Here is a 72,089-nt window from a genome sequence, read left to right on the forward strand (position 1 = left end):
AGGAACACATTGAAGACATCTACAGTGGATTCATTCATTTTCCTCCACAAAAACATGTTGACCTAGCCTAATCTCTGTGAGTAAAGGTTTTTCAAATGATAGGCTAACTATATATTCATTAAGGCTTAAATGCATAATGTGGACAGAGTATTTACGCTAATGTTGGCATTATTCTTTTATTAAATGTCATCTGATATGAGAAGCAAACCCGGCGGAGCCTTTATCTTAATTTCGTTATTGCCAAATACCATATCTTAATTTAATCTGTTAAAAAAGATCGTTTTTATTGGTGCGTTGGTTTATTTATAGGCTAAATGAGTCTATGTCTATTTAGAGTGCTGAGACACGATGTTACAGAGGACTTATTTTATTTCTTTATTCCAACTTCCAAGTGGCCTAGTCTACGTTAGTTATGAATAAATTATGTTAAAACATGTATAAATGACTCATTGTTGACAAAAGGCAAAAGAGCTGTGCGTGTATGCGCACATCTGAATGTCGGGCTGCGCTGCACACGGGTTCGGGGTTTAAAAGGCTGTCAATCAACCTGTCGAGCTCCGGTCCTGTCGGGCCTAACTTTTAAGGCCCGATTACAGCTCTAATGCCAATAAATAAGAAATATTGCTGACTTGTGCGTTTGCGCTCTCGTTCGTCCGATATGTGGTGTTGAAAAAGGAAACGTCTTTTTTTTAGACATGGAAAATCGATTTTACAATCGATTCAATGAACACTTATGTCTTAAAAATCGAAAATGCTTTTTACACAAAAGTGACAGCCCTCTATCCGCATAGCATTTATCTAGATACCTTGCAAATGTCTTTCGGTCCTGCAAGGGAACAGAGCTGTCCGTCACGAGTAGGCTAGGCTATCATCGAAAGCAAGTCTCTAAATGACTGCGATTCCACAGTCGACAAGGGCAGCATTTCCTCCACCACACACGCTGCTACAGCTCTCTTCACCTGTCCAGAAGTTACCTTCCCTCCCGATCTTAAACAAAAATCTCCGTCCATTTTAACAGCACGATTTCTCCAGTAATTCATTAAAGTGCATGCTCAATAAATGACGCAGCCGCCCCAAAATGTGATTAGAAATGCATTTTAATTTATTTACTTTAATATTTTTCGTACTAATACATTTGTAACGCAAGTAACTTAATTTTATTGACATCAGTAACTGTAATCAAATTACATCTATTTTAAATGTAATGAGTTACATTACTGCGTTACCACGAAAAGTAATTAGAATACAGTAACGCGTTACTTTGTAACGCGTTATACCCAACTCTGGTTATATGTGAGCAACAAAACGTTTGCATGATAAATGAACCTCACAGGGACAACGGCCTACATGTCCTGTGGCTCAGAGAAGCGCGCTGATTATTTTGGGTGATTTGTTCATTGGTATCATGGTGATTCATAGAAATAGGTTTTGGTCTGTAAATATATATAAAACTTTATTAGGCTTATAAAGTGCCCACTTTGAAGTCATAAGCTTCTGTGCAGAAAATAACTGAGAGAGAGAAAGGAAGGATAGAGGCCAGATCTCCGTCCCATATGACCCAAGTGTGACCTCATTTCCCCATTAAAACATGCCAACTCTGGTCTCACACAGCAAGAGTCAACAATCATCACTTTTTTTAAAGAAAAACATTGATTATACATGAAAAACATGCACTATTCCTTTGCAGTCATCTGTAAACCCACATGCTGTAAAGTAAGTGTTTGATGTGCAGTGCTCATAATTTATTGTTAATGTTTGTATATACAGCAGTGTTTGACAAATTGAAATGAAGAATTAACTCCCTTTCATTTGATGAGTTGAAATTTGAATTCAACTTGCCATAATACTCAAGAAGTTAAACAGAATTAACAGAAAAAAAGAATTTACTGAATTGTAATTCAAAGAAATGCATTCTGGGAGATGTAGTTTTCCTTACACCCTTCTACAACTTTTTTCTTTCTTTCTTTCTTTCTTTTTTAGATTACACATTAAATGCAATAATTTATTCCTTTTGCAGATTAAGTTGAATTTAGTTCTTCTTTCTCAGTTTTTAAAGGGGGGTGAAATGCTCGTTTTCACTCAATATCCTGTTAATCTTGAGTACCTATAGAGTAGTACTGCATCCTTCATAACTCCAAAAAGTCTTTAGTTTTATTATATTTATAAGAGAAAGATAGTCTGTACCGTTTTTTCCCGGAAAAACACGAGCGCCTGGAGGCGTGACGTGTGGGCGGAGCTAAAGAATCACGAGCGCCAGTAGGATTTTGCATTGAGAGCATGTGGAAGCTGTGAAATTACCGTGAGGAAAAAAACATCCAAAACAAACCATGGCTAACAGTCAGATTTAGCGTATATTTATGATCCAGAATCAGATCCAGAGGCTGAAATTTAACAAGGGCAGCAGCAGCAACGACGTCTCTATGTGGTATGTATTGAAACTGTATATATTTGCTTTAACGGTTTTGGAAAATGACTAAGTTTCACTTTATGTCGTGTTTTTTTTTTTTTTGCATGTGCATGTGGAAAGTGCAGTTTGATGCAACATCGCATGTTGTTTACTTGATGTGCTTACGCGCCGATAGCTAAGTTAACAACACAGAGATATTTGAAGCAGTTTTACTCACCGCATGCGGTTCCAACACACGATCGTGACCCTTTTTCGCTGGGACTGCATCATCCTTAAGAAATAAACGATACGCAAATCCGTCGTCAAACTGGGCCTTGTTTGTAAAACAAGCATCTTCGAAATGCAGGGAACAAACAAAAACACTTGCACAGCTCCGTTGATGCTCTGTAAAAATAAACTCCATCCACTGGTCCCTTAATGCTGTTTTTTTTTTTTGGTAATCTGTGCAGGGTTGTCTTGCCATGCAAACCAAAAACACACTTCTTTTGTGACATTTTCGGTCTCTCGCTCTGATCACTGAATGCCTCTGCTCTCAGTGCTCTGCTATACGGGAGCGCGCGCTCTTCCGGCAGAAGTGCCCTTAGGACCCATATAAGGAAATTCCGCTCCATCTAACGTTACACAGAGCCATACTCTAAAAAAACTTTCCGAAACTTGTGAAAAACTGGAAGAGGTATTTTTGGAACAAAAATATTTCTTCAAACGTACAACTTAATTTTTGAAACTTTGTCCGTGTTTAGCATGGGAATCCAACTCTTTAGCAGTGTAAAAACTCAGTATGCATGAAATAGCATTTCACCCCCCCTTTAAATGTTTTCAAAACATTCAAACTGAAATTTCTTTCAAAGCAATGTTTAGAAATTGTCTTGACAAACATATTTAGACACTTATTTACATGGATTTATTTGAATTTCAATTCATTATAATGCAGCTTGCTTTTTTTTAATTTTGAATTGTAATTCATTCTCTGTTTCTTACGGTGGCCGAGATAGCTTGACGCGCTGCAATTTAAGAAAACACATACAAATTGAAAAAACACCAGAAAATGAAGAAAACATCCTCATCAGTTTGACAACACAAATGTTGCAAATCATCACAACGCATGCATATAACGAAACGCGCTGCAAATCCTCACAACACATGCATTTAACGAAACGCTGCAAACCATCACAACACATGCATATAGCTAAACGTGCTGCAAATACTTCACAACACATGCAAATTTAGAATCAATTAATGAAGCATAGCAAATTTATTTTCATTAACCTTGAAAATATATTTAGCTGAGGATATTAAAGTTAGCCCTCTTAAGTAAAGTTTTACATTTAATCATGTAATTATTCAGCTTATTCAGGATAATAATATCCAAAAGATAAAGTAATCACACAAAGTGTTTAAAAAAACACCATAAAAAAAGTACTCAACTTTCAGTTCACCAACAACTCCACTGACCAGTAGCCACTGCACGATAAGCAAATCCCACCCGGGTCTGACACTTTTTGAGGTTTCCTCGAAACATTTCCATTGTGGTCAGTGCTATTTGCAGTGCTTTTGTTAATTGCATGTGTTGTGAGGATTTGCAGCGCATTTCGTTATATGCATGTGTTGTGTGTGAGGATTTGCAGCGCATTTCGTTATATGCATGTGTTGTGAGGATTTGCAGCGCATTTCGTTATATGCATGTGTTGTGAGGATTTGCAGCGCATTTCGTTATATGCATGTGTTGTGAGGATTTGCAGCATTTCTTAATATGCATGTGTTGTGAAGGATTTGCAGCGCGTTTCGTTATATATGCATATGTTGTTAGATTTTGCAGCACGTTTCACTATATGCATGTGTTGTGAGGATTTTTTTTATTTGCTGGTGTTTTTTCAATTTGCATGTGTTTTTTTTAAATTGCAGCGCGTTGAGCTATCTTGGCCACCATAGTTTCTGACCTTTTGACCCATTGTTTTTAAAGAAGCTCTTTTTTCTTTCTTCTGTTGAACACAAAATATTATGTTTTGATGAATGTGGGTAACCAAAGAGTTGCTGGTCCCCAATGACTTTCATAGTATGGATAAAAAACGATGGAAATCATATCATCAACATTCTTCGAAATATCCACTTTTATGTTCAACAGAATGAAGAGATTTATACAGGTTTGTAATGACGTGAGTGTAAGAAAATGACAAGATAAAATTTTTGGATGAACTATCCCTTTATTCTTCATAGTACTTACTATTGTAAATGCAATAAACTTCATTTGTATGCATTCACACCTTTATAAAAAAGCCCTCAGGCTGATAACGTGTGATGAGAGGATGCTAAAATGCACTGTGACTTCATTTGAATAATTATACATTTGGGAAATTTGACTTACATAATTTGTTTTTGTATACAAATAGCTCCAGAGAAACTGATGTATTGTGTTTCCAGTTCTGCATAGAAAAGCTAATCAAGCGTAAATGTTTTACTGCTCCGTGCTGTCGTCTTAACATTCTCCATAGAGACATTACCTTATTCCTCCACCCGCCAGGAAACTGTCCGGCTGCACCTGCGGGCAGGAGCTGATGGGATTAATGTTTACTCATAGAAGCAAAATGTCACATACTTACTGCAGGCTTTCCCGTGACTTTCAGGAGTACTGCCATCAGGTAAAGTCTCATGCATCTTCGGTTACATACAATGTTTGTGATGGCTAATTAGGATTGATATGCCCTTATTTGAAACACATTGCTTGTTTTTAAAGTTTGTGTACTGTTTAGCACAAATAGCAATATTCTTTATATACCACTGACAGGTTTATCATATTCAAACATGCTGCAAGGAACTGCATCAAATCAAAATGGGTTACATGGCTGTAAAACCACTGTAATATATCAATAAATATGCTTCAAGTATATAATGACGTACATCCCACTCATGAGAAGTATATTTAACATGTTTGTCCATGTGTGTGTGTTTGTGTTGGCATGCATATGTGTGTATGGTTCATTGTTTTTGTGAAGCTGGCTCTCCCATTCTCTGGTGGAGGGCAGTCCGGGTGAATGCAGGTAATAATGAGTCTCTCCCGAGACTTTATTAGAGTTCAGAAAGACTCTCTGGGCGTCTTTGTGTAATGCAGACATTCCCAGTATCAGAGCAGATGCCTCCCACTTTGCCTGGCTGCTATACACATGCATCCACAAAAATACATGCGCACATATACTCACAGGGCCTTACAAAAACATTAATCATTTAAACTGAGGCCTAATTCCAGCTACTTCACCCGCACGCCAATCACAGCCGACTGAAATTGATTGCAGATTTGGCTGGCTGAATTGTGTATGAGATGGAAGGAGGACATGAGACCAGGTAATTGAGCATATAGGTGAATCCACACCATGTGCAAACACAGCACCGCCCTCCAATCAGGCCTTAAAGGGGTGATTCACCCCAAAATGACAATTCTGTCATTTACTCAATTTACAATAATCAAGTCAGTCAAGTCACCATTATTTATATTGCACTTTTTACAATGCAAATTGTGTCAAAGCAGCTTTACAGTATTAAATGGGGAAATTGTGTGTCAAAATCCTCTAGCCAGGCAAACCCAGTTTAAATCTAGGCTGTACTGAGTCAGTACAGATTGCTCATCTGGTTCCTGTGGTCTTGTCCCAATGGCCGTCTAGGAGATGAGGTCCTCAGAGGGAATCAGTCTCTAGGGCACATCTAGATGTCCTGGTCTCTGCTAACATTTCAGGGCAGTCGAGGTCATCTCTAGGCACTGATCCACCATCTGATCTGGATACGGACTGAATCTGGGTGGCTACGGTGACATCGGAATAAGAATGAAACAGACTAATATTAGCATAGATGCCATTCTTCTTACAATGTAACAAGTACATTGGGTGTTATGGGAAGTGTTGACCTAATAAATGCAGCCTAATAATCCTTTAACAGATTTGAATTATAGAAATACAATAGTGTATTATGTGTAAGCCAGGTTAAAGAAATGGGTCTTTAATCTAGATTTAAACTGACAAAGTGTGTCTACCAACCAAACAGTGTTAGGTAGTGTGTTCCAGTTTTGGGGACTAAATAGAAAAGGATCTGCCGCCCGCAGTTGATTTTGAGTTTTGAGATCTTAGCAGACGAGAAGGAATTTAATGCAATAAGAGCTCATTCAGGTACTGAGGAGGTAAACCATTTAGGGCTTTTATAAGAAATTAGCAAGATTTTAAAATGTATGCAATGTTTAATGAGGAGCCAGAGCAGTTTTGACAGAACTGGTCTAATATGGTCATATTTAATGGTTCTAGTGAGTACTCTAGCTGCTGCAGTTGCAGCTGGAGTTTGTTTATTAATTGTGCAGAGCAACCACCCAATAAAGCCTTGCAGTTATCTAACCTTGAGGTCATTAACTCATGAATTAATGTTCCTGCATTTGACATAGAGAGCATAGGTCGTAATTTAGATATATTTTAAGATGGAAAAATTTGGTTTTACAAATGCTAGAAACGTGTTTTTCAAATGAAGATTGCTATCAAATAGCAGGCTTTGGTTCCTAAGTGATGAAAAAGAATTTACAGAGCAGCCATTAAATATTAGACAGTGTTCTAGGTCATTACATGCAGAGGTTTTTGGTCCAATAATTTTACACCTCTGTTTTTTTTCTTTCTTTTTTTTAATTTAGCAGTAAAAAATTACCAGCCATCCAGTTTTTTTATATTAACTATGCATTCCATTAGTTTTGCAAATTGACGATTGAGATTTTTACGTGCACACTTAGTTTTATCTTTCTCTTCTCTAAAGCAGCACAACATGGCCTCGCCCCCTTTGTTGCATGTTCCCGGGGGCGGGGTTTATCTGGATTCTTGAAGTAACAGCTTGTTGTAGGCCCTTACCAGCCATTTTTGTAGGCATCAAACTGCCAGAATTTTAAAAGACAATATGTCCAATTTTCCAGATATTGTTTATGCTCAAACAGCAACATTACACTCTAACTAACATTAAAAAAGTGAAACTGCAGTCAACCTCCACTTTAATTTAGCCGATGTAATGAATAAATACCTGGGGTTGTGTTTGTTTTTTTCTAAAAGAGATGTAAAGTAATCAGGTCCAACGGTTTTTAAGGCTTTTCTGTAGGAGAGAGTATTTTCCAGCCAAGCAATATGAAATACCTCTAGTTTTGTTTTCCTCCAGCTGCGCTCCATTTTGCGGGCTGCTCTCTTTAGGGTGCGAGTGTGCTCATTATACCACTGTGTTGGACTATTTACCTTAATCTTCCTTAAGCATAAAGGAGCAACCATATCTAAAGAGTCCATAGTTCCTGTAACATCATCAAGTTTTTCTGTGCTATTGGATATGCTGAGGAATATAAATAAACCAGGAAGATTACTTACAAAGCAGTCTTTTGTGGTAGAGATGATGGTTCTAGCATATTTGTAATAAGAAATTGAATTTACAGCTTTAGCTATATAGAATATACATGAAAGATAATAAACTGAGGTATCATCGCTCTGCTGCATAATTTCAAAGCCAACATGTGTTGTCTAACCCCAATGAAGTTTAGAATTTATTTAAATGCTGATCCCAGTGAATCTTTTTCATTATCAACAAGGATATTAAAATCAGCAACAATTGAGACTTTATCTGCAGCCAGCACTAACACAGATAGAAAATCAACAAATTATTTTTAAAAAGTCTGCTTGTTGCCCATCTAGATTTAAACTGACAAAGTGTGTCTACCAACCAAACAGTGTTAGGTAGTGTGTTCCAGTTTTGGGGACTAAATAGAAAAGGATCTGCCGCCCGCAGTTGATTTTGAGTTTTGAGATCTTAGCAGACGAGAAGGAATTTAATGCAATAAGAGCTCATTCAGGTACTGAGGAGGTAAACCATTTAGGGCTTTTATAAGAAATTAGCAAGATTTTAAAATGTATGCAATGTTTAATGAGGAGCCAGAGCAGTTTTGACAGAACTGGTCTAATATGGTCATATTTCATGGTTCTAGTGAGTACTCTAGCTGCTGCAGTTGCAGCTGGAGTTTGTTTATTAATTGTGCAGAGCAACCACCCAATAAAGCCTTGCAGTTATCTAACCTTGAGGTCATTAACTCATGAATTAATGTTCCTGCATTTGACATAGAGAGCATAGGTCGTAATTTAGATATATTTTAAGATGGAAAAATTTGGTTTTACAAATGCTAGAAACGTGTTTTTCAAATGAAGATTCCTATCAAATAGCAGGCTTTGGTTCCTAAGTGATGAAAAAGAATTTACAGAGCAGCCATTAAATATTAGACAGTGTTCTAGGTCATTACATGCAGAGGTTTTTGGTCCAATAATTTTACACCTCTGTTTTTTTTCTTTCTTTTTTTTAATTTAGCAGTAAAAAATTACCAGCCATCCAGTTTTTTATATATTAACTATGCATTCCATTAGTTTTGCAAATTGACGATTGAGATTTTTACGTGCACACTTAGTTTTATCTTTCTCTTCTCTAAAGCAGCACAACATGGCCTCGCCCCCTTTGTTGCATGTTCCCGGGGGCGGGGTTTATCTGGATTCATGAAGTAACAGCTTGTTGTAGGCCCTTACCAGCCATTTTTGTAGGCATCAAACTGCCAGAATTTTAAAAGACGATATGTCCAATTTTCCAGATATTGTTTATGCTCAAACAGCAACATTACACTCTAACTAACATTAAAAAAGTGAAACTGCAGTCAACCTCCACTTTAATTTAGCCGATGTAATGAATAAATACCTGGGGTTGTGTTTGTTTTTTTCTAAAAGAGATGTAAAGTAATCAGGTCCAACGGTTTTTAAGGCTTTTCTGCAGGAGAGAGTATTTTCCAGCCAAGCAATATGAAATACCTCTAGTTTTGTTTTCCTCCAGCTGCGCTCCATTTTGCGGGCTGCTCTCTTTAGGGTGCGAGTGTGCTCATTATACCACTGTGTTGGACTATTTACCTTAATCTTCCTTAAGCATAAAGGAGCAACCATATCTAAAGAGTCCATAGTTCCTGTAACATCATCAAGTTTTTCTGTGCTATTGGATATGCTGAGGAATATAAATAAACCAGGAAGATTACTTACAAAGCAGTCTTTTGTGGTAGAGATGATGGTTCTAGCATATTTGTAATAAGAAATTGAATTTACAGCTTTAGCTATATAGAATATACATGAAAGATAATAAACTGAGGTATCATCGCTCTGCTGCATAATTTCAAAGCCAACATGTGTTGTCTAACCCCAATGAAGTTTAGAATTTATTTAAATGCTGATCCCAGTGAATCTTTTTCATTATCAACAAGGATATTAAAATCAGCAACAATTGAGACTTAGTGCAGCCAGCACTAACACAAATAGAAAATCAACAAATTATTTTTAAAAAGTCTGCTTGTTGCCCTGTTGGCCTGTATACAGTAGCCAGCACAAATATCACAGGGGATTTATCATTAACACTTGTTTCTCTGCATAACGTTATACGAAGCACCATTACTTCAAACAAATTATACTTGAAACCTGACCTCTTAGAAATACTGAATCAAAAGAAAGTAATACAGGTTGGGAATGACATGAGGTTGAGTAAATAATGATAGTGGTTTTTTTTTTTTTTTTTTTGGTGAACTATCCCTTTAAAACTCAGCCACTTTGTGAATTATTTTTAAGTGGGGGATTTTCTAAGGGGACTCTAAAGGGTATTTTTAATAGAGTTAATTGAACATGATAGGTCCTTTTAATTGTATGTGTGTGACTCAAAATTGTGACTTTTTCTTTTTTTTTTTTTTTTTTGCAGTCAGCCCAGATATTACATCTACTAATCAAATTGTTCAGTAATATAGGTATTTTAAATATATTTTCATAAACCATCTATTTAAAACATCTCTATGCATCTGATATTCTTCTGTGATTTTTAATTACAACTCGAGCAAGCATCTGGCATAGTGTACCATTTATCCTACAGCATGCTATTAGATGCCCATGAAAAATGTGTGCATTTAGGAAAAGCACTGATTCAATTAACTGGGTGCAGCTGAAACCATTTTTTCCTTTTAAAAATAAATAAATAAATGCTAAGCGGCTGCCACTGAGATCACATGAAGTCATTATTTTAAAGAAATGTAGGGCAGTTCATCAACAATTCATGTTTATGTTAAAAGCTTTATGTAAGAGGCAAAAATTGCATCTTGTGACATGCATCATTTCCACTAATTATGAAATTAGCCAGAGTCCAGGAGGAGTATTTACTGAGGAGAATAGTGTGCAGACAATTTCAAGGGGGGCTGAATGCACATAAAACGACGTTGTACAGTAAAACCTTGCCCTGAAGGCAATTTCTTTTTGTCTTTTTTATTGTAAATTGGTTTTCACATTATGTGAATGCTGGGCAGGGTGTTTAAAACGTTTGAAGAGATGTTGGAGATTTGAAAACGAGTTCTGCATGAAGTGTTAAAGAATCCAGCTGTTATGACTATGAATTGTGCATTCAGAGACCACTTTTGGTTACATCTTTATCGAAAATACATATACATCTGAAATACTAAATGATTTGTGAGGGGGTTGATGCAGATTTTTTGACTAAAGGCAACATGATGGGATTATTAAGATCATAGTGATTGCTTAGATGAAGACTTAATAGATTGTTTATTGAACAATGTATGAAGATATATATACAGTATAAGGATAAATAATGATATACAAATAATTTCCATTGTACAACTAATATTTTTGGACCGCACACAAAATATTACAATCCCTTTCAGTCAGTTTGGATACACATGTAGTTAACAGTATCCCTCAGCCATGTCCTAGTGTTTCCTGTGGCCTCTGTACTGTGTCACAGCTCCCTCAACATACAGTAGGCACTGTGTGGACACAGAGAACAGCCACCTGGGTTTCTCACAGAGATTCATTAGATTCTTGCGATTCTATGGAAACACTCTGGTGTTTAACTTTGAGTTTGAGCTATGTGTCCATGAATTCCAAATCAGGTCCGGCGTTCTGGCAGTCGTGAATGGTCTGGTTAGATCAGGTGCAGTTAAAGTGAGACACCTGCAGACACTCAAAAACATTGTTTCAATAATTGTCTAATTGCCTGATTTCAGCACAGTTCTGTGTATTAGCATAGTTTCATTTCAGACAAATAGTCTTTAGTGCATTCTAACCACATTTTAGATGCAATTTGTAGCACAATTTGAGAAATGCAGAGCCCGAGTCCACATATGAGCCAGAATGTGACTTGGCTCCTTAATGATCAGGTTATGGAAGATGTTTTATACATACTTTGACTTGTGCTCAGCTGTGGGGGCAAATCATACCAAGTACATTTGTAACCCCCAAAGCCAGAACGCGAAGTTTCTGTTTCCTTGGATCGCGTTCAAAACACACAGCCCATTCTGTCGGAGTCTGTGCTTCCAGGCTACCTTTGCATGAGCATTTTCAAGCTGGGAAAATTTGTAGCAGATGCCACCTGTCTCATCCAATCAGTCAGCCCGACGGTTAACCATCCACCTGATTTGTACAGCAGCCAAGCATTGCCCTAAAAATGCTACACCGGGGTCAACTCGAGGTGTGTGTTTTAGTGTAGCTCATGCAGAACACAAAAGGGGTCATCGTGAAAGTTTAAGGAACACATGTCAAATTTTATCACAAAAACAAGCTAAAACTATTGCAATTTTAGTACAATGACAGTGTTTCTTATGGATATTATATCTGCTGTAGGCACCAAGCATGGTTAGAAACCTGTTAGGTCACTAAGTTTTATCCCCAATAAGGTATTGCTTTCCTCCTGAGGGAAAAACTTTCATAATGGCTCATTATAGCATTTCAGGGTCTGAGAAAAATAGTAAATCTCAAAGAAAACACCGCTAATGTGACTGTTTTTCATTTTTCATGTTATCTGATAAGCTAGCTTTAGTAATTCATCAGGCCTGACAGGCAGAGGGAAGGTGCTGAAATGTGTATTAATGTAGCTCAGTTATGAGGAAATGAGCTGGAGTTGTAGCCAGCTCCGTGGTGGCGCACTGCGGCCTGCCAAGGGTGGAACGGACCTCTAACATGAGCTCCCCATGCTCGGCCTGTCCTTTCCAAAACGACACCGCTGACCTCAGGTCTCCTTGATGACTCACTCTGACCAACAGAGGACAGCGCTGCCTTGTGGCAAGAAAAGCCCCTGATTATCTCAATATGCACAGGCACTGTTAAAAAAATTAAAAAAAATAGAAGGGCTGTGTTATCTGTTTGTGAATCTGTTGCAATTACAAGATTATCTGTATCTGTGTTTGTATAGAACTGGATATGGGCAGGCCTTAAAACAGAAATGATTCATAAAATTTCTACAAGCCTTAAAGAAAAACAAAGCTCAGAAAGTGTCCAGAAGCTTTAAACTGTAGGGTTTAAACACTGAAATGGACATTTCAAAATATGGAAAACACCACATTTCAACAGCAAAAAAGCAGCAGAAACACGCTCTCTAATAAATACAGTAGCTGTGGTCGAAATTGTTTACACTCTCTCTGAGTAAGGACTTACTCCGTTACTTTGATTCATAAATCCTCTCCCATGCCTCATAGGATTGTACAGTGTCTATTGGTTGCGTGCTTCTGTAATAGTAAGTCATCCAGGTACTTTTCACCTAATTAATCCAGATATACTACTTTTTCCACATCCTGTATTAGCCTGTTTGTTGCTGAATGAACAAACATTTTGAATGTTTTGATGGAATGATGACTCAATGACTAATTTATAAGTACAGTCATTTGCTGCCTCCTATTGACGTATCATTGTAACCTACAGTCATTGAAAATTCCCAATACTTGCAAACAGAAAAGTTCAGTATATATATATATATATATATATATATATATATATATATATATATATATATATATATATATGTATATAATTTTTTTCTTATTCTTCTTATAAATAGTTTTATAAATAGCATCTTAAAGGGGGGGGGGGGGTGAAATGCTCGTTTTCACTCAATCTCCTGTTAATCTTGAGTACCTATAAAGTAGTACTGCATCCTTCATAACTCCAAAAAGTCTTAAGTTTTATTATATTCATAAGAGAAAGATAGTCTGTACCGATTTTTTTTCCCGGAAAAACACGACCGGCTGGAGGCGTGACGTGTGGGCAGAGCTAAAGAATCACGAGCACGAGTAGGCTTTTGCATTGAGAGCATGTGGAAGCTGTGACATTACCGTGAGGAAAAAAAAACATCATCCAAAACAAACCATGGCTAACAGTCAGATTCAGCCGTTTATTGAACGAGAGCAGCAGCACCTCACTCCGAGCAGGGCTCGAACCCGGGTCTCCGGCATGGGAGGCGGACGCACTAACAAGGAGGCAGAGATATTTTAAGCAGTTTTACTCACCATCTGCGGTTCCAACACACGATCGTGACCCTTTTTCGTTGGGATTGCATCATCCTTAAGAAATAAACTATACGCAAATCCGTCGTCAAACTGGGCCTTGTTTGTAAAACAAGCATCTTCGAAATGCAGGGAACAAACAAAAACACTTGCACAACTCCTTTGATGCTCTGTAAAAATAAACTCCATCCACTGGTCCCTTAATACTGTTTTTTTTTTTTTTTTTTTTGGTAATCTGTGCAGGATTGTCTTGCCCTGGCAACCAAAAACACACTTCTTTTGAGACTTTTCGCGAGGCTCTCACTCTGATCAGTGAAGTCTGTTGTGCTCTCAATGCTCTGCTATACGGGAGCGTGTGCTCTTCCGGCAGAAGTGCCCTTAGGACCCATATAAGGAAATTCCGCTCCATCTAACGTCACACAGAGCCATACTCGAAAAAAACTTTCCGAAACTTGTGACAAACCGGAAGGAGTATTTTGGGAACAAAAATACTCCTTCAAACGTACAACTTAATTTTTGAAACTTTGTCCATGTTAAGCATGGGATTCCAACTCTTTAACAGTGTAAAAAACTCATTTCACCCCCCCTTTAAGCACAAAACACTGACATGCATATTCAGGTATTCTGTGGCAGGGGAACATGGCCTATCGGTAAGGTTTAGTTCAGGTTTAACTTGGTTGAACTGTGGTTGAACTCAAGTCAAATTCTGGAGGAGCTTCCTCAACTAAAGCTGAAGAGTGTGAAACAAAGGCCTAGCTGAAGAGCGATCGCCATGAGAATTCCCACTTGAACAAGGGACACCATGATGCACTTGTGACCTCATTCTGTCTGTGCTTAGCAAGAGTTAATCGAAGACATTTGTCTTTTGGCTGTCCCACTCCACCCGTCCCACTCTGTTATGGCTGTTTCTGCACAAATCACAAGCCAATCATACTAGTAATACCAGCGCTGTTGGATAATTATCCCCCAGGGGACCAGGGAAAACCTATGCTATGTACTTTCTTTCCCTTGCTGCCCTCTGTCAGGCTGAGCCGAGCGCATGGCATGTGGGTAAACAAGTTGCTTGAGTCTGTGCCCAGATGCCCTAGAAGCCTCATTTTGATAAGTCACATTCGAGAGGCATTTTTCTCATTGGAAAAGAAGAACTTGTCAAGCAGAAACTTTACAACTAAAGTAATGATACTTAAGGGATATCCCCACAAGACAAATAGACGAATAAAAGTTTATGCTTTAGACGTAAAGCTAATCTGCGTTGGAAAGCAATGTGTCCGTGCATTCGAACGGAGTCCATAGCTCAGCTGCCAAGCCAGATGTCAAGGTCCCGCGTGAAGGATGTTGGACGTACAGATTACGGAGAATTATTTGGATTGCCCGTCAGGCCACAGAGCAGACACACATCTGTTTTTATTCAGGGATCTTGAACAATCTGTGCACTGCGCTGGCTCTGCAAGCATGGAGCCTCGTCCCTCTGCGGGATTCACCTACCCTGAGAACAATACTCTGAACCTGCTTCTGATAGTATTTCAAAATGCCTGAAAGATAAGGCTGTAGCTTTGCACCCTCTTTCTCTCTTTGTAGAGGCTGTAATTTACAGTGTGCTCCTTAAATTAGAAGCACGCTGAAATGTTGGTCTCCCAAAAGGCACATTTGTTCATCTCAGGATAAGCGAGGAACACCCGGGTCGAAAGCTCTTGGGAAGAGGCACGGCAAGAGGAGGTCTAGTTATTGTTGGGACGGCACTGTGATGAAGTGTTTAGAATTGTTTTTCCTCTTGGCACTTTTTGTCACAAACTGTAAACCAGAGCGGTGATCAGCCAGGCCGTAAGTGTTTCCATCAGCGTTTCCTGGGTGAAAAGCAACGACCCTTCATAACAGTGTTTGGCAGCTATTTCTATGCTGTGTGATCTTGAAACCAAATCGCCAGGAACAAAATATTTGCAGTCGGTAGAGCCTGCCTGCAGATTCACCATAGGGATAAAAAAAAAACAACACACAAAACTGCTTATTTTCGTTTTGATCGTTGATACTTCTGTTTACTTTACAGCTCATATGGAAAGTCCAAACAGACTTCATTCCTATTTTCACAACCCAGGACGGTGATCTTGTCTTTTGCAACCAAGGCTTTCCAAAGAATGTCTTTCCCCTCGCTACATTAAAACCAACATATTTCAATCTTTTCGTTGCATATTTTGCTACTTATGCTACTTTTCAAATAACATTTATCTAAAGATTTAGGTTTTACCCTTACACTTAAAATATGAAAATTCATAATACAATGTGAATTATTAAAATTATTACTATTAAAATTATAATATAAACAAAAGTGAAATAAACCATTTTGATATTTATAGTGATTTTACCCCAGTAAAGTGGTATCAAAAGTTACTATACTTGTTTACCAAGGAGAGGACAGAATATCCTTGAAATCATATACAGTATGAGACTGATCTATGTGTGCATCTGATGAGTAAAGAATCATCATTTGCATTCAAGCTGTAATTTTGTTAAAATATTAATTTTAAAACATATGCATCCACTGTTGGACATTGCACATGAAAAATAAACTAATGAGAGTGTGCAAAGTGTGTTATAAGAGTTTATTTTCTAATAGTAGTCTAAAGGACAAAAAAGTGGCCAAAGTAAAAAAAAATATATATATATATATATATATATATATATATATATATATATATATATATATATATATATATATATATATACATTTACATTACATTTGTTCTTAGCAGATGCTTTCTAAACAAATTGAATTCCAATACATCACACAAATCACTCACAGCATGCAGAAACACGTTTTGAACACTTGTATGGTTAGTACTTCCAATCAAAATGCATTGGCACAATTTACAAACACTGGCAAGCTGAAAGGGTGAAGTAGTTCATTTAATGATTAAAGCCCTCAATCAAACAAATGTTACACCACAATCACTCTGCAGTGAACCAAGACTGAGCAACGCAACACAAATCTCCTGATAACATCGTTCACAACGATTTTTTTTTCCACGTGCTGCAAAAAAAAGAAAATACAAAATACAAAATATTTTCTTTTTTAAATTATATTATATATATAAATTATATATATATATATATATATATATACACACACACACGCACACATATATATATATATATATATGTGTGTGTGTGCGTGTGTGTGTGTTTGTATAAACATTGAATGAGACGGTCTCTTACAGTCTCTTACAAGAGAAGTATTCAAATTCAAAAAGTATAAGAAATCTGTATAATGTACTAGTAATGTGAAAACGTGCTTCTCTTGTATTATAAAAAAGTCATCATTGAAACAGTTATTCTGAACTTTGCAGAAGTATATCCTCTGGCTCTGCTTTACCCAAGGTCGAGTCTCCTCTAAGAGACTATCTCATTCAATGTTTACTGCACCGTTTGAATCAAATGTGCAATGTGGCAAAATAAATAATAAAACACTTGAGTTGTCATCTTATCACCCGAACTGAATGATATGGATAAAAGGCAGTGTACTAAAAATTGTAAGGAAATGCATATTTCTACTCTGTTGTCTGCGCTGGCTTCATTTGAAAACAAACAAACAGAGCGACTAGTGTAGTGCGATTTATGAACAAACGACTCCCAGGGGTCGGTTCTTTAGGTGAATTAGAACTTAGAACAAATGAGCTGGATTCCATGGTCCAAAAGACACACTATGAAAAAATAGGCCTACTCTACTACTATGAATATTACTCTGTTACTGAATAGATGCAGAACTGTTAATGAATCAGGATCCTTTTTGCTGAGATTACCAACTGAAATTTCAATGGGCAATAAAAAAATGAAAAACAAATATAGATAAATGTTAACATGTAACTAAAACATATACAGCTATGATATTTGTTGTAAACCCTGCAACTTTTAGTCGGCCTGTAGGGGGATTTATATTAGGTGCAAATAGGGAACATAGGTTTGCATTTGATTTTGTCAAATTACAATGAAATAAAGTTCAAACAATTGACAAAGTAAAAAAAAAAAAAAAGTGTTTTGAGACTGTGCATTAAGGCATAACATCACAGAGTCTTCAATGTGTTTCTGAAAACATTAGGCCTAAGTGTCCTTATGTGGGTGATATGGGAATTAGACAATTGTGATGCAACAATTTGTACTCTGCCAATATGACTTTCTCCCACATCTGTCATTGAAATAATTTTACATTTGTATTCCGTTACACATTGTTGATAGAGATCATGAGGTTAGATGTGCTCCACGTTTCTGGTCATTTGTCAGCTAAATGAAGTCTTTCAGAGTAAGTGTAAGTAATATATTCTTGGGAAAAAATGAATCAATCACATTATGGGTAGAGCTCTTCATGTGTGTTTATATATTCACCAGAGATCTTGCAGTCTTTCTCTCTCAATAACCAAATAATCATCTCTGAGTGTGAAGCATCACCCTGTGTGTGCGTGTGTGTGTGTGTGTGTGTGTGTGTGTGTGTGCCTGTATTGCCTTACACTAGATCAGTCCTTATCACCAGCGATCTCACATCGGTGCCAGATGCCTGACCGTGGTTAAAACTTCATAACAGCACTCTTGAGGGTCGTCCATCTCCAAGCTGTGGAGAAGTGTGTTTTCTGTCACTCTCGAATCTCTGTGTGTGTGTGTGTGTGAGTGTGTGTAACCATGTCAATGAACTCTGGTTCCTCCGCTGGGAGTTTCGAGTAAAGAAACCTTGAGGTGTTATTGCTCAGCGCTTACAGGAGGTGTGTGTCTTTGCGTGCGTTTTAAAAGGTGTTATTCTTTCATCCATTGGGGAGTTGCTAAACTTTGTTCCTGAACCCTGATTTAAGCCTTTGTAATCTTCCGTTATTATAGAAATATGTGTGCACTGTCTCAGCTGGAGATGGTATTGTGTTTATTAAATTTGAACTTGTGGTCATCATGTGGAGAGATTTTAACAGGGTGGAGTGTGATGATGAGATGTATTTAAACACCATAACTCCTGATGATGACTAATAGCAGAGGGATGAACATGTATCAGAAAGCCGCTGGCCTCCACATGAGCCCTCAAAACAGATATTTCTATGTGTGTTCTATGTATTTCCACTGACACACTTTTTAAATTAGTAAATTTGTGTGTGTGTGTGTGTGTGTGTGTGTGTGTGTGTGTGTGTGTGTGCGTGTGTGCGTGCGTGCGTGTGTGTGCGTATGTGTGAGTATGTGTTTATGCACAATAGATGCTTATTATATTATATTATTTTTATAAACATTCAATTCAAGAGTTTGTCTCTTCAAGTTTCTTGTTCTTTAAGTGATCATAATATTTGCATGATCAAAAATACAGTAAAACTGTTATATTGTGTTATTACAATTTAAAAAATGGCCATTACTCCAGCAGAGCCGCATCCTTCAGAAATTAGTCTAATATACTGACTTGGAGCTCAAGAAACATTTCTTTTTATTGTCAATGTTGAAAACGGTTTTGCTGCTTAATATAGTTTTTCAAAACCCTGATATACTTTCTTTGGAGTTTTGATGAAAATAAAGTTATAATATACTTATGCTTACATTATTCTTTTTTTAAATACAGGCCTGATTTCAAACCACCCAAATCCTGACCCCTTGACCTGTCTCATCTGTAGGCTCATACATTATGACCCGGTACGGGGTTACAGAGTGTATTTTGTCTAGTTATTATTTGTTAAATTTTATTTCACTGTTTGGCATTGAACACAGACCCGACAGCAGGATTCTGTCTTTCTTCTTTTCTTTCTTCTCTTCTGCCTATTAATATCATCACAGCAGCTCGGATCCACATAAACTTTGGCTCTTTTAATAGCTGCCATTTCTTTTATGTTTTTACTTTGACGATATTTTCCAGAAACTGTTATAATTGAAAAAGAGGAAGAAGAAGAAAAATTGGCAATTGTTCTCATGTGACACAGCAGTGAGGGTGAGCCGTAAGCAATCCTTAAGTGTTTTCATGTCAACTTACAGATCCTGTGAAGAGACGCTACAGCAAACCGAACTGTGATTGGGCGGAGAACAGCAAGGACTCCAGCTTTGACCTGAGGGGAAAATGCACAGTCCTGCCAAGAATACAAAGAGTGCAGGATGACAGCGGCTGTGCTGACCAATCCCACATTAAAAGCGTCAGCCTGCTTGCATGGACGGAAAATGGATTGCCTCTGTGAGATCAAAACTCCAGTCTCCTGATGCAAGAGGTGATTTTGCATTTGCATGCTGAGGCTTTAGGGCCTTGTTAGTCCTCAGACAGATGTTTAAAAGTAGTAAACAACAGTGAATGCTCCAACACTGATCACTCACGCCTGTAAAATATATCAAAATGCTTTTAATAGAACTGATGCACTTGACTCAGCTTTACCAAAGTCTTTGTAATGCTTCCTTTCCTCCAGATTAAATCAGTCTCTCTCCACCCCCTGGTATAATGATTGTGGTATTGAGTGTCTAAATTGTAACATAATGAGAAGGCTGGGGGTGCAGTAGAACTCTGCATTCGTTTTGGTGGAATTATTTGGCCACAGCCTCAAAGACGGGTTCATGTTTACGAGAGACTCTGGCACGGGCCTCTGGGGTCTAGTACAGGACTGCTGTTGTTGTTTTGTAACAATGTGGGTGTGATTCCCCAGAGCAGTTTGACTTCTGAGAGAGGGAATGAGAATTCTGTGGAGCATGCAGAGCAGTTAATGTAAGCCATGTTAGGGTAATAGTTATTTGTTTATGAGTGTGACTGTGTTGGTAACCTGATATTAGTGTGATTCAATCCGAGAAAAATTAGCATGTTCATTAATTCTAAGAAGGCAGGAAATCCTTTGCATTACATCACTAAGATCCGCTGTCATCAGCACTCGAGGCTCTCTGGACATGTGTTTTTATCATGCATTTGAATGGTGAGACATCTCTGTGGTTGAGGACTGCTGTGTTATGGGCTTTTTTAATGTTTAAGTCCATGATGTGTTTCGGAAGATGGTGTAAGCCTGTAAACTGCAAGTAATGGTCAAAACAAGAGGCATCATAGAGTATGTCATCCACTCAAACTCTAAAACTAAGTGAGTTCACATGCACTTTAGAAGTTTGATTTCAGCCAGACTAACCAATGAATCATCAGTTTAAAAATGCAAATGCCGTAGTCTGACTGAAATCTGCCCCGATTTTGCCAAGTTGAAAAACCTCAGATGCCCCATCTGATTTATGCTACATGTTTTTCAGTTGAAATGACAGTTTGTCATACACTCACACTCTGAAATTGTGTTTATGTGCACTTTTAAAGTTTGGTTTTAGTCTTTGTGAAAACTTAAAACCATATTCGGACTGCAATTGCTTAGTTTTTTTGCTAAGTTGAAAAAACCTGAGGCATATTGATTTATACCACAGACTATTTTTTAATTAAAATGACCAAAACAAAATAAGTTTGCATTTGTCATTGTTTTGCAAAGTAAAAAAAAAAAAACTGGAATACCTCATCCAATTTAGGCCACACATTATTTTTCACTAGAAATTACAGAAAATGAATTTGTAAACTCCAGAAATCTTAACCAGTTCATTTATCTGACATTGTGGCATATAAAACCAACAATAAAAGGTCATACAAGGTTCTGACCTTCTTCTAAACTTCTCATGTAAGATGATAACAGCATCTGTGATGCTTTGCTCTTCGAAATGTTTCAACAATCAATTCGCCAAATCCACAAGCAGTAGAGCCAGGCAGTTCTCACTACACTTCCCAAACCGCAGGAACAAGCAGGTCCCTGGACTGCTCTGCATCTCTTGTCCTGACATCTCTATCCCACCCAGGCCTCTGACCAAAGCCCAAGTGGTTACAGCAGCTCTGTGTTCCCTTCTGGTTGTGGAGTGAATGAAATAACAGTTTAAAATTCGCCCACAGATCTCCAGGGAGAGACCGAATGCATGGATACCCAGATCCCGAATGAGAGAATGTGGGTGAAGAGGTTGTGAAGTGCCTCAATAGAGTTGTTTTAAGTTCTTGGAAAATTCACATAATCTCTGTGCTCACCTTGTAAAACCACGCTTGGCACCTCAGTGCTAATGAGAAGCGACGTTTGTGTTGTGTCAAGTCGAAGCTGGATGCATATAGGAGAGAAACGAGTTTATGTAGAGATTAGAGCTGATCCTTTAAGTGCAGCTGTCTGAACAGAGGTGCTTTATCGCTATTGAAGCTGGCTTGCGCTAATACTACATGCACTATCTTTCAGTAAAAGTGTGAAGACTCCAGGTCTGTCTGACAAAAGCCTGACTCAAAGTTACTCAACACATGTGGGCTTTTCTTCACTACAACTGCACCTGAGGTTGAAGGTCTTTTTTCGTTTTATTTTTGGACTTTTAAGGCAATGACAGAGAGAAGAGAGGGGAGCAGTTGATGTTTTTCAGCATGCTGCATTTTATATTATTAATTGTGCTATTGAAAACTCTAGGAATATGATTACATTAAATTTCATTTAACAATAACATTAAATTAAATTTCATGTCATTGCAAAATAATATGACTTTTGTTTGAGGAAACAATTTTTTTTGTTTTTTATAATGAAAGTTTGCAATGAACTTAGTAGAACAAAGAAGTTTGGCATATTTAAAAATTAAAACAAATAAATGTGCATGAGACTTGAGAAGTGCAAGAGATTTTGAATTTGCTTTTATTTTTATATTTTCCTGTCTTCATTCTAATTAATGGAGTCTTCTGTGCCTTTGTCATTTTAAAAAATTTTCTGTTTAAGTTTTTACTTTTTCCAGCTTTATTTAAATGTTTCAATAGGTTTAGTTAACAATAGCGACACTGTTCTGCTTTAGTGGTGCTTTTTTGACATTTCTGGAGCTTGTCTCTGCATGAGGCCTGATCACCATTCACAGCTGTGGAAACATATTAAACTTCTCCTATTGTGTTCAACAGAAAGATGAAAACTAGGTTTGGAATGACATGCAAGTGAGTAAATGAAATTTCATTTATAGGTCAACTATGTTTTTAAGCACTGGGCTCGTAGATTATTTTTTCAGATTCAGATGTGCAGCAAACATGAAAGTGTGTAGTAAAATTCACAGCCCTAAGCAATGAGAATAAGTATTGCTGAAGAGTCTGTTGTGCATTAGACATCCAGGATCTTCGGCTGGCGTGGCTGACACTAACAACAGTCTCTGCAAGACATGTGTAGCAGTCTTGAAGTCTTGGGAAGAGCAGTAGTTACACACACAAAGACAGGTGTCATACCAACTAGAAACCATTAAAATGGGGTTCTCATAACCTCTTTTATCATACTGGCATATTTCTTTAAAAACAAGCATGATCTCATACTCCTCTCTACAGAGAGGACCAATACAGTGCTGTCACACAGACAGGAATCACTGCAGGGGTTCAGAGGACAGCCATGAGTCACTGTAATCAACACACAACACAGACTCTGCCATGATCTCACCTAAGGCCGAAATGTGACACGCTGATGCTCTTGTTATTTGGGTTGTTATGGTGAGAAAGCGAAAAAAGAAATAACAAAGTTGTGCTGTCTTTCCAAACCAACATGACTCTTTTCATGTGTGGAACCCAAAAGGAGAAGTTCTAAAGAAAATCTTATGCAATCACACATTTTGACTGAAGCCTTCAAGCTTATAACTGGAGGAAAAAGCACAGTTGTATAAAAGTAACATGAAAATAATCCATAGAGCTTCTGCACTGTAAGTGTTCTGCAGTGTGAGAAACATATCGAAATATAATTTATTTTACGGATAAACTCCTGTAAGAGCCACTGTGGTTGGATAATGGAATCTGTGAGTTAAATCAGTCTGATTAGTGAATAAATATTAAAACCTCTCATATGAGTTGGGTTAAATGATTCATTAAAGTGTAATTTTAGCCAAAATGGAAAATCATCATTTACAAACCTTGTTTCTTATTCCAGACCAGATTTTCTTTCTTCTGTGAAATACAGTATGTTTCACACCAAATTTTGGTGACCACTGTTATGTGTGAATGGATTTGTGTGAAGAAAATAAAATGTTAGTAGAAAGCCAGTCATATGGGTTCGGATCAACATAAGGGTCAGTAAATGATGACAGCATTTTAATCTCGGGGAACTATTCCTTTAAAATTTTTGATTCAAAAGAAAGATACGTTGACATTGGACATTTCATGAACTTTAATGAATGTGGCAAGATGGATGTCAGTAAAGATTTTCAATCTGTCACATGCAAAACAATCATATAGCTTCAAAAAGTTACTTTAATGGTGTTTTGTGTCCTTTTTAAACTTGAAAGTCCAATTTTATTGTATTAAAATGGAAAAAAAGCAACCAGCGTTTACCCTTCCGTGCTACACGGAAGAAAGAAAGCCATATTGGTTTGGAACGACTTTTTTGTTGTTGTTGTTGTTTTTGTTGGGTGAACTGTTCCTTTAAAACACCATAGTTAAAAGAAAAGTAGATATGTAAAACAAAAGTCTCTTTGAAAAGTGTCCATTGGCTACAGCTGCATAGAGACGGAATGGTTTAGTAACACACGCACACTTACATATACAGATCAGATGCCATTATCTGTGCTCAGTTTGTATGTGAGCGATCATTTTAAACACGAACAGAACACGTAAATCACCAGCAAGTTAGACATTTTCCTCTACTCTGTTGACCGTCATGTGTCCACTTCTCCTAAAAAATCTTTTGGGAAGTCCCTCGGCAGAGACGGCACAAGAGAGAGGAAAGAGTGGATCACTAAACGAGTGTGGTACTTCCCCATCTCTCTCTCTCTATAACTGTAAATGTGTGCAGCTGTGCTTGGATGGGAAACAGCAGTATTCTGAGGAATGGAGAGATGAAGGGAAGACACATGTTAGAGTAATCTCTTCGTCTCTCTCTGTGAGTTACGAGCTCTCTTTCCTTCTTTTCGTTCTCTCTTTCTTGCATTGAAGTCCCAAAAAATGGGAGGGTTTCTTGAGGTGAGACAGAAGAAATATGAATTCAACATCCTTTAGAGGCTTTTGGAAGGAATCGAATTTATTTATGCTTGTTACTTCCAAAATAGCATGTGATTATTATTACTATCCTTCATCTGGAGCAGTTTTGAGTGCTACTTTTAAACATTGCTGGCGTGCAGCTTGAATCCTCTGGGAAACAGATTACAGTATAAACTGAGAGAAAGAGAGTGATGCTCATTCATGACATGACATCAGACATATAAATAACCTGCTTGCTGTGAAAGTATTTCTGCCAGTTTAATGTTTTTGGACACCTCTCATTTCTGCCCTTGTAAAAAGAGAGCTAGGAAGGGCGAGGGCGCTTTCACTCGCCTCTTACATCTTACAGTTAGCTCATGGTCTGCCATGTTTGATCACATCCTGGCAGGTCGCAGCGTTAAGCATGTTGCTCGCAGGTGTTTCGCATTTTTCCGCGCGGTGTTGCATTTATGGCTCTCTTAGACATCTCCCTCACTCCCCATGTCTGCCTCTCAGAGGTTTTAGTGGAAATGAATGTGACGTGTAGTGATGGGCATATGGACGTTCTTCTGAGGCCTGAGCAATATCCTAGCGCCCCCTAGTGGTTGAAAATCAATCTTTAATCCAGGAGATTTAGATCGAGATTAGATGTTTAGATGTGAAGTGGGTGTGAGATGCCGTTTTGGAGGGCTTCAGATGAGTCCTGATTAAACATTTCTTTTTCTTCTTCTGTCCTGCAGTGCCATCTCATCCCAGCCTGGCATTAATTACAGACTACAGCTTCATACGTTATTAAATCAGGAGAAAGCAGCAGGCCAAGTTATTCTACTCAAGTTGCCCAGTGATCAATAGCAGTTTTCGGTATTAAATGTCTTGATTTAATACACATGTCCAAATCAGACTGAGAGACTGTGGTAAATCACTTATGCCAGCTGGTCAGTTGGTATCTGTTCAGAGTTAGTCAAACGCTTCAGTCAGGTTTTAATTCATCTGATGTCGTGTGACAGATTGTCATCTTTTCCAAAACATACTTAGCGGATTCGGTTGGAAATCCAAATCGCTCAGATTGAATGACAGCTGATTTGTAACCCTGCCAGAGCTTTGCATGTGTGTCAGACGTTTGATGGGGTAGTTATTTGATATGGGTGATAGTTTTTTTTTTTTTTATGCTGCTATGACTTTGACTGCTCTGTAAATGATTTCTGTAAAATCCTTTTATCTAACATACAATAATAATTAATGTATAAATAAAATTAATGTGAGTGTATCATTAAAACAATAATTTGTTTAAAAGAAGTAAATATATTTAATGTTTATTAAAAAGAGAAGAAATCTAACTAAATATGTAAATATATTGAACATTTGTTAAAACAATCCTTATATCAAATCTTTTTTTTTTTTTTCCATTAAATATTCATTTGGCTTAGTGAAGAAAAGTCTGCAAGTCTAAAGTATTTTAGTAGGCATGAAAAATCCAAACACCCATGGGGTGCAGCCAATGTTCAACATGCCCAAAAGATTTCATCCAACAGTAGCAACAAGAGGGAAAATACCCTGTTATTTCCAAATGCAGCAATGAGCGTGACGAATGGTCCATTTTCCACAAGCAGAGCTGGAGAGAGAGAGAAAAAAAGTGGATTTAGAATGGGGTCCATGCTCCTTCTCTGCATGGGCTCTCAGCGGGTGGTGACACAGGTTGACCCCTAGACATCTTTTCACAGTAAACCTCATTTATTATTTTATTTCCAGCAAAAGCATTCCCCATCATATCTGCAGTTCTGAGTTTTGCATTAGTACTGGAGTTTTTCACCCAAAAAAAATCAATTGTAAACGCAGATTGAATTCTTTGCAGAGAGGAAATAGTACATGGTGTTGCATGTTGATTATTTCTTATTTGGTGAAAACATATGTTTTGATTTTCATGTATATGACCCTGTGGAAACACCTCTAGCTTCTCCACAGTGGAATAAAAATCCAGTGTGTCAGGACCAGTGTGTTTATCTGATTAACATCCTTGCAGCATTTTTCACAAATTCCTGATTAGACTGCAGAACGGAAAACAGTGGCAGATAAAGAGATCATCTTCAGCTCTGTGGCTGATTCTTCCTTCCCTCACTGCACTCAGCATTGGTAGATTGTAACCCCATTAGTTAAACCCATTAGAAATTAGCTACAGGTGTGTAACCACTGCCATGCAAGAGTCTCCTGAGGTGAATTTTGAGGTAAGGTTTATCATTTGAATTGTGATTGTGTAAATGGATGCTAAATGACAGATCTAGAGTTTATTTTTGTTTCATCTGATATGTAATCAAACATGTTTTTCATATTATTCTACAAAAAGCAATATGATATATAATATATAATAATGAAATGACTAAATGTTTTGAGCTTTTGTTCTATTTCTTAACAATTATTTTCATGATTTTTCATTAAAAAGTCTCCTCAGTCAGTAAGATATGCTTGAAAACAACGTTTTTGCTCATTTTAAATAACTGTTTCCTATTTTTTTATATAGTTTAAAATGTAGTTTTGTTGAAATCATATTTCTTGTTGACAGTTCAAAAGAACCACGTTTTTAATATAAATCTATTTAAAATTATTAATTATTAATTTAATGCACAAATAAAAGTATTATTTAAATACATAATTAAATAAATAAATACATCTGACTTTTTTTATCATTTTGACAAAAAGTTAAATGCACAAAATGTGAAATGTTCCTGTTTCTTGTTATGGTTACAGCATTTCTGTTTCTGTTATTTTGTTGTGAGATAGATTTTAAACATTTAAAGGAAAAACTTGTTGTTGACAAATATGAAAATATTATATAAAAGCTCAAGAGACAAGGCACATGAAACCACTGAGTTACAGACACTGGAAAATATGCTACATTCTCCCATTTCTGAAGCTGGGACATATGCAGCAGATATCTGACTATAAAATCTCTTTACAAGGGGAACAGCACACCTCGCTTTAATTTTCAGTTTGCACCTGTTCATTAATGTGGTTGTCTTTCTTACTCTTTTAAATGATCCTTCCATCCCACTCTTTTTTCATCTTGCAGACAAAGACTCCTGCAGTTTTAACACCTTCTGTGGCTCTTCAGGAGAACCAGGTGCGCCTGTGTTGATATGTTCTAGCAGGAGGAGAGCTGGCACCAGGACTGATGGTGCTGGTATTGGGCGGGTGATTAAGGGAGCACGGCCCCGAGGTGGAAGATATATGTGAGATTGGTATTAACAGCACTAAACAGCCTATGAGTCAGAACATGGTGTGTGGAGTTTAATACGATGTGCATCTGCAGTTGATTAAAGGTGGATTCCATTAAATAGAGGTGTGTGTGTGTGTGTGTGTGTGTGTGTGTGTGTGTGTGTGTGTGCGTGTGTGTGTGTGTGTGTGTGTGTGTGAGCATGCACATTAAGCAGAGATTTGTGGATAATAATAGCCAGTTACGATGGAAACTTCAGTCTCACTGCTGGTGTTGTAACAGGAGGTATTTTGCATCCCTGCACCTGCTGGCTGAAAAGCAAACATTGCTTTTTTAATTGTGTATTTTTATTTAAGAATTCAAATCTCTGGCCTCCCCCTAGCCAGTCTACACAGGACATCAGGCTATCAGCGAATGATGTGATTCTACAATCATTTAAACGGTTGACTCTGAACCAGACATTATAAAACCGAGGTATGATTTACATATATTTGATGATGGTTGATTCCCACAGTACATTTGCATCAATGTCAATCAATTGTAAAAAAAATAAATAAAAAAATAATAATCATTTGGAGCTGCCCAACATGGATACCTAGGGGATATTCACACAGAAGCTCTTGTGTTAAAAAACATGAGTTGAAGGCAACACAGGATTGTGACTGTTAAGCTACATCTTGCTAATTTTTTAGCATCTCGTGTCTTTTTTAAACCTATTTTATCCTGACATGACTTGAATAATGACAACAAGTCTTAAGACTACAACATTATTCTCATAAGTTTTACTGTATTCTCATAATATTACATATATTGCACATATATTACAAATATTACAATTATATATACATAAATTTATTTATTTATTTATTTGTTATGTGACACTAAGAGGTGGAAACCATAAGATGGAAGGAAAATGTACATTTCAATGCATTAGCATTCGTTTAAGTTTTGCGAATACCTCCACAACTCTTACTAGCTGGTTTTCATTACAGTTACATGCAAAAACTATTAAAAGCATAAGCAGAAGGCAAAAACCAGCTCTCTGTGAACTGGCCCTGAAACAGCATCTCTTTTTCCTCGAATGAAACGGTCCCAATTTCTTTCGGAGCAAAAAACTAAAAATTCTGTCCGTGGGGATTTGGAGTGAGTCATTTTCTAATATGGCTCTATTTGTTTATTCTAAGTATCAAGGAAACAATCCCGTTGAATCCACTCTGAGATAAACACCTGTAGTCAAAAGACTCCGTATTGTTAAAGCTGATCCTGCTCCGCTCTGTATGATCCCACTCCATATGCAAAGTTTATAAGTTGCTATGTATATCCATAAAAACAACAGCTGGGGAGTGTAAACAACAATACCAAAGAGTTGTTGATGTCAGGAGATAATTAATTAGGCATAGCCATGATATTTCTGTCTGATGCAGCACACATACCACATTTTAAAGGGGGAAGTAAATTTTTTATAAATTTTTTTTAGAGAAGTGCTGACCCATTTTCTGACCAACAGAAAGTACATTGTGTTTAATTGTTCGGCTTTGTTTGCGTTAGTTTATGTGAGGGAGAAACCTACAAACATCTGTCGGCCAAATGAGCTGGTGTTTCATCAGTTGAGTATGCTCTGTTCTGAGCACACTTTAAATTAGATTCTACACAACCACTGCTTGGGCACACATGTACAATTTTCTAAAACAGTGCTTATTATCAGTGTGAATGAGATTTACTGCCCATATGCCGCTGGAACAGTTAAATGGCAAGAAGTGATTTTTTTTATTTTATTTGTGGGGTAGAGTCATTGATACACGTAAAAAAAGAGTGTGTTAAATAAATTATAGTATTTATTTGTTTTGCAATCAGTTTGGCCATTATAGTTAAAACCATGCAATGTTTAAATGCCTGTTCGTTGGTATTTTCTGTGGTTTGCCTGCTTTAAGTAAGTCCAAACAGCCCTTAGACCACCTGTACAAGAAATGATCTTCGCCTACCTGGCCTGGTTAACCATAATTCTGCTTCCCCTTAGCTTATCATATTCTGCCAGGTCTCCTCTGTGGTAAGGCCTTGGGCAGCAGTGTGTTCCCCATCAGGGCCCGAGCTAATTTATTAGCCCATAAAAGCCTGCGCAGCCTCCAGTAGAGCTTTGATATATTCATCACAATGTGTTGGCTTGTAAAAATACTCAACCCCCTGAGAGATTTCAGCACTTTGTTTACAAGGACCTGTTGCAGGAGGGGGCGGAGGGAAAAACAGAGGGATGAAAAAGACGAGAGGAGGACTGCAGAACAGGTGTTACAGGTAATGAATTTCGACTTTGAGAAACAAGAGTTGTGATGCTTCCCAAGTCAGTTTTACTGTCAGGTGCCTGGTCTAAAGCCAGGACCTGAAGGGAAACATAGCCTAGGTCTTGCTAACGCAACTGTTGAGCTTGATACTGACACCTTGGCTGTGTGGAATCCAGTTCCTCAACTGAATTAATAAATCCCAAAGTTACTGACCCAGTCAGGAGACATAAAATTCCCTGCCTTGAGACAAGAAGGCTGATGTTGGGCAGTAAATGTTACTTTCTTGTTTTAGGAGATGAACAAGCCAAACAGATGTACTAAATCTCCATATTTGGATCTGCAGTGTAATTCGCAGCATATAAGTAGAGTGGCTCAACACCACCACAGATTATTGCAGATGAAGGTTGCCTACAGCACTCGCATCGCTTGATTTTCAGATGTTTGACTTGAGGTTAGAGGAGGTGATTCTATAGAAACCAGTTTGAAAACACCACAAATGCACTGCAAATTAGAATTGACTTGAGAAAGTCCCCTTTGACCCTTAGGATAAGAATTGCCCTGTTTCTGTGGCTCTTACTCCACTAAGATCTGCCCAATGATGATGGTTTTGGCTTGATTCGAGGAACAGAATTGCTTCACCCCTCCCTTTTGGCTTTTTGGAATTAGAGGCGATGCAGATGTTAAGTGCCTTCACAGAACTGTGCTTGCACTGGCCCTTTATTTCCGGGGACATTAAAACAGCGAGACCTAAATCTGGCCCGACATTACACAGGCACTGGTGTGTACTGTATGTGTAGGCGATGTAATAAACCTCAAGTGATTTTGGTGCACTTCGTTTTCCGCCCACACGATCTTGACGAGGTCTCGCCTTTGCCGACAGTAGCTGAGCGTAATGGCAGCTTTTGGCACGTGAAGCCCCTTGATTTCGCCAGACAGCGCTCCCTTCTCACTGCTGTGGTTTGGGTTTGGCTCATGGCATGCGGGGGATTTGAGACATTGGAAAGGCATTTCCCTGTGTGACCACAAAGACTTGCCCTCCTGTGTGAGAATGAGGCAGATTCTGGCACCCGGGCTCCACTAATGAAAGATTTAATTTCAGTTAAGGGCTATAGGAGGGTCAGTCACTTTCCATCTGACATAATGCAGGTCCTGAACATGCTGTTGTTTTATTTTGTTACCTAGCTGTGTTGTCCCGGCCACACAAGGGAAAGATGACAAAGGCTGAATCTTCCTATACGCTCGTAATTTCCACCGTGTCTAATCATCTCCACACCCACCATAAGGCCTGAATTATCAGCCGTCTGAATCAGCTTCATTCAGATACTTTTTTTTTATATGTTTGTGGCTATTTTTGCAGTCTCACACATAATGTGAAGACTCTCTGCTTTGTCTTTGAGTTTCCCCATGGCTTCCACCTCAAGTGCATTGTCCATGTGTGAACATGGTTTCAATTCTCTGGTCGCTCGTTCTCTGCACCTTCACCCAAATAAACCCTCAACACAGATCCGAAGCCAAAGGAAATCAAGTCTTATTTGAGATTGGGTTACATAAGGAGAAGTTCCAAGAATTTTGAAGCTAAACAGAGCAGAAGGTATTGTGAAGGCTCTCATGTTAGCAATAAGTATCCTGAGGGAGGAAAGGTCATGCATAGTTGTAGCAGGCTAAAATGGCAAAGGCATAACCTCTAGTCAGAACCTAAGGACTGTGGTCTGTTTTACGAGTGTGTGCTGTGTTCAAAAGCAGTTTTTTCCTGAGCTTTATTAGATTTAGTCTGTGGGCAGGGTCACTGGTTCCCCTGAGGGAGGTTATTGCCTTGTAAACTGTGTTAACATGTATGTTAATGTTACTGTATTTCACTACAGGATATGAAGTCCCAAAAGTCCTGCAGCCGCTACATGAGACTCTAATCTACATCTCAAATTTACAGCTTTTAATGATTTGTTTGGCACCATGAAGGAGCATAGTTAACATTTTTATTATTATTAGAGATTTTTCAAGAGTGATATCAGAAGTTAGGCCCATTTCTGGAAATGTGACAGTTATTGTATCATAACACCACAGCTTTGTTTTTACTTGACTTGTCTTGGTCAGTGACATGACAGTCATTTGTTCAGTTGGCAGTCAATGGATTAAATAGATTAAAAAGGCAATATAATGATTACATATGTAATTATTTAAATTCACCACTGAATTAAAATTCATTTTGATATTTTTGGGCAGATGGTGTAAAGTAAAAAAAAAAAAAATGTGTCTGAGTAATTCATTAATCCTAGTAATTTAATAACGAAAATGTCTAATTAAAAGAAATAAATTAAGTACTTTGATATTATCTCTATTATTATTTACTAAATTAGATTGTTTTACTGCTTATTTATATTTCAAAAATTTATCAAAGCCTTGATTTAATCAAATGCAGAAAAAAGGAAATGACATCATCGATAGGATCTGCGGACCCTCATTACTTTGTAGAGGTCTGTGCAGTCTTAAAAATATGTGGAAATTTGACCTTTACATGACAAGTTATAAAATTATTTTGTTTTTAATTTAAATTACATTTACTAATAAATAATTCTTAATATTTGTAAAAAAAATAAATAAAATAAAAATAATAATAAAAATTTAATAAAACATATTAAAAACCTTTTTGAAAGTCACACTCAGATAGACCGACAAATACAGATGTATACGAATACTGTATAGGAAAATTGTGATTGAGATTTAGACCAATACAACTGTTTTTTCCTTCCTTTCCAATGTCATTGATGCATGTTTCAAATGTGACCCTGGACCACAAAACAAGTCTTATGTCTCTGGGGTATAATTGTAGCAATAGCCAAAAAAAAAAAATTATTGGTCAAAATTATCAATTTTTCTTTTATGCCAGAAATCGTTAAGTAAAGATCATGTTCCATGAAGATATTTTGTAAATTTCCTACCGCAAATATATAAAAACGTAGTTTTTGATTTATAATATACTTTGCAAAAAAATCATTTAGACAAAATGAAAGGCGATTTTCTCCTTAAGTTTAATTAGTTATTTTTTTTTTTTTTTTTTTTTTTTGCACCCTCAGACTTTCAAATAGTTGTATCTCGGCCAGATATTGTCCGATCCTAATAAACCATACATCAATGGAAAGCTTATTTATTCAGCTTTTGGATGATGTATGAATCTCAGTTTCGAAAAATTGACACTTAAGACTGGTTTTGTGGTCCAGGGTCAGAAATGGGTGGACATCGATTTAGATGTTAAAAAAAAAAAAAAACAATATGTAGCAGATGTACACCATATAATAAACTGTCAAACTATGTCAAACTTGTTAATTGACTAAGATAAGAAACACGCTAACCAACCAGATGCAATTAGCATATGGTCACATGAGGTCAGCTTTGCAATAGTTGCAATTATTTTACCAAGAATTAAGACCTAAGTAAACCTCATTTAAGAACATGGAGGAACCTTGGAGCTCCAGACGGCCTGATCACTCTGGCTGATAAGCAACCGCAGATTGCAGCTGCTAGCAGTAGCTCTGGACTGATTTGCTGCTTGTTTAAGGGGCAAAGAAAAACACCAGCCCCAGCCTGCAAGTATGTTGGCGGTAAAATCTGGAGCATGTTTGCTTTACTGGTGCGAGCTCGGACACTGGTCCACATTCCACTGACCCCCACTTCTCCATGTTTTCACAGGAAATAAACAGAGGCTTGTTGCGGCTGCCTTATCACTCCCTGTCTGTTTGGAGCACAACCAAAAGCTACACATCTGCAAAGCTGCCCAGTGGCGGGTGAGCATGGAATAACTCATCAGGTTACATGCACAGAGTCGTTTTCAAGGGGTGACTGAGTAAAGGTGGCTGTATTAAGTGTGAAAGGAATCAGGGCCAAGAGCGCAATCACTCTCTGATTAGACTGATCAGATTTTTCCTCCACAAATGGGGGGAAAAAAGCATTCTGCATTTCTGAAGCAGCATGTCATTCACCGAATGAGCAGAACTGCCTTCAAAATAGGCAAATCTAACATAGGAATGGTGGCAAGACTTTACCAAGTAAGGTAAGAACTCCAGTAGTAGTTCATTTATGTCTCTAAAGTCAGCATGAAATGGGAATTCTGCCTACCTATTTCCTAAATGAATGTTATTGAAAATGTTATAGCTCTGTCTTTTAGTGCCAGGGTTTTCATTTAATCATTTAGTCTGCATAAACTCTACTCTTTTGTTACAACGGACTGCATGCTCACGTTCAAATCTGCCTCCATCCAATCAACAACTGGTGAATAAAATAAAAGTCCTAACTACATTTTTGTTTTGATTCAGTTGGTTCAACTGAAACCTCCGAAAACCCTCCTAAACCCAGCCATCAAACCAGGCTGTCCAAGCTCACCCCATGTACCCTTATATACAGCAGTATTTGAGGGGACAGCCATATAGAGATGTCCGAAACCGAAAATTTGGAGTGCAGTCATTCAGTCCCATAATGCACTGCAGTTAGCTGATGTGCATGTACTGTGAAGGTCGCACCAAATAAATCCCCACCTATTATCATCCACAGCCCTCTCGTGCACTCAGTGTCCAAATTCGCTGTGAATTTTCAGTCACGAAAGAAGAGGTGAATGAGAGCATAGAGGTGATTTCAGACACAGCTCTTGTTCTTACACACATGTATCATTATAGGTCTCACCTGTTTCTGTCAGCAAACAGTGTTGAGAGCAGTTCTGGACAACTTTGTGCCATATTTGGAGCTCTTTCTCTCTCCTTCAGTCTCTATTTTTCTGTTTTCCAGTTTAACTGTTTTGGATAATGTTTTTGTGGTCAGTCAAGTCAAAGAGATTTTGTTGTTGATTGTTTGGAGGAGTTTTCGAGGTGTACATTGCCGCTTGCCAACCCACAGTCAATTCAGTGTGCCCTGGCCACTTCACACACACACTAACACACACACACACACACACACACACACACTCACATTCTCTCATTAGGTCATTATAGTCCATTGGCTCCTTGCATGCTCACATTGATTTGTGTGTACACAGAGTTAATGGGTCAGATTAGAGAGAGCTGTACAGTAATAGTTGCCGCCTCAGCTGTAACACTGTGGTTAACCCAACGAAGCTCATTAGCTCTGTCCCTTAAAGGCAGACCATTTGCTTTTCAGTCTCAATGTGGGAACAATTTAGCCGTCTAATTGGACAGATCAACGAGGGTGTCGTCACCAGCTCTGTAACGTCTTTCTCCCGGTATTCTGCCTTTCATTATCTCTGTTCTTCAAACTGGATTATTTTAGCCCCAACTTTGAAATATGTTAACTTCAGCAGGATGAATATCTAAACATTTTCTTGATTACCCTACAATGGACAAAGAGATATGTGCATGCCAACTGCTATCAGCAGTGCAACATTTCAGAAAGATAAGTCCTTGTATCTGGTTACCTTTCTAAATCATAATGTAAACTATTTTCTGTTTGTATTTATGTAGACGGACTAGAGATGTTTTCTCAGCAGGATGGTTTGGCAATGCCGAGAATCCCCAGTGAGTGAGAAAGAAAAATGACGGGCAACGGAGAGAGGAATGAAGTCTCATTTGGCTAGAGACCCACAACCACCCACCCACATGCAGGAGAGCAAGGACCTAGTTGGCTGAAGTTTCTGATAAACCACTGCACTGTGGGAAAGCTCATCACTCATCTTCAAATGGTTATTAGAAAAAAAAGTAAACGGCACACACTGAGCATCAGTTTGTAAAAAAACTTCCAGTAGATGCAGAGAAACCTGTACATACATACATTTATCAGCAAGGATGCATTAAATAGAAATCAAGAAAGACATTTATAATGTTACAAAAAATATAACTGAAATAAGTGCTGTTCTTTTGAACTTCCTATTTATCAGAAAAACTTGAAAAAAGTTGCCAGCAGCAACATGCATTTTCAACACTCATAATAATAGGAGGAATTATTTGAGCAGCATGTTATATTCTTTTCTGAATGATAATGTGACACTGAAGAGAGGAGTTCCCAGGTTTATAAAGATTTACTTAGTAGTTGTAGAACACTTGAGTGAACTAGTGTATAAAAGATTAGTTCAAGTGTACTACAACTTAATACATTTTTAAATAAAAAGATAGTAAGCGTGTCCCAAAGTAAAGGTGTCCCAAAATAGCACAGTTGAGTACACTTAGATGATCTTAGGTTTATCTTAGGAAGTGCTAAATAATATTTTTTATATATTAAATACAAAATTAGTGAGCAAAAATAGAGCACTTTAAATACACTATATACTATAAATAAATGCTATTTGAAATACTTTAAGTATACAATTATTCAAATATACTAAAAGAGAAAACAGTTGTATCAATTGTAATCATAAGTAATATTTAACAATGCTACTGTTTTTATTAACCAGTCTTTCTGCAGATCTTAATGAATGAGTCAATGAACCATTCAGTCAAACTAATTCAAATCAAAAACATTGATTCATTCAGGAATGTTTGAAACGTACTACAGTACAATGGCTGCTTTGGCTTCATTTAGAATTATTTTCTTAGTTATATACAAAAAATATACAAAGTAACTGGCAATGCTGTGTCTAAAACATTTGCTTAATGTTAACTTCTTGTTCATTACTGTTACTCTGCTCTAGTATTGGGCCATTTTAAAAATGCCAGGAAGTCAGGATTTGTAAAGACAAGAGCCTTAGCACTTTGTCATAGTATTAGTTTCAACTCTATTTTATTGACTACTGGATGAGAGCAAACAGAAAGACAGTTACTGAAACTAAACTGTTTTGGAGGAGCACAGGTTTCTTTCATGGCTCCAAGGGAGTATTTGGCTGAACACTGGTTGTTTAGGCCTGAAGTACTGTGTAACTGTCTGAGACAACAATTTTGATCATAAAATGATCTCTGATTTGAACTTAAACTGACTGGCTTTCACAGAAACTCCAGCTGAACTACTTGGCATCTTCTAACGAATCCCAGTAACAAGAAACTATGTGTCACTCTTACTGTTTATCTTGTCATGGTTTGACCTCTAATAAGGCTGTAATCTTGTTAAATTTTTCCTTTTCTCATTATCGTGATCTCCTCCCGAGTTTTAGTCATATCTTATTTTCCTGAGAGACGTGAAAATATGATTTTCAGAGGAGTGAAGCATTCGGATTGTAGTATTAATCAGAGTCATTTCTCAGATTAGCGAAATCCCTTGTTGAAACAAATGACCTCAGCCGAATGTAGACTCATTGTTTTTCCTCAGACAACAGGGAGGTTAGCCTCCGACCTTCGCTCCGCTTTCTCCATCTTTACCTCTATCTATCTCTCTATCGCTGACATCACAGTGAAAGCCTTTGACTTCCTGTTCCCTGGACGCCCTCAACTTCTGGAAATCTTGCGTTGAACTTTTGATGTCTTCCGCAGTTTTGGCATAGCTGCAGGGTGTAGGTGATTGAGAAATCTCATCTCTGGTCACAAGAGACGCAGACATCATGAGTCCTAAGTTGTTTTTGTTGATAGGATCATGGAAAATGTGAATGTGTACAGTTTCGAATGGGGCTCTAATCAGAAGCCTCAGAGTCATCTCAGACTGCAGCCTGCCGCACTAGACTAATTTCATTGAGATTGGTTTTGATTTGTTTTGATTTTTGTTTTGAATTTGATTTTATCCACGAAAATGTGATATGTTCAGTGTGCATGTGAGAGAGGGAAAAGAGCAAGAGAGCGAAGAGTTAGAGACAGATCCAGATGCATGCTATTTTTGATTTATGGGAAAACATTTCTGCTTTTTACCTTCCTGCAAGGAACCAGATTACAACTGAACAAACCCCAAGAACTCCGATAACATCGCACAGTAATCCCAATCTGGCAAGGGCACCGAACAAAAGAAAGAGAAAGAGAGAAAGACAGATATACAGAAAGAGAAAGAGCAAGAGCAAGAAGGCCAGGAGAGAATGATGGAGGGAAACGGAGAGATAGGGAAAGAAAAGTTTAAAAGAAAAAAAATGACAAGATGTAATGTTGTAGGTATGCTTGTCATCATTTGGTGGGACGGATGTTCCATCCAGCTCATAAAGTTAGTGCACTTACGAGGACCTCTGCTGGAATAAATACGTAATTCATTACACTTTTGGATTGGTCGCTTCTGAATAATAGCCAGTAAATATGAAGATATTTCTTAATTTTTCCCATTATCATCATATGTTTCCCATTGCTCACTTTGTCATGGGTTATTAATTAAACCTGGACTGTCAGGTCCAGTTTTAGATGATGAAACTAAACAGCATGTGAAAGTTTCTGTGACTTTACATAGTGCATGAATATTTAATGAGCTAATTTAACTAGAAAAGTTGTTGAATAACATTCTGTAGCATTCTACTATTGTGTTGTTTTAAATTTATTTTTTCGACAATTCAGTTATTAACCTACTAGAAGTTTAAAAAGTGCATAAAAATACAAATAAAACATAAAATGTTGCTTTATCCCAGTGAAAAACCTTCCTTTATTTGGGGTTCGAAAAGACTTTAACGTAGAATTAAGTGTACTGTGAAAAACCCGCCAGAGACAGCAAGGGAGAAGGACATAAAACAGTGAGAGAGTTAGGGTTTACTTTAGATAAACTCAGGGATTTGATGGACAGCATGGCAGCGGTTTGGAGAGAGCAGAGGAGCAGGTTTCACTCTGTTACAGTAGAGCCTTTGTTTAAGACATTATTGTTTTTACTGAAGCTCTACCACGGGGAGCTGAAACACACCCTCACATACAGAGTGGTGATGAGTATTTGAGAACTGTCAATATTGATTTTGTAAAGCAGACATTGATTTGTCACGAATTTTTTCACGAGTGTGATGGTGGTTTTCATCTCATTCTGTACTTTTTTCATTGTTTTTCGACCATACACACATGTACAATGACAATAACAGATTTCAGTTTTTATTGTCCTTTCTAATCCATGTAAAACCTGGATTATACCCTGGAAATGCATATTTACAAAAAAATAATTTTAACACATGTAGATTGAAGATTCAGGGATCAGTCTACCCAAAATGCTCAATTCTGTCATAATTTGCTCACCCTGGCTATGTAGCTTTTGTGTTCAGCAGAGGAGGGAGATGCATTCAGGTTTGGGGCATCTTGAGAGTGAGTAAATGACAGTTTTCATTTGGGGGTGAACAATTCCTTTAATATTAATAAAATAATTCACAAAGAGAAAAACAACTCACTGCTTTAAATGAAGATCTTTAATACAGTTACTTTTCACGTCATATCTTTTTGCACCAAATAGTATAAATAACAGTATTGAAAGTAATGGTATCGATAAGTATTGGTATCAGTATCAATAAAATGTAAATGATACCCATCCCTATGTCCCCTCTTTTCACAAAAACAAATGTGTGTGTGTGTGTGTGTGTGTGTGTGTGTGTGTGTGTGTGTGTGTGTGTGTGTGTGTGTGTGTGTGTGTGAAAGTGAGCGAAGTGAATGCATTGTATTCTGCATTGTAGTCTAGAGCCTTTCAATCAGGGAACATCATCGTTGATGACGTATACTAAAACTTATCTTGCTTGTGTACCCGCATTCAAGGTCAAAGGGCAGAGTTTAGGGGCAGCATGCTGGGTATTTATTTACGAGACGGCTCTCCTGACTCTGTTCTGTGAGGATGGTTTGATGCTGCCTTCACTGATTACAGCAGTGACATTCAGAGATGATGACAGCCTATGATTTAGCTCAGAACCTCCTGTTGACCTCTTCTTGCCCCCGACAGAGTGATTCTCCTGGGGTCCTGCTTTAAGAGCCCTTACCCATCTCCCCCCTGTACAGAAGAGGGCTGGCACTGCTTTCGCAACTCTAATCAGGTCTGTTTCAGTCCCGTGGCTGAGATCCCTCAGTAATGAACCACAACTAATTGGACAGATGCGATCACCGTGACAATCGGGTCGTCATGGATACCAGGTTACCAGGGTATGATATTTGATAAATAGGTGGGAATGAAACACAGGCTGGAGCAGTGATATGTCAGACACATAATCATGTTCATACAATTGAAAACATATGAAAGCCTTGGACATGCATGTGGACATTTGCACACTCCTGCCTGACTCAGACTTTCCAAATGTGGTATTGTATTACAGAGGAAATTAACGTATGGCCCACATTTGTATCATGTAGTGAACACATCTTAAAATCTATACATTTAAACACAACTTTGTTATTATTATTATTGTTATTATTATTTCTGCATTTGTGCCAGAATAATGCCAGGAACTGTTCAACTTATTTAACAGGTAATAAAAATGTATTCTGTCCACTGGGACCATATGTTGTTCTAGCTAATCAAAACAGCTTTTTTAAAAAGTTAGCATTGTGCTAAGCTAGTACTCTAGCTTAAGATGTTAGCTTACTAACAATGGTAAACTGACAACAAAAAGAAAGGTAATTTGACCATTTTAGCTTGAAAGATTAAAAACATAAATTAGCATAAATGTTTAAATGTTTTGTTGTTGTTGTTGTTGTTGTTGTTTTATGAGTGAAAGATAGAAAATGAGATACATGGTAAATCGTTTTTCTGTCATTTATAATCGGGCACAGAACACAGAATGGTCTGTTGTGAAACTAGTGTACTTAAAGGAATAGATCACCCAAAAATGAAAATTAGATGTTTATCTGCTTACCCCAAGGGCATCCAAGATGTAGGTGACTGTTTCTTCAGTAGCACATAAATTATGATTTTTAGCTCCAGTCGTTGCAGTCTCCCAGCCGTACAATGCATGGCATGCACAGACAAATTCATATTAAACCCTGCGGCTCATGACGATATATTGATGTGTAAAGACACAAAACGATCGGTCTGTGCAAGACACTGAACAGTATTTATATATATTTTTTTACCTCTGATTCTCGCAATGTCCAAACAGTTAGAACTCTTGGCAGATCGCAAACTTATAAGTGCATTTCCGCCACCTATCTCTCAAGTGGACCATTAACACTCCTAATTAAGATTGTAGATATAGTTTCAATGGTCCATTTGAGAGTTAGGTGGCAGTAATGCACTTATAAGTCTGCGATCTGCTATAAAGCAGCAGAAGAAGAAGAAAACCTCACGTGCCTCCTGCTGTGAATGCACTTTCACAAGAGTTCTAACAATGCGTGAATCAGAGGTAAAAAAAATAAAAACTATATAAATACTCTTCCGTTTCTAGCACAGACTGATCTTTTTGTGTTTTTACACCCACTTATTGTAACGAGCCACAGGGTTTAATTTGTATTTGTCTGTGCATGTTTTTTTTTTTAATCTTAATAGATTCTGTTACCATTTTCAAAACATTGTACAACTGAGAGACTGCAACGACTGAAGCTAAAAATCATTATTTGTGTTCTACTGAAGAAACAAAGTCACCTACATCTTGGAAGCCCTTGGGGTAAGCGCATAAACATAAACATTTTATTTTTGGGTGAACTATCCCTTTAAGATGAATAAGTGAACATTTTTCATGTCCTTCCATCTGTTTCCTCAGGCCTGCTTTCCCAGGGAAAGATGATGAAGGGAATGAAAATAAGGAAAAAATGAAAAACAGAAGAATAAAAGAGCTACAGCTCAAAAATCTCAACACAAACTGTTCCTACTGCGCTGCTACATGGCCTACTGTTCTACCACCTAAGAGACAAGGCAAGAGAGAGCGAGGGCAAGAGAGGAGAAGAGGAAAGAGTCCCAGAGAAGGACATGCCGATTCCACCCAAGAGAACAACACTGGAAGAAAGAATAGCGAAGGAGAGATTGGATGACAGAGTTCCAGCAGAGAAAATAAATGAAGAATTTAGGTAGAGTGTTGACTTTTTACTCAACAAGAGCGATGGATAGTTAGTTAGAAATACAGAAGGAATGGACAAAATCGGGGAGAGACCAGAAGCAGAGTTTCTATTGATGTAGTGAAATGATACTATATGTGTGTGTATGCATGTACATATGAACAAGAAATAACGTGTGTGATTTCTGTTCCACTCGCAACACCAAACAGAACTGCTAAAACAATGATTGTTTTCAAACATGTTTTCCAAACACTCACCCGTTCTGTCATTGGTCAGTCAAACGGATGGCCCCGCCCTAAACTCATGCTATTTGTTGAGTCACTGTTGCTGTGTTAGGCTGGTCGGATTTCATAAACAAACTGAAATGTTTTGTCCGCATTTATCTAATTTGAAAGAAACCAGCCTAACAATGGCATATGTATAATTGCCACTTCAATTAAACTTCAGCTTTAATGTGCATGTTTAATGCTTATTAATTACGCAATTATTCATTTATATGCACTTGTTACTGAAAAGCAGCAGCCTTTTTGACTACAGGGCCCACTGTTCACAAAAATATAAAAAACAATAATAATAAGTAACTCCAACAGTTCTAATGAAAATGAACTCAAAAATAAAAATTCCATACGGTTTGAAATTAACAAAAAAAAAGAATGAAGTTTTGATTTTTTTTAGCTTCAAGGCTTGTTTTGTTTTATCTAGGGCCTAAATCATTTATTTTAAATAAATCAAGTCAACTTAAGGCCTCCTTGGAAGTTTGCAAAAAACCCTTAAAGGGCCCCCGACCCCTGTTATGAGCCACTACTCATAGGTTCTCTTACAAAAATTACATTCATATTTTTTTCTAAAAACCTTTTGAATTTGTTTCTCAGTTTGTTTAGTAGTACTCTTTCCCTTCAACTTTCTTTTCTCCTCGTCTTGAGCAGGAACATTCAGGTGGAAGATTAAAGAGAAAGACAAGTGTAATGAGGTGGGGTGTATCAGGAAGCTACAAACCTCATTCCACACAAGGAAACGCAAACCATTAGACAACACTGTCTTTCAGAAACCAGACAATACCCTTTTCATCAACAAACAATGTGTGTGTGCTGTGTGTGTGCACATATTTGCAGACAGTCAGGCACGCCTCTGCAGGTAAGTTTTTTTTTTTTGCCATCCTGTTGGCAGTTGCTGTCATTCAGGTGTCTTGTCCGTTATTGCAACATTTGGCACTATTCAAATGAGAAACATTACACAAAAGATCCTTCTATTGGCAGGTGATACTTGTTTATGTTCTTAATACTTGCGCTCTTATGAGATTTCCTTCAGTCAACAAATACTGGTGTTGTAATTCTCAGTGCCTCTGAAATGCAAGCAAAAGTCCAGTTTATATGGTAATGAAAACTAGTGGACTCCAGAGACGGACTACATTTACTCAGGATAACAACTTCAGCACTCTGAGGACAGTCCACAGTACATTCTTCCCCTTGAGATACATTCGGTGTAAAGTCTCAGTACATTTGTATAAAAGCCGCAACACATGCAGACACAAAGGAGTGAATTAGTTCTAATCATAAAGTTGTCATCGGTGGCTTTGGAATGTTTTGGGTTGCCGTGGGCAATAAGTGTGAACTTTCATTCATTTAGACAGATTACATTCCATCTGTGGTTAACAGACTATCTAAACAAATACTACCAGGTGAGAAACTTTAATTAAATACACACACATTTACTCAGCTATCTCAAAAGCTCATTTTCACATTTAAATCACTTTTAGTGCAGCTTTCTTTTTTACCTATTTTTTTTATTTGAGGACATCCTTGGATGTTTGAATATTTAGCATACTTTTGGTGACAGTTTAGCCTGGAAACTACAGCTAACTCTGTACACACATACACACTTTCTCTCTAGAAATGTTGTCTTGCTTAAGCTTCACTATAGCATTAGCCCTAACCCAGAGTTCAGGGATTCTGTCAGGTCACTGTTAACTGAAATCCCAGGGGTAAGATCTCACTCTGCCGGATATTTAGGCACAGTCTTAACGTGACTTTCTTCATCGCATGTCAGCCCACTGACTTCACAAGCGTGAGGGTCCAACATCAACACTTGAAGATTTAACATATCATCCTATGCTTACATTACCATCTACTGTAAATAGCTTGTTTGCCTCTGTCCAGCCCCAATCTACCCCTTACCACATTTTGTATTGTGCTTTCTTCCATCTTTAGCCCACTATCTGCCCCCATGCTCTGCCCCAGGCTGACTGTTTCTGTAAAACTAACTCTGCTGCCAATTATTGGCGAGAGGCTGTTTCATTTTGATGTGGGCAATTTAACAAGAGTCCCGTAAACGTCTGCATTTTTCTTTCAGAGTGCTGTAGTTTTGTCTCTCATTTCTTTAACAAGCTGGAAAACACTTCAAGAGGAATCAGACTCCAACACATGCAAACCAGCTGCAACAGGTCAACACAAATGATCAACAACAGGATTTGAGCATGTTGGATCCTTTACCGAACAGAATAAAGATTTTCTGTTTAAAAAATTAAGCCATTCCACTGAGTTGGAAATTTGATAAATATTTGCGCAATTAAATGCAATTTGGGCAAGTAAGTGTAACTGATATATGTGTAATTATTGTAATCTGAGAATGTTCCGATAATTATGCAATTCATTTGATGCCAGTTTTGGAACAGGAAGAGAATATTCTGAACACTGCTCTTGCATCTCTAATGAAAATGAATGCTGCTTTATTCTCATGACTCACCACCAATATTTGCCTCCATGAGGCATTTTATTAAATAAATCAGTAGACATGACTTTAAGAAGCAATGCCCTCTAGTGTCTAGGAAAGGAGCTTTCCTTAAATTAATTTCAAATGAACAAAACTTAAAATTCTATACTATTTGCTAATGTATTCCCAAACGGTGAACTCCAAACAGTTTAATTTCGAAAATATGTTGTCCTTTTTTCGCAATCAATTATATTGATTACAGATTAAAGCTTTGAGACTTAAAAAAAATGCAAAATCAACATAAACCTAATGACTTTGTAAGCCATATGGTTTGTTGCAATTTGTTTTTTTTTTAATGTAACTTTATCATTCCATTGAGCTGTTAAAGTCGGCATGAACTGAAAATTCACTATTATCTGTTTTCTAAATGCATGTTATGGATCTTAATGTTAGTGTTTCAATCTTAAAGTGTTTTGATCTTCTAATGTTTAATTAAAAAAAAGCCATAATGGGACCTTTCAGCTTAAACTTTGTCCCATCAAGCTCGCACTCATTGCCATTTTATTTTATTTTTTTTCAGTTCCCAAGTCTCCAAATCCAATTAATAAATAATGCCTAGAACCAAGTCCCATCATAAAGTTTTTATTTTCTGATAAATCATTACCACTCAGAAATACACCATAGCATGGAAGAAAAGTTATATTGCTAGTGGTACTTGTAACCTGGTCATTGATATAGTGAATCCAAGTCAAAAATTTGAGAAGTCAAGTAAATGAATTTGCCTGCATTGCACACACACACAAATCTTCCTCACAGGAAGTGGCCATAGGACCCTTGGCCTGCAGTAGATCAGCTCTGCTTGTCTCTTTGAGATGCCGTTTTTTGGTGGTGTTCGTGGACACTCACCTCGCCTTCACACTGGCACCCAACCGTGTTTTTCTAACCTTTGGTGTGTTTATGACTCACCCCTGAGCTGAGATGTGTGTGGTTCATTTGTTTCACTCGCCTTGTTTTCACTGGCCTCCAGCCCCGCTGTTATTCATAGGCACCCTAATCACCAGCGGAGAATATGCTTTATAATCACAGACCACATGTTCTCAGAGAGTGGGGGGAGGTGGGTCTCTCAGGGAGAATTAAATAAATAAATATATAAATAACTTTTAAAAAATGTCTCCGTATTTGGTATCCACACATCTGTTTTCATTGAATGTTATGGAACAGTGTTCAATGATCAAATCAATTACATACATTCTTACACATGCACCGGCCAAGATATTTTCGGCTACAGTCGAGTTAACGCACATCAGACATCAGTTCTGCTCTGATTCTGATGAACACCCGATACGTCTGCTGCACCTGAACGGATGGCGAGATCCATTCCTCCACGCCTGCAGTGTTTGTAATTAGTTAAAGCTGTGTGACGCACAGCCAGAGGAAAAGTCTGATTCTTTGACTCATAGGGGAATGACAGAGCATTTTAAAGGCACTAATCATATTGTGGCAGAACATCTACTGAGAAAATCTCAAAATGAGGTGAAAGATAAACCAATGACATGATTCTTTTGCTTTAACAGCTGCTAAAACATCATCAAATCAGGCCCACTGAGTGCTTCTACTAAAATTCACAAAAGTGTCCAATAATCCGATCGGTTGTTGTGGAAGCAGTTATGTTTTAGAAATGATGAAATCTATTATTAAAAAGTTTATTTTAATCTCGGGTGGATTTTTCTCTACAAAATAGTGAAATATGTGGCCCCTTGCTTTTATTATTTATTATTTTTAATCATTCCAAACCGACAGGTGGCGCTAGAGTGAGGCGCCCCTCTTAACTATCTGTGAAGAAAACATACGCGAGTTACACACGTGTAGAATACAAACATGGGCAAAAGAAGGCGAGGAAATCAAGAGATTACAAGTTTAACTAAGAAACAGAATAAAAATCTAAAAGAATCTGGAGAACAGCACCCTAACAGCACTATTAGTAAGTATAGCGATGTGTGTATTTTTAGAACAGAAACAGTAACGTTACATGTTAGCATACATTGGGAGCTTGAAGTAGCAAGTACTAACACTCTTTGGTTTCGAGTTGTTGATAGACCGGAGAAGACTATTGCGTTATTCTTTATTTAGCCACGACTTGTATTTTAGAAGAACTGATCGGGCAGCTCCAGTAAGCTCCTTCTGATTACAGTCAAAAAGCCAAGTGAATGAGAGGCATTTAATGCATGTACTGCACTATTATAATTACATACATGACAAACAGAGTGGAAAATTTGTTTGGGTAGATCTAATAACAATAGTTAACCCTGGTTTAATCTTAATAATTTGCTGCTCATGTTAAAGTTTTGTTTAAAATGTTTTGTTGTGAGGAAGACTGTGATGAAGATCATGTGTGTATGTGTGTGTGTGTGTGTGTGTGTGTGTATATATATATATATATATATATATATATATATATATATATATATATATATATATATATATATATTTGTATGTGTATATTTGACACACACACACACACACACAGTCATGGCCAAACACATCGGCACCCTTGGTAAATATGATCAAAAAAGGCTGTGAAAATTCATCTGCATTTGTTAATCCTTTTGATCTTTTATTTTAAAAAATTCACAAAAATGTATCCTTTCATTGATTAAGAATTTAAAATGGGGCGGAATATCATTATGAAATAATTGTGTTTCTCTAATACACATTGGCCACAATTAATGCCACCCTTTCATTCAATACTTTTTGAAACCTCCATTTGCCAGTTTAACAGGTCTACATTTTCTCCTATAATGCCTGATGAGGTTAGAGAACACCTGACAAGAGATCAGATACAATGCCTTCACCCAGAATCACTCCAGACCCTTTGGATTCCCAGCTTCTCTTCTTCAGTTCACCTCACTCATTTTCTGTTGGGTGCAGGTCAGGGAACTGGAATGGCTTTAGCAGAAGCTTGGTTTTGTGCTCAGTGACCCATTTCTGTGTTGTTTTTCAGGTTTGTGTTTGGATTATTGTATGGTTGGAAGATCTAAACATGGCCCACTATAAGATTTCTAACAGAGTCAGTCACTTACTGATTTTTTTATCTGTTGGTATTTGATAGAATCCATGATGCCATGTATCTAAACAAGATGTCCAAGAAACCCTCCCAAACAACATGTGTTGATGTAGGTTCTGTTTTAATTTTTTTTTCAAGGTTTTCTGAACCAGACACTCAACTATTTTCTGCAATTCTTCAGCTGTTATTCTTGGGGTCTTTAGCCACTCAAATTCTCCTTCTCAGAGTACATTAGGAAGATATAGACACACGTCCTCTTCCAGGCAGTTTCGTAACATTTTATGTTGATTGGAAATACGTAATGATTGCCCTGATGGTGGAAATTGGAATTTTCACAGCTCTAGCTCTTTTCTTAAAGCCACTTAACTAATTTGTGAGGCTCAATTATCTTTTGCTGCACATCAGAAATAAATTCTTTGGTTTTTCTCATTTTGATGGATGATTAAGGAAATTTGGGCTTTGTTTTCCCTCCTCTCAGGAAGCCATGGCTGGATAATTTCATGTTTATAATCACGCTGGAGTGCTCAAAAATGTGAATATGAATGGGAATATACTTCAGAGATACTTGACTCATAAGAATTTCTAGGGGTGTCTTCTCAAATGAGTATTTGAGAAAAAACTTTATTTCATTATGATATTTCCCCCCATTTTAAATTCTTATTATCCAATGAAAGGATACATTTTTGTGAATTTTTTTTAAATAAAAGATAAAAAGGATTATCAACGCAGGTGTGTGTGTATGTGTGTGTATGTGTGTGTGTGTGTGTGTGTATATATATATATATGAGAGAGATAGCGAGAGAGAGAGAGATGATCATGTATCATGTTTTCCACAGGAATAAAAATTATTTAATGTTCTGTTTTACAAACCCGATTCCAAAAAAGTTGGGACACTGTACAATTTGTGAGTAAAAAAGGAATGGGAGATTTACAAATCTCATAAACTTATATTTTATTCACAATATAATATAGATAACATATCAAATGAGACATTTTGAAATGCCATGCCAAATATTGGCTCATTTTGAATTTCATGAGAGCTACACATTCCAGAAAACAAAAGTTGGGACAGGTAGCAATAAGAGGCCGTAAAAGTTAAATGTACATATAAGGAACAGCTTGAGGACCAATTTGCAACTTATTAGGTCAATTGGCAACATGATTGTAAAAAGAGCTTTTCAGAGTGGCAGTGTCTCTCAGAAGTCAAGATGGCCAGAGGATCACCAATTCACGCAATACTGTGGCGAAAAATAGTGTAGCAATACTAAAAAAAAGTTTCTCAGAGAAAAACTGTGAAGAGTTTGAAGTTATCATCATCTACAAAGCATAATATCATCCAAAGATTCAGAGAATCTAGAACAATCTCTGTGTGTAAGGGTCGAGGCCAGAAAACCATACTGGATGCCTGTGATCTTCGGGCCCTTAGATGGAAATCACAACATGGGCTCAGGAATACTTCCAGAAAACATTGTCAGTGAACACAATTCACCGTGCCATTCGCCGTTGCCGGCTAAAACTCAGTAGGTCAAAAAAGAAGCCATATCTAAACATGATCCATGAAACATTTTCTCTGGGCCAAGGCTCATTTAAAATGGACTGTGGCAAAGTGGAAAACTGTTCTGTGGTCAGACGAATCAAAATGTGAAGTCCTTTTTGGAAAACTAGGATGCCATGTCATTCAGACTAAAGAGGATGAGGACAACCCAAGTTGTTATCAGATCTCAGTTCAGAAGCCTGCATCTCATTGCATTCTGTTTTTAGTCATAATTTGTAAAGTGTCCCAACTTTTTTGGAATCGGGTTTGTACACTGAAATAAATTACAGGGACACAAAACTTTCCAAGGTAGTTTAAATATACATTTACCATTGTTCTTCTTTTCTCAGATATGCATTAAAACTATTCCGAAGGTGGGCTCAATCTGTCAGGTACTTGTGCAGCTGCCACATGTATTCCAGATGTTCCAATCTGACAGCTTAATGGACCAGGATGCCAGGTACAGATGCCTGCTGCTTCTCATTCTGAGCACTAGAGGGCAGCAGTGTTAAATATGCACAAAGGGAGAGAAAATATTTTTATAACTATGAAATAATTTAAGTAACTGGTACATTTTAGAGTAATTTTTTTACTGAAACTCATATTGTAACGTGCACAAGCAATTGTGAGTAACTTGCTACCATTGTTTGTGGACTGAAAGCTGTGTATACAAGTTCATACTGAATTTCCATGACTACTGCATTAACAAAATATGATATTTTGAAAGAATCATATTCAGATGACTGCACACTGTCAGCCTATAATGTTTGAGTTGTCTGCAAATATTTAAACTACATTATCCTTTAGGTTCCTATTCTTTGTGGATAAGATCCTGCCCCATTACAGACACTCTTGTCATGTTGCACACTTTCATCTATTTGCCATCATGTTTGGATTTTGTTCACCTGTGAAACTACCTGAAGGAGGAGGACATCAGTTTCTCTAGTGTGTGCAAAGATCAGCGGTGTCTCGATCTTCCAGAAAGGAGAAAAAACAGGTTATGCTCTTCTCTGAGAGATTCCACTTCTACAAGAGGTGTGTGTTTTGTACATTTATTATCATTTGCATACTTTACCATTCAAAAGTTTGGATTCACTTTTGTTAAGCAAGGGTGCATTAAAGGTATAGTTCACCCAAAAATGAAATATTTTCATGTTTACTCACCCTCATTTCATTCCAAACCTGTATGAGCTTCTTTTTTTTTTTGTTAAACATAAAAATATATTTTGAAGAATGCTGGTAATCAAAGAGTTGGTGGTCCACATTGACTTCCATAGTATTTCTTTCACTATAATGGAAGTCAAATGGGGCTGACAACTGTTTGGTTCTTCAGAATTCTTCCAAATATCTTTTGTGTTCAACATGAAAGAAACTTATGCAGGGTTGGAACAACATGATCAACTGATCAGAAGTAATGTTGTAAACAGTAAACATTTGTAATGTTGCAAAAAAAAAGGAACAATGACTGTTAAAAAATTCAGCTTTGCCATCACATGAATACATTTGATTTTATCACATATTAAAACTGAAAACAGTTATTATAAATTGTAAAACTATCTGATCAAATAAGTGCCACCTTTATGAGCAGAAAAGACTTTTCAAAAGCATAAAAATAAAATCTATAGTTTTCAGCAGTACTATAGAAGACATTAAAACATGATGCAGGCCAATGACACCTACGTATATTTAAAACACGGAAGAAAAAAATACTATTAATTTCCTTGAAGATAATTTTTTTTAATTGACCAAACAAATATTATTGAACACAAATTATATTTAATATTTGTTCATTTTATTTTCAGTTACAATTTTTACATTATTAATTCTCTTTTTGCTTAGATATGCTATCAAGGGGATCCATAACCTTATCCTCTATGTGTTGCCCATGTACCCTTACTTCTACAGTGAAGTTTGTAATGTGCTTCGGGCTGGTGTTAGAGAGGGTGGTACTCCCGATATGACATGCACCATCTGGCTGCCATCACCGGGCCCGACCGCGCCGCTCAGATGCTGCAGTCCAAAAAAAACAGTGCACCTTTTCATCACAGGGGAGGAGAAAAACGCATGAAAATCGATTGACATTTTCAACCTCTCAGACAAAGAAAATTTCAATCATTTGCCTGAATGTAATGTTATTCTCATGTCTGTGTTGTTGTTTTTTTATTTTATTTTTTATAAATAAATAATGTCGTCTTTCACTGTATTCACAGCCCAAATATTTGGCTCCAAGGGTTTTTTTTTTTTTTTTTTTTTACCTTTTAAAAGGGTTAGAGAAATTCTGACCAGATCACCTGTGCTGTCAGAGAAGTGTTACATTGTCACTGTGTGTTTTGTACATGTGTAAATTGTAGTTTACTGAATGTTGTTGTAAATTGCGTCGAGCAGCTAATGTTATGTGCTCATACAACGGTTCTTAGGATTGAATCTCCTTTAAAGTTAATGCTAAAATATGGCAAAAGTCATTAAAATTTAAAACAGTTTATGCCAAATGTCACAAAAATACACAGTTACAGATAAGCTCATTTTCAAAGGGAAATAGATTATTTTGATTTAGTACTTTCACAATCACTGCCTTTAATTGTGGCTTGTTAAATGACATGAGTAAGAGTTCACCTCTAATGATCAATGCTGGAAACAACTGTGATTCATCTAATTACCTCCCAATGTGACGGTTCTGTATGAAAAGGAATGTTTTACAATTTGGTTTTAAAGTCACATTGTATTTTAATCTCCACAGTGATCAGATGTGCTTGTTTTTTTTTTCTTTGTTTTTTTTCTTTGCTCGGTTTCTCTTTAAGTTGAAAAATGGAGCAGCTGTTTCTCACACACACACTCGCACTCTTTCACAGATGTGCATTCTGTCTCTGTGTAGCTGGAACACGTATACACTCACATTTCATAAATAATTTAAGAAATGAGTGCCAGTTGTTTGGTTAAGGCCAGCATCTGTCTATATCAAACAAAACCATCGATCCATCCAACAAATCTCCCTGTTTTTTTTCCCCCTGAACACACAGTCCTGCTGTGCTGCCCTTTGAATCCTCTCTTAAACTCCATTGAGATTCATCTGTTGACATCTTAATGGTCACACAGTGATGCCACAAAACAATATTTCTGCTGAGCTAGCATATTAGTATCATCTGTATCATTGTAGTTATAAATTTATCTAAATAAAACTCATATGTATTGGATGGATTTGAGGAAGTGCTCTGTTCAGCTGTTTCAATGAGCAGTATGTTATGAAATATTAAACGGCAGAGCTTGTGTTTGTGGTCCTTTAGCTGAGGCAGTGTATTGCTGCAATGTGAACAGTAAATGAGACGGTAATGTTTGCACGTGGGACGTGTGCGTCCCTACCTTTGCATCTGTGCCTCATGTTTTTTTTTTTTTTTTTTTTTCGTTTGTTTGTTTTTTGGGCTTGTTCAAGAATGTTTCAGCTTTTTAAAATATAAAGAAATATTATATAAAAAAAAGAAATATTTATTGCAGGAGATCTTCATGTAATCAAATAAGAAAAGCAGTCTTTATCATTTTATTCCTCTAGTCATGGTGCAGTTTGTCACTTTTTTAATCTAAATGTTAACTGAATATTTTGCATTTGTAATTTCAATCAGGTTTGTTTGTGTGGGAAGGAATAGATGACCTGTGAAAACTGACAGACCTGACCAGTGAAGGTGACCTTTCTCTCAATTACACACACGTTTGTTCTCCATTTGTGTGAAACACTCCATCGCTCTTTCTCTTGTGTGTCCAGCCTCTCATGGTTATTGCAGTGTGGGTAGTCTGTTGCCTTGGAAACCCCTCTGTGCTCCCATCATGACTCTAGTGTGTGTGTGTGTGTGTGTGTTGGGAGAGAGCGAGAGCTCTGAACTGTGTTTTGGAGCTTTACCCATCAGGTGGTAGCAGGTATCAGGAGCACCTTTTCTTTTCACCTGTACTTGCACTGGGGCCTTTAATCACATATTGCATTCTGCATTATACAACAATTTTCATTGGCCAAACAGCATTTGAATAATACTGATGTAACAATGCAACATCATCAGATTTTTTTTCTACACATTTTGTGTCACTAATCTTTTCTGTGCTTGTATGTTCCAAGCCAGTGTTTTTATTAACTAGAACTAAAACAATTAAAATATTTTTGTTAATTGAAATTAAGCTGAAATATATAAATGTCAGTTGTTTAAACTAAAGTAGGCTACCTCATTCATATGCCTGTTGGTGGCCAATAACTGTCTTGAAGTGAATCGCTAATTGTTCACTCATCCGAGTCCTTAAAAACCGCAGGCTGAATGTGGAATAGCATACTATTACTATATGTAATCCATACCGTTACTACTGTTAATATTACTGTATCCATACAATTCCAAATCCAGTCTGAATTATTCTGGAACAAAAAAAAGTGATTGTCTTCATGAGTCACAAAATCGATTCTTAAAAAAAAAAAAATCTGGAACGCTGTTTTTCTGGAATATGCTAATTGAATAATTCTGCCTTAATTTTTGTTGGTGGAGTAAAAATACACAAAGCAACCAGAGTTTCTAAAATATAAGTAGCTCAATATTAATTTCTTGTTAATAAAACTGTTATAAAATAATTTTGGTCTGAATATTTGACAGTCATGGCATGATCATTTTCTGTTATTAGCAGCTAATGGAAAGTTCCAACTAATCTAATCAGCATAATGGTATTTATGATCAGGTGGTGTTTACAGCTTCTGGGTAAATTGATAGTAACTTAAGGTTTTCTCCGTTAGAAAGCTTTCCGAAGTGAAGCTGTCTGGCTGGGGAGAAACTGACAATTCTTTCTTCTGATAGGTTATCGTTTTCCCAGAAGAACTCAAGCAGCTTGTCTCGCAGATAGAAACAGGCATGGTTAGGGGGCACATCCCTTGCTGGATTACAGCAGGTTCTGTGCCCAAAAAAAGCAAAGATCAGATTGTTCCTACACTCAAAACTTACATCGAAGCTTGTGGATATCCATGCAAGTTCATTATAAGATGATTTAAGATGCTTCACCTCATCTCTGTAAAAGAGAAGACCAAAGAGTTATTTTTTTTTTTAGGGTTAGGGTTAGGGTTAGGGTTTTTTTTTTTTAGAACAGATCAACCTTCCTCTCCATCTCTTCGTGAAACTGAAAGGGTTAATGGGTGTCTGAGTGTTTCTATGACAACACAGATGAGACTGATGAGCGCAACCGTTTGGAAGAGGCTCTCAGTTCAGAATCCAAAAATAACCACACACAAAACAAGCCTAAAGAGATGGCAAGGGAGGAAGAGGAGGTCAATTATTGATAGAGAAAATTCTGCCCAGACATCCAATCCACCCCAGTCAGTTAACCTCTGCACACCGACTGCAATTCAGATGCAAGTTTTATACTAAAATAGACCATGATGCTTATCTGCATACAGCTCGGCATTTACTTAATGCACAAAGACAGATGCATTAAATGTTCGTATGACGTTGCTAAAAATAACATTATTTTGTGTAATTGGGTGTAATGCAATGTGTTTATGCAGTTTAAGGTTCAAAAAACATTATTTTTCACATACTGTAGATTAATTTTTCTTCTCTGTGCCCCGCCTTTCTGAAATGCGCCGATTTTTACAAAGCTCATAGTTCTGAAAAGCGAGGTCTATGCTGATTGGCCAGATATCCAATGAGTTGTGATTGGGTGAATACCTCAAGCGTGTGACGCAAATGTTACACCCCTTACCATATTGTGATGCCATATCCCGACGCGATGACACAAAAATAATAAAACCCATTACAAACAAGGCATTTGTTGCAGCCATTTGGGACATAATTACTGATTATAATGAATTATACTGTCTTTTTATGCTTTGTGTTTCACGCCGCGTAAACTTAAAACCATGTCTGCATTTGCGATCAGAGAAATGACAAACAACAAGCACTAATCTGCACTGCTCAAAACTATCATTTGAATCATCGGAGGCAAATTCTTTAAATGTGAAAACATACTTATAGGCTGTGAGTCAGAAGCGCCAGACTGTCCTTGCAAAGTTGGAATTGCCCCACTTAATGGAAACAACATTTGTGCACAGCCTTCCCTTGTTCAGGAAACAGTCTTCTGTAAAATGTGCTGAACACATCTGAATATTTGGGTTGAACTGTTCTGGAAATCCATCTTAAGCACTGGTTTCTAGCTCTTTTGGAATGCCAAACAAAGTAGTTTCACTTTTACAACAACACACAGCATTTCCACAACATGGTGGCTGCAAAAATACTACAGCGAGAAACAAAGTTATGTCGCCTTACTTTGCATTAACATTTGTGCGATGTTATGCAAATCACCCCGCATAGTGACATAGACATGTCGGGGCTTTTAAATAAGGTGTTTTGGGGAATTGGACGGGTCAACTTTTATAAAGAATATCTCTTTGGGTTTGAGACTTATCTTTTCTCAAACAGCTTGTGACTCTCCAAAGTGAAAGGAAAACTTGAAATTGCATATTGATCCCTTTAAAAGTTTTCTCCTTGGACAAATACGGCCTGATTTGCTAAATTTGCCCCTATAAAATGTGTTACAAATAAATGCATATTCTTTATTTTTGTGGAGAAAGTGGGTGAATCATAGTTTCGTTATATGTTTGCAAAATACAATAAATAATCAGGCCTTCTTTAGATGAGATTATAATACTTAAATATAAAAATAGCTACTAAAAGTGATCATAGTGCCAGATGAAATATAGCTAATTTAAATTTGGATCATTTTGTAAAAATGTTTTACATAACTATCTATTTTAGGGTTAAGAGTGATTCATATGTACTGGGTTATTTCTTTAATGTGTGTGTTTGAGCATTTGTTCAAAATAATGGCAAGAATTTAGTCTAAAGTTCTTGGTTCCATTGATTTTGTGTGTTGGGACCATTGTCTTGTTTTGTAGTTGGCTTGGGGAACATGTCCTCGCATTTGCTCAGTCAGTTATTAACAATCAAATAGAGAATAAATGAGCACTCAAAACCTATTATTTCAATTTACACCCAGAGAGGAAGAGGGGTCAGAATTATTTAGTCTTTTTTAGTTGTCAGTGACATTTCTGTGATGTTATGGCTTTGGGAATTGGGGTAGATGACCTCAGACACATCATTAAACCTCAGTCCCCAGTTCCAGTTAACACTGAAAATGTTTTTGTTTCTATTTTAGGCAGGTATTGAATGTGAAATGAAAAGAAAAGACTAATGAGGTCCATTGAGCGGATACAAAGAGGATGGGAAATGATAGAATAGAGAGAGAGACTGATGGGAGATTATTTCTAGCATTATGGCACAATGCTTGTGTTTTTAACCAGAACAATGGGTGCATGGCAACAGCGGGTAACCATGGTGACTTTTAAGGTAGCCAGATGGGATTCTGATAACATTGCCAATACTGTCAGGTTCACATCTGATGAAGTCCTTGTAAGTATTTCAGACACACTACATTTTTCCTTTGACACTCTGAAAAGACAAAGCTGATTCCCCAAATGTGTTTCTCTCGCTTCTCCTTTTCATCATTTCTCCTGTAAGTGCTCTGAATGGCTTCCGGTACTTATAGAAATCTAATGACATCCCAGTTGACAGGAAATGCACAAGCACTTCTCTCAGAAATGAATAAAAAGTGAAGACCATGAGATCCCAGTTTACAACAAATGCAATTACCAGTGTAGAGCACTGTCTCATAAATTGGACACTGTTATAATTTTATAATCATATTTAAAAGGAAAAATATGAATTTAGCTTGATAATATCTCTGAATTACATACATTGACATACAGAGGCTGTTTAGAGAGCGTTGGAAGCTGTGTATTTAATTGTTTTTGAATCCAGATGCTTTCTAAAGGTCGCTGTCATTAGGCAGAATGCCTGCTGTTTGGTTATGAATTTTTTAAAAGCCCAGCAAAGCTGGTAGAATTTAGGATCAAAACGATCACCGCTAATGTTTGTTGCAATTTGAATATCGAAATTGTATATAATTGTATTTGGTCTGTCCAATTTTTGTCACAAGGACCCAGAAAAACCTAATATATTTATTGTATTGTCTGTGGAATGTTGTCTGCTACTGTATGTAAAGTTGATATGGCAATAAATATAAAAGAATAAACTGGAGGAGTAAGTGTTGTATCTATGGATTAACTTGAAGCAATGGTTTGAAGGTAAAAATGTCTTGATGGATTTTATGCTATTGCAAACAGCTTTTCACTTCACAAGACATTAATTGGTGGACTGGAGTCACCTGAATTACTTGTTTATTGTATGTTGTGATTTTTTTTTTTTTTTATCAGCTGTTTGGACTCTCATTCAGATGGCACCCATTCAATGCGGATGATCCATTAGTGAGCAAGTTATGTAATGCTACATTTTTCCATATCTATTCTAAATAAGAAAAAAAACTCATCTACATCTTGGATGGCCTGAGGGTGAGAACATTTTCAGCAATTTTTCATTTTTGTGTGAGATATTACTTAATATTAATTAAAAGAGATATTAATTAAATTCAACAAACCAGCTACCCACTAATTAAAAGAACTGTAAAGAAATTTGTAAACTGAGCTGTATCAAACTGAGTTTTCAAGGGTTTATGTTTTCTTTTGAATCTCTAGCTGTGCCTTGTATAATATTTCATCATGTACTAATTTAGGCTATACAACGTAATCATTGACATGCTTTGACGCACAAAATTCGATTGTTTCAAATTATTCACTTAATTGACTTGTTAATTTGCGGGAAATCACGTAATTTTGGGTTTTCGACTTCTGTCTTGTAATTCATCCCACGCTAAGGCATTATTATTTGAAAACAGTTAATCAGGATCCTGCTAAGAGCGCAGCAGGAATCCAGCGTAGATTTTTCTATCATTCCAGAATGTACCATCTGATGCGCATCCCCCTCTCCTCCCCCGCGCACAGGAGCGGTCGAGCCCACCCCGTTTTAAGCGCGCGCCATGGTTCAGTCCAGACCAGAACATCATGGCGATAGATGGTAAGTAGGCCAATACCGCTCTCCTGCTCTCTCAAACTCACTTCTCTTTCCAAAGCCCTTAGCTTAGCTGTACGTGAAGTGGTTAAATGTGTCTATTTCCCCACTGTCTGTGGCATAGAGTGCTTCTGTGTTAAAGGGACGTTGGTGGTAAAGTTTGTCTTTCCAGTGTGGAATGAAGTGATTGTGGTGCTGAAAGAACAGCTCCCGCACTGCCGACTTCCTCAATCAACCGGCATCTCTGTTACTTTCGCTGACTATTTGATGGTTTCTTCCACTGAAGTGCGAGAGAACCGGTGCTGTCAGCAGGTGCAGGTCGCTTCATTGAGGAAATCCGGTGGTTTCACTTCTCCATTTGGCAGTGTGCCGCCGCCTGTGATGTAACTCGGGGATAGTATAGAAATCGAGGCTGTTTTAAAACCAGTGTTCAGTCTTTGTGTATTATTTCGAGACACTCATACAGGTTGCGCGAGGTCTATTTAGCTGAGATTTTCCTATTTAAGCATTACGTTGCTTTCTTATCTTTGCTCTTGAGCACTGATGTCGTTCGCATAGATGTTATTTTTTTCGTTTCATTGCGTTAACTCTTTGCAATATAACTGGCTTCACATCGAGAATATAAAATTTTGAATGTATGCAGTTTATGTAGGTGGTGTGTGTATATCAGCTGGCTCAAGTTTATCAATATGTTATTTTGTATGTAAAGATCAGTTCTCACTGTGTAACTGGATTATGATTGTTTAAAAGGCTTGATCTTTTTTTTTTCTTTTTATTGATCATGACTGCAAGCCAGCACCAACACACCCACACCCACCCACACACACACACACAGCCTCCACATGAGAAGAGAGTTCTTACTGAATGTGTAATGTTTTCAGTTCAACTGAAATCTGCTGGTTGATAGAGATTAGTAATATTTTTAAATGTATTAAAGTTTGCTTTAAAAAGTACAGTTGAATCTGCATGCACGTTAACTTACCCTCAGTAGGAAGGCAAACACTCTTCATCTATTTTTTTTTTTCCTCTATTTTGTTGTTCTACAGCTGGGAGTATACAGCTTTTAGAATCATTTTGCTCCTTTTGAGAATCTATTTTGCATCGTTCCCCCTAAAGGAAAAGATCATTTGACAGCAAATTCTGAAACTATGCTTTTGTCATCATTATTGTATGATGTCAGATGCATAATGTCATCTCTTGACCTTACAGATAATAATGCTCGTAATAAATAATAAATAATCTCCTGAGCTAACTGTACACTGCAGAATCCAGTGTTCAATCCTTTTGCCAAAAATCTGTAAGAATGTGAAAGCGAAATGGGGAAAGTCAATTTGTAGTCCACTCAGATTCTGTGTAAATCTTTATATTTAATAGAAAAGCAGATGTGTCATGTAGAGATCACAGAAAACCTGCATAGCTTATGACTGGTGCTGGTTATTTTGCATTGCACCTCAGGTCAGTTAACCGTATTGACACATTGACATCCAAACAGCCCGATTCTGCCTCCGGACAATCAGATACTTTATCTCCTCTCTGCTCCACTCTCAGCTGTTGGCACAGTGAGTCCACATCAAATATTTACAGCACTTCACTGCTGTTCTGCAGAGAATAAAACCAAAATTCATGTTGGCTTAACAAAAGGAACTGCACATCGAGCAGGATGTGGATTGCTGATAAGGAAGAATAGGATGAAAAAAGAGGCTGTTGAGTGCTTGTTTAACTGTTATCACTTCAGTGAAGTGTGTTGCCCCTGAAAGAGCTCCTGCTTTTGTTCTTTTCTGTTTGATTCCCATGAACCTCTTGAATGAAGAACTCAACATTTTTATTTTTTATGGCAAACATCTGGTGTTCAGGTTTGTGTGGTCGTGAGGTTCTGTTTGCTGAACTGCTGTTTAGTGAGTTGTTTACTTTTGTAGATAAATGCTGTAAGGAAGAGAACTTGACGGCCAGCGTGATGGATTTTGAAAACATGGTGCATTAATTTCACACGTCACTTGCAGCCTTTTGTTGCACATGAAGGACAAATTTGAAATGATTACAAGGAAGTAATTCAGCCATATCTAAAAAAAGGCACTTTATCGTTAGCGCTGAAAGGTGAATTCAGACTCTGAAGGATGTCTATAAAGGACAACCTTTTAAAACCCTCAAATGATTCTAGCACGTAATGAATCAGGTGCATTGAGTTTTGTTAAAGATGCTTTTATTTAATATATAGGTGGATAAGACTTACTGTTCACAAGTGAATTGTCTCATCGGTCATTTGACTCCCCATTAGTGTGTTGCCTCCTTTTACCTGTAAATGAGAAAACTAGGATGTGAAAATCTGACAGAGTTGTTTACAAGTAATGTTATTTCAGCTCTGGAGGCAATGTACCCTCAGCTCCTTGAGCTCCATTACTAATCACATTAAATAGCTGCCATTTCCTGTTAACACCAGAGTGACTGCATCGACACAAAACGGTTACATATGATTATTAATATATGTGCATTTTTTAGATCTGCTGTCTGACTTTTTCTAGAAGGATCTTTAAATTTGCTGTTTCTAAATGTTCTTGTAAAAAAAAAATAGAAATGATGCACTGGTTGGTCAAACTCTGGTTTAAGATTTAGAAACCAGAACCAGTAAAGAAATCATGTGAAATATTCTGCTGTTTTCTATTTTGCCTCTTTGACATTTTGATAATTCCAGCCTTTGTGTTCCACACAAAAAAATTGTCATAAGAGTTTTGAGTGACGTGAAGGGGAATTTGATGACAATTTTCATTTTAAAGCAAAATGATCTGTGGAAGTTGTCAGTCGATTGGATGGGTCTAATTTAGACATGAATACAATACATTTTTCTTTACTTTTTTCCTTTTTCATAATACTTTACTGAAAGTTTGGGAAATAATGTGCATATTTCCTCATTTTAAATTGTTTTAATTCATATATTTTAAAATGTCGTTTATTCTGATATCAAAGCTGAATTTTCAGCAGCCATTACTCTAGTCTTCGGTATCACACACCTTGGGAAAACATTCTGATATACTGGTTTGTTTCTCATAAAACATTTATTATTATTATTATTAAGAAGACACAAATCAGTTGTGCTGCCCAATATTTTGGTGGAAAACATGATACATTATTAATGAATAGAAAGAAAAATGTGTAAGCAGCATTTTTTTAATATAATTTTTGTTATTGTTTTATTTTTTATTATACTGTACATTTCTTTGCTGTCACTTTTGGTTAGTTTAATGCATCTTGCTGAATAAAAATTGTAACTTATTTAAGAAAAATTTGCATCTTGCTGAATAAAAATTGTAACTTAAGAAAAATTTTATATGTAATTATTTTCTTTACAGAAAACTTTCAACTTGATTGACAATTACTAAAGGTACAAATATTTTAATGAACGTTTCATTCAAAATGAACTTGGCTCATGTTTTGAGGGGGCACATTTGAATGGGTATAATCATACCTGTCAACACTCCCATTTTTCCCCGGATTCTTCCGCACCCCTACTGTTTTGTTATTTCTCCAGTGAAGCTCCCGAAATTTGTGTGGCCCAAACCTCGTTATATGAATGATCACATCAATATAATATCCCAAGGTTGTCCAGTTGCCAGCTCATGGATGAAACTCATCCTACTCACACAATTGATACATCATAAAAATGTCAACCCATTTGTGACCTCAACCTAGCAACCTCAAACCCAGTTGCACCGTTGATATCTGCACAGGTATCAGATGTGGGAATCAAGCGGAATGGGAAGAAAAGACTCCGGTGGTGTTCCAGCAAAAAAATAAAAATAAAATTGTAACAAGTCCATTAGAAAAAAATAATAAAATCCTCAGAGGACTCCCAGATTTTGGAAGCCAAAATGTTGACAGTTATGGGTATGATGCCGAACAAATCTGTAATTGCAAGATGACTGTATAATATCTTTCATTTCTCTCTCTCTCTGTGGTTCTCTCCTGCTGCCCGTGGGATGTTGATTTCACTTCTTGGCCAACTGTGGTTTATCCCAAAGAGAATATCTCGCACTGTATTTCTGAACTAGCAGTACTCATTATGATAAGCATTTTTCATTTCACATCAGATATTTCACTTTTTGCCACACTATTTGATTAAAACAGAAAGAAATGCAAAATGAAAAAACTGCTAAGACTTGCCTGTACTTTGCCTCTAGACTTACATTTACATACAAACCCACACAGTGGACAAAGACAGTCTTTAGGGGCATCTTGCACATGAAATCAACTGCATCAGCTGTGGTGCAGTTCTCAAGAGTCTTACTTCTGCAAAGTCTGTTTTCATGACTCCGATCAGCGCAGACAGATCATGAACCTGATCCAATGCAAAGTCAGAATGCAGAGCATGAAGTAAATGAAGTCCCAGCAGAGTCCACTCACCAAAACACACCCACAGAGCCCCATTCCCTCTCCCACCGGCAGCGGAGGACTCCAGAGAGTGGACATGCAGGGCCATAATTGCTGTGTATTGTTGGTCTACTTGTGTGCTTGCTAAGAAGAAAGCAAACAAGACATTTAAATGTTCTTCTTTCTCTCTTCTGCTGGTTATTTCCAGATTAGCAGAGTTAACACCTCTCACAGATTACAAGATTAAATTGCATCTAATCAATAAATGATCAGTGAAAACAAATGGAATTTAATCAGTGTTATTTAAACTAGCTGTTCTCACATTTGATTTAAAACTCTCAACAGGACCGTAAGCAGCCTGGAGGAGTTGGTGTAGAGAGGCGTATGCCAGCAATCAGAATCTTCTGTCTAATTGGTTTGGGATTTCAGATCTAGTGCAGATTTTAAGACTTGTTTGCAAATGCCCATTAGCTTTTATGTGTCTTGATTTAAATTGCTTCTCTATCTCCCTAGAGAATGAAAACGAGAGAGAGCGCGTAAGTAAGAAAGAAAGGGAAAAAAATGTAGACTGTAGTGAATAGGAGCTCCCTTAGAGGGCCAAACTGTTAATTGCGGCGTTGTGTGTCAGACTGGTAATGTGTGTGCTGGAGAGAGAGAGAAATAGTGAGACTCTCTAGGGCAAAGTTGTCTCTTCTCTGTCTGGCTATCAGTCTGGGTCATAGTTAGTCAAGACCGCTACATGTAACCGATACTGAAACTCTCAACCCAACACTACAAAACTGAAACAGAAAGAAACATGGTTTTGATATTCAGACCAAAACTGCTTTTATACAACATTTCAACTATAAGTTAATATTAAAGGGTTATTTAGCCCAAAAATTAGGCTGTTTTACTCACCCCCCGAGGCATCCTAGGTGTGTATGGCTTTCTTCTTTCTAACGAATCCAGTCGGAGTTAAATAAAATATTATCTTTGATCTTTCAAGCTCTATCATTGAAGTCAGTAGGTCTTGCATTGCTTCAGTCCAAAAGAAGTGAAATAAAAAGCACCCTTCCATAAAAACAAAATGTCTTATACAGCTCCAGGGGGTGAACAAAGGCCTCCTCGATGCGTTTTTGTAAGAAAAATATTCATATTCAAAACATACTGTAATAATCACTTGTTTCAGTTGTACACCGAAGCAGTTTGATGTATGTTAATAGGAGCAGAAGAATATAAGTTTCCTTACTTTAGCAAAGGAAAACCAGTCTCCTCTTGGCTTATTTTCGAAATCCTTCCGACATTCTTCTTCACAAATCCTCATTTTGTACTTCTAATTAGACCGTTGTCTTGTTTTGATCTCTCCGCTGTGTTTCCACGTGGGTCACTTCTGATCGGCCATATAATTAGAATATCATCAAAAAGTTTATTTCACTAATTCCATTCAAAAAGTGAAACTTGTATATTATATTCATTAATTACACACAGACTTATTTCAAATGTTTATTTCTTTTAATTTTGATGATTATAACTGACAACCAATACAAAAAAAGGATTTTTAGAAATCTTGGCCAACTAAAAAGTATGAAAATGAAAAGTATGAGCATGTACAGCACTCAATACTTAGTTGGGGCTCCTTTTGCCTGAATTACTGCAGCAATGCGGCGTGGCATGGAGTCGATCAGTCTGTGGCACTGCTCAGGTGTTATGAGAGCCCAGGTTGCTCTGATAGTGGCTTTCAGCTCTTCTATATTATTGGGTCTGGCATATCGTATCTTCCTCTTCACAATACCCCATTGATTTCTATGGGGTTAAGGTCAGGCGAGTTTGCTGGCCAATTAAGAACAGGGATACCATGGTCCTTAAACCAGGTACTGGTATCTATGCCACTGTGTGTAGGTGCCAAGTCCTGTTGGAAAATGAAATCTACATCTCCATAAAGTTGGTCAGCAGCAGGAAGCATGAAGTGCTCTAAAACTTCCTGGTATACGGATCTCTTGACCTTGGACCTCAAAAAACACAGTGGACCAACACAAGCAGATGACATGGCACCGCAAACCACCACTGACTGTGGACACTTTACACTGGACCTCAAGCAACGTGGATTGTGTGCCTCTCCTCGCTTCCTACAGACTCTGGGACCCTGATTTCCAAAGGAAATGCAAAATTTTCTTTCATCAGAGAACATAACTTTGGACCACACAGCAGCAGTCCAGTCCCTTTTGAAGCGAGTCAGCAGTCTTCCCCATGATTGTGTAGGCTACAAAACTAGATTGAGAGACCGTTTAAAGGCCTTTGCAGGTGTTTTGAGTTAATTAGCTGATTAGAGTGTGGCACCAGGTGTCTTCAATATTAAACCTTTTCACAATATTCTAATTTTCTGAGGTACTGAATTTGTGATTTTCCTTAGTTGTCAGCTATAAACATCAAAATTAAAAGAAATAAACATTTGAAATATATCAGTGTGTAATGAATGAATATAATATACAAGTTCCACTTTTTGAATGGAATTAGTGAAATAAATCACATTTTTGATGATATTCTAATTAGATGACCAGCACCTGTACACCTTGGATGCCCTCGTGGGTGAGTAAAACACTGTGTGGCGAGTGGGGCGGGGCCGAGAGGCGTGGGAACGAGGAGTGAGGCCAGGTGTAGTGATTGGAGATGCGCTGCACCTGCGCCCCACCGCCGGTATCGAGTCCCACGTAGGAGATGGAAGGATATAAAACTAGAGCGACTATAGTGAAGAACGAGAGAGGACCAGGCCTGGGCCATATTTTATGTTTTGCTTTTTACTTTGTGCGCACCAGTCGTCCGTGAGGGGCTGGTGCGCTGTTTTGTGTTTATTTTTCAATTATTAAAGTTTCATTGATTGTGCGCCGGTTCCCGCCTCCTTCTTCCCAATGATTACAAAGGTCGTATCGTTACACACTGCTTCATTTTCATTTTTGGGTGAACTAACCCAACTTAAATACCCTAACTTATGTGTTTTAGTTTATGAGGTTAAGATTATTTATTTATTAATTATTATATATATATATATATATATATATATATATATATATATATATATATATATATATATATATATATATATATATATATATATATATTAATCTTAACTCCTCAAATTTAAATATTTTCAAACGAAGTCAAAACAGAAAGTATCATTGGATGTCACTAAGAATAACACGGTAGTGGGCGCTTCTGAATAAATGAGTAGATTTGAACGAATAGTTTATTTGAATGATTCACCAACTTACTTATAAAGTCAGCTGCAGTACATGTTTCCTTCCTGAATTAATCAGTGATTGAATTTGAACCAACTGACTGTTGAGTTATTAATTCGTTGACAGAAATTCGCTCTCAGAAAGACATGCAGAAAGAGTCACTGAAAATCCCCACTACTAATGGACACAAAAAGGGATATAAACAGTAGAAAGTCCCAGTGGTGTTAGACTGTATATTAGCAATCCTGGACCAACATAGTAGATCAAGACACTTAAAGTGAAAGTCACTACGGATAAAAGCATCTGCTAAATTAATTATTTCCTCCGCTTATTATATTGAGTCATTTTTCACTTTACAATCACATTTTGCTTCATATGAAATTAAAATTCAAACAGTGCCAGACAAAAGCGCAGATGACCCATATGCATTTAGGGCAGTCTCTAATATATTATTTTGAAAGCTATGATCACTCCGGAGACTGTGGTCTGGAAGGGTGTTAATTGTCCCCATGAATCAAGCTCTAATGATTCTTTAATGGAGTTGGCAGAAGTTTAAACTGTTGGCTGATAGAGTTGGTTCATATTAAATTACACTACCCAACCCTCAGCCCTTATTGTTCCAATGTACACGCATTTAGTTATTTCACAAAGTTTTGCCAGATTTGAAGATGATTAATAGCAAGTAAATGGTCTAAAATGGATCTTTAACTGCATTTAAACCGTTTCTATAAATGATTTTCTGTCTTGAAACTGTATGTCAGAGATTATTCTTTTCTTAAACCATTGATAATAAGGGCTCAGCTTGTTCGCCACACACTGTAAAGCCTAAAAATACTGTAATGTGTTGATTGGACTCTGACTGCTAGAATTGTACTCACCGTCATGTTCCCAGAATTAATAGACTCGTACCAGTACGAACACACATGCGTGCGCGCGCACACATTGTTGTGAAAATTGAGGTTTTGGTTTTAATGACAGAGGTAAATTTAATTTTGAATTTAGTGTATAACAGGCTTTGCTTCATGGGTGTATTTTTGGTGCAGAGCCCAATAATTAGATAAAAACTCTGCCTTTTAAAAAAAATATGTTTTGCACATCTTATCGAGTGATTTTTGAATGTGAGGTCATATGGCATTTAGTTTGTCCAGTCTGTTCTCTGGTTCATGCTGTTTACGTTCTCCAGGACAAATGATTTTCATTTGTCACCTAATTACATTTTTAAAGTGTATAGTTTGCCATCTGGTTCTATGTTTCTTTTCTTATTATTCAGTCATTCTAGTGGTTGTGATTTTATCTATCCAATAGGCATTTATGACATCACGTTTGAGCAGTTGCTCCAGTGTTGCGTTAATGTAGCATTGATTGCACTATTCTAGTCAGAATTCATAATGTGAAATATAAAGGTCCCCCACCCTTTTTCCTTAAGTAAAAAAAAATTTATGTGCTGTTGGAAATTCTTAGTGTTAAAAGTTAATTGAAATTAAAATAAATTTACTATAAATAGGGGAAAATGTTATAGGTGTAACTACATTTGAAAAAAAAAAACACCCATGTATTGTACACACTCATCCTTAACCCATAACAAAGCATAATGCATACAAACAATCTTCAGCCTGACCAAGAAATAATCCACTACCACATTTAAAAGACCAATCAAAAAAAGATAATTTTGACTGAGTTTCAGTTGTCAGTCACCAAACCTACAAAGGGATATTGGAAAATGACAGGTTTTTCTGTTCCTCAGTGGCATTTTCATTACATCCCCTCTGGTGAGCTGCTTCTGTGTGCTGTTGTTTTTGAAGCCAAAGCGGATTTGTGTGTAAATCTGTCAGTCTGTGAGGATAAGATGTTTTCTTAATAGAGAGTGAGAGATGGTGAAAATAGCACACACAAAATCTGGAGCTGTTAAGCCCAGACAGGAAGGATTCTATATATATATATATATATATATATATATATATATAATTAGTTTGGAGGTCATGTCAGTTTTATGGTTCTCACAGTTACTATACTGTACTTAACGCTCCTACTGAGCTGATAAACTGCATCCACCTGTGATCTCTGGGACAAATTTGAAATGCATTATGAAAAAAAATATTAGTAGAGAATACTGAAGGAGTTACACTTTTTGTATTAAAAAGCATTGTTCTGTTTACCACTATCAATTTCCTTTGGTGGATACATTGTGCTTTGCAAAGTTTGACTTGACTTTCAGATACAAGGGCACTTCTTTCCCCCTCTTTCTCTCTTCATTTTTCCCACATTCTAGGGTCTGAATAAATAGAGGGAAATACTTGTATAAACTGGGACGGGTCTCTATAAATACAAAACAGCCCCATCTGAGAAGGTGAGGTGGATGAAAGAGAGAGAGGACAAAAGTACTTAGGGTTTGGGCCTGCAACCTACCTTGGCTTAGTTTACTTACTTTATTTACAGACTTGGCATCAATCAAACTGTTTCCCTCAGGACTGAATCAGAACTGACCTGCTGAGCAGAATCTTTGGAGATAAATCACAGGCCTCAAAGATTCCGACTATCTGGTCCACTCTGCAGTTTATTCTGACTGTGAACCACCCAATTAGTTGGGGAAAATGCTCTTCAACTTATTTAATTTAAACCTTGTGCTCAGAATATATGCACAAGTAATAAATCAGTGTTCAGATATCTGTGCCATATTATGTGCAATGTGCATTAGATGGTCCCAAAACAATGGGCTGAAGCTAAACTGCAGATGGAGGGATTGCAACAGGACACCTCAAATTTTGTGAGTTCAACTTTAGTTCAACAAGATGGAAGTTATTGCATATTTAGCAGAGCTATTAGATCTTAATGTGATTTTAATCTGCTCTGTGCACCACACTGGCTGTGTGACAAAAGAGCATGTCAGTTGCTCTTGTGAAGAATTCTCCCTCTCTGCAGGCGAGTTTTGTGTGAAAGCTATTTGTTAGAATTATTTTCATCGTTCTTATGAACACATTTTTAATTATTTTATTCGTCATATTATCTTTCTGTTTGAATATTCATCTGTTGGTCATTTCACACATAAGCCATGTGATGGACAATTACAGCATATTAGTGGGTTATGATGGACCCGGAGTACCATGTGAGAATGTTCAAAATTAAACTGGCAGTGTTTACTTTTTTTTTTTTTTTTAAACATACTGTAGATGATGCAGATCATTGGGACTGAATCTGTCTTCATATTGCAGTATGTGAGCTTCCAGTGAGCAGTAATCGAGATGCTTCCAATTTACAGTATTGTTATAATAGCAGTGATCAAGCTTCATTACCATGGAAAGATCCACATTGTGAAATTTAGTCTTAGATGTAATTCTACCATGATTAGGCTCCACATCACAGATGTCTGGGGTTTCGATCGGGTTACAGGTTGACAGCACACATTAAGAATGCATAAACTGACATCCTTGGCTGCTTCCATCTCTCTCTCCTCCAGAATGACCTTTACTCACATTCTGGCAAACAACCTCTGCAGGTCAACCTGACATTACAACCCCCCACACATCTCAGCCAGAATCAAAGTCTCCCTTTTTCAACACTAAGCAGATTTAAATTTAAACATGCAGTTTCTGTAAAGTTACTTTAAAACAATATATTTTGTGAAAGCACTATACAAATATAGTTGAGCTGAATTGATTATTTTTTTTAAATAACTGAACTAAACCCTTGCACTGAATGTGGTTTGAAGAAAAGTAGACAAAGGCAAACAACCTATTTACAGTTGAACACTGAGTTGAATAAAGCACTTGGCAGTGCAGAGATCCTCATTCAGGACTCCAAGGGTTCTCAGACTGAAGTACCATACAATATATTGTTCATCTGTTAGTTCAAGAAGCACTTGAATTAAAATGAGGTCAAATGGGTCAATTTTGTGTATGAAGGTTTGAGAAACATAAGGACAATGTCATCCAGTAATCACAATAATAATATTTATTTTACATGTTTAAAAATATAAATAATATTATTGTTTAAATCTAAACTCTGTGCTCACTGAGGCTGCATTTATTAGACAAAAAATACAGTGAAAACCATAATATTATAAAATATTGTTACAATAACTTTTCCATTTTAATATATATTTAAAAATATAGTGTAATGTGTTGTCAAAGCTACAGTGATTCACCATCTTACTGTATGATATTGTCGATCATCATCATTTGTGTTCGAACATTATTAATGCTGATTGTCATCACACAGACACAGTCCATTTGTTTTACCATTTAAGCACGGCTCCATGCTTAGCTCTGGTGTGGGGTATCACTTCACTCAATCCCAGGTTTGAGTCCAACCAATGCCAGCTGAAATCTTCTGCAGACCATCATGGGTTAGTCTTACGCTGCACATAATGGAAACTCCTTTTTCTGCTTTCTTATGCATGAGTGTGGGTTTCAGCTTTAAAGACATTTCTGACCTGAACTGTCCCAGCACAAACACCCGAGCACAGCTGCAAAGTGTAAAGTGAGCCGATCTGCTGAGGTGATGTCTGAGATTGTGCGTCTGAGTTTTAACTGCACAGAGTTCAGATTAACACAACAGTGATCCCTGTTTGAATTCATTACCTGTGAGAGGTTATTTAGCAGGGCATATTAAGGACTTACAGTAGGTTAAGCTTGCCAAAGTTAGATGCTGGGGCACATTAAAAGGTTGTCTGAGAAGGTAGATGCCAAAATGCATGTTTTTAATACTGCAAGTAGTGTTGGGTGGATTTCTAAATTGCAGTCTGTTACTGATTACCGATTAAAACTGTCGTTTAGTAGCATCATTAAGGTTGGTCATTTTCGGTAATGTACTCTAATACTTTTTAGATTACTTTTTTATCTGAATTTTTTTTAAGCTAACCATTAAACATACCACATTGTTATAAAAAAGCAAGGTTTCTCATACTACACTTAATGTAAAAACTGAAAGTGGATTTGTGAGTGGATAAACATGCATTAATTAATTAATCATAAAAATATAAAAAATAATTTTTTTTACTTGAACACAATAGAAACATTTCATTTGACCTGCATGTAAATCTGACATTTAACCGATGTCAGAGAACTAAAACATGTGAATCTGTTGTTTAAGGAGTTTGGGTCACAGACTATTTGGGAATCACTGCATCAATAATTTATGAATAATTTATGGCCATTGTGTTAAAATATGTAATCATGTAATACATTAATGTAACATACTCTAATTCCACGTACGTAATATTTGGAATCTGATTATGTAATCCTACTACATGTAATCAGTTACTAGCCAGCCCTGATTGTAAGTGTTGTCAGATTTAAAAACAATCAGTGAAATGCCTTTAACAGTGTAAAGAGACCTTGCGGTAAAAAGACCATTAACATTTAGGTTTTATTTAAGTAATATTTTTGTACAATTATTATAACTATGGTGTTTATTAATATCTTGAATTAGCTATTATTTTTATATTTTCAGTTTTCAATCAGTTTTAAATGGCTTAGTTGCTTGAATTTAGTTTTAATAAAAAATAACAGCACCAATTCAAGGTGTCAAATATCAACACAAAGATGTTTCTCTTGTGTCAAATCTCATATTGTTTCTTTGAAATCCATTTCATGGATTCATAGTGTCCAGTGTTTTGCCAGTGTGATAAAGTCTCAAAGTGTCATGTGCATTAGTTATAAGTGTCTGTCTGTTTCTGTGTTTGTCTTTGTTTAATGTGTTGTTGCCAGTGTTGGAGGTAACACGTTACAAGTAACTCAAGTTACGTAATTAGATTACTTTTTAACTAACTAGTAAAGTAACTTATTACTTTTTAATTTAGAAGGAAATATCTGATTTACATTTTCAAATAAGTAACTCCAGTGTATGTATTGAGTGACAGCTCTTATGTTGCCATGTTGAGAGAAATTTGGAGTAGGTGCAGAGGCTTTGAGTGCGCTGTGTGAATGTGATACTTACTGTAGTTCTAAACTAAATATGAACACATACATTATTCCTTAAAATTAATAAAAATAGTCGAATGCAAACTAGGGCTGCACAATTAATCTTCAGTCAGTAAAGCTGATTCTGTGATTAGTAGTAAATGTCCATCATCTGCTTTCAAAAGGAACGGCACTTAATATACGTCGAAGTCGTAGTTCACTGACAAGCTACGTAATATCACGTTCAATATCGCAGTATTCCATAGCTTGTCAGCGATCTACTTGTCAGCTCTGTGTAGTAAGTGACACTCCATTTGAAAGCAGGTGATGGATATTTAGTACTAATCACAGAACAAGCTTTACTGACGAGACACGCATGACAATCGCATGT

General features: G+C 37.1%; 2 long non-coding RNA genes across 7 annotated transcripts; both read left to right on the forward strand.

Moving 5' to 3' along the window:
• Positions 1-41,506: 41,506 nt before the first annotated feature.
• LOC113096101 (uncharacterized) lies at positions 41,507-42,402 on the forward strand. The gene is made up of 2 exons (XR_003288459.1): positions 41,507-41,557; positions 41,654-42,402. It is a non-coding gene; the product is annotated as an uncharacterized LOC113096101 (long non-coding RNA).
• Positions 42,403-46,501: 4,099 nt separating this feature from the next.
• Positions 46,502-57,345, forward strand: LOC113096098 (uncharacterized). 6 transcript variants are annotated; one of them, XR_003288454.1, is made up of 5 exons: positions 46,502-46,635; positions 49,603-49,712; positions 50,060-50,287; positions 52,867-52,926; positions 54,351-57,345. It is a non-coding gene; the product is annotated as an uncharacterized LOC113096098 (long non-coding RNA). The 6 variants fall into 6 exon arrangements; XR_003288458.1 differs by lacking the exons at positions 52,867-52,926; positions 54,351-57,345 and adding exons at positions 47,470-47,655; positions 47,764-47,827 and having other exon boundaries at positions 50,060-50,412; XR_003288455.1 differs by lacking the exons at positions 52,867-52,926; positions 54,351-57,345 and adding an exon at positions 51,092-52,846.
• Positions 57,346-72,089: the final 14,744 nt, after the last annotated feature.

Source organism: Carassius auratus, unplaced genomic scaffold (genome assembly GCF_003368295.1).
Source record: "Carassius auratus strain Wakin unplaced genomic scaffold, ASM336829v1 scaf_tig00215870, whole genome shotgun sequence".
Taxonomy (NCBI): Eukaryota; Metazoa; Chordata; class Actinopteri; order Cypriniformes; family Cyprinidae; genus Carassius; species Carassius auratus.